The sequence below is a fragment of the Nuphar pumila genome, chromosome 8 (genome assembly GCF_984573655.1).
Source record: "Nuphar pumila chromosome 8, dmNupPumi1.hap1.1, whole genome shotgun sequence".
In the NCBI taxonomy this organism is placed as follows: Eukaryota; Viridiplantae; Streptophyta; class Magnoliopsida; order Nymphaeales; family Nymphaeaceae; genus Nuphar; species Nuphar pumila.
Genome location: NC_143256.1, coordinates 107,821,920 through 107,894,008, shown reverse-complemented (window position 1 = coordinate 107,894,008; position 72,089 = coordinate 107,821,920). Strand labels below are relative to the sequence as shown.

General features: G+C 38.1%; 1 protein-coding gene across 4 annotated transcripts; it reads right to left on the bottom strand.

Annotated features, from left to right (window-relative positions):
* Positions 1 to 28,927: 28,927 nt before the first annotated feature.
* Positions 28,928 to 60,371, bottom strand: PWP2 (periodic tryptophan protein 2). 4 transcript variants are annotated; one of them, XM_090016340.1, is made up of 8 exons: positions 58,958 to 60,371; positions 58,237 to 58,488; positions 58,041 to 58,133; positions 52,600 to 52,971; positions 38,101 to 38,445; positions 32,094 to 32,321; positions 30,786 to 30,958; positions 28,928 to 29,384 (listed from the first exon to the last, which is right to left on the bottom strand). In XM_090016340.1, exons 1-7 carry the CDS (start codon positions 60,224 to 60,226, stop codon positions 30,788 to 30,790), a joined length of 2,730 nt encoding a protein of 909 aa, XP_089872466.1. In that variant the 5' UTR covers positions 60,227 to 60,371; the 3' UTR covers positions 28,928 to 29,384; positions 30,786 to 30,787. The 4 variants fall into 4 exon arrangements, 3 of the variants coding, with proteins under 3 accessions (XP_089872466.1, XP_089872467.1, XP_089872468.1); XM_090016341.1 differs by having other exon boundaries at positions 30,781 to 30,958; positions 58,958 to 60,323; XM_090016342.1 differs by having other exon boundaries at positions 28,928 to 29,250; positions 58,958 to 60,323.
* Between the last annotated feature and the right edge of the window lie 11,718 nt (positions 60,372 to 72,089).

The window sequence follows — 72,089 nt, the reverse complement described above, 5'->3', positions numbered from 1 at the left end:
CATTTGTTGTCTATATTTTTTGTCCAAATTATTCTTAAAGGATTGTGGAAAGGATTTGATTGATGGGGGTTGGTGAATTGTGATCTATTAGAGGACAACCCCATCGACGTTATCCATGTCTCATTTGATTACATGGATGACATGGAGAAGGTGAAGGACTCAGTGTACATGGTCAATGGTATTGTCCTCTTATTCAGGGGCCAAGTGAAGAAATTTGTCTCTGCCCTTTCTCGTCCTATGTGGGTTTGAGTTAGTCTCAAGAGAAAATTTTAGATAGATAACATTTTTAAGCAACTTGGATGTGTCATTGTTAGGAAATACCTCTTTTTTTATGGCGACTGTATTTAAAAGAAGAATGGTGCTAGGGTATGTTTTAACCTTGAGCCCCCTCTCAGTTTCTCCCACTATGAATTGCAGGAGAGGTGTCAAAGTTTCATTAATATTCCACTGTGTGCAGAAGAGGGGAACTCAGCAGCCATTTCAGGAAGTCTCTTCAATGAAAATTGGCCTCCTTCGCTCCCCAACCACAATTCGGGAGGCATCAACGAGCCTAGCCAAAGGGTTCATGCGAGGAGGCGAATAAGGAGGATGAAGATGAGAAGGACGGAGGTAGTTGTATGGATGCAAATAAGTAGTCTGCATTGCCCCGCTTACTGTAACACTCCAATTTTTAAATCTTGAAAACCATGAAAAAAAATAGAAATGCCTTTAAATCTTTTTATAAAATTGCAATAAAAAAATCAATCGAGACTAAAACTTAGGCACGTTACTTCTCGTTTACAATCATATTCATACATGCATTTAATTTAAAAATCAAACACTTATAAATTGAATCAAATGTCCATACATGTCCAAATTAAATATAAATATCCATTAATAAATTAAATCAAATATTAGAGTCTTTGAGCTATTTAAAATGCTCTCAATCCAAAATGTCGAAGGTTTGAAAAAGGTATGGCTCGGTCCTCGTCGCAACCTCTCGCCATTGCACGTAAGCTCACTCACTCTTTGAAAAATATATATATTCCGTTGATGTAGCCTACATGTGGATCGAAGTTGCCATAGGCAAATCGATACTGCAAAAGGGGCATCAATGAGGTAGATATCAGGGAAACAAAATTCAAATTGGGAGGAGAAGAGGAGGAATCTTACCGGGTGGCTGGAGCTCTGGAGGAGGGAAGGCCTTCTTCTAGTTGCTATTATTGCAACGGTTGTATTCAATCGATCCAGGAGGGGAAGGACCAGAGGAGGCCAGAAGAGAAAGAGGAAGCCGAAAAAGGAATAGAAGAGGAGAAAAGAAATCAGGGGGATTTGAGATATCAAAAGAGAGAAAATGTCGCCTCCTCCTCTTGTTATCCCTTGGGGGTCCTTTTTAATGATCGGCCTCTCCCTGTGCGACCAAAGAGGGGTCTTTTTAAAGATTTGGGAGGATTCCCCTCAAAAAGATTGGAGCTTTTTGAGGCTCCGTAACTAGTTTTTGAAAACATTTGAAAATCCTAAAAACTAAAATTTGAAAATTTTGAAAACTCGCTCTTTTTAGAGGGTACGGCTCTTAGTTCTTTTTTTAAATTTTTGGTTCAGTTACCTAAAGTTTAGGTAAAATGAATGTTCTTTTCTTTTTAGGAAGGCTTGTCCATGGCTCCATCTAAGGCTGCTTTAAAAAAAATTTAAATAAAGAAAGTAAAATTATTAAAAATGGGAGGTTTTAAGGTGGTGCCAACTCAACCGGATTTAAAGGGAATTTTTGAAATAAAGTTTTATTTTGATTTTCTTTGCAAGGAGCTCTAGTGTGGCACCACCTATGTGGGCACACTGGTTATTTTGTAAAATAAATAAAACATGAAAATTAAGGAGAGGAATTTGTAAATTTGTGCCACCTCAGGGTGGACCCCGTGTGAAATCAAGATTAAAATAAGAGAAATAACTGGGAATTCGAGTGTGACGCCACCTCAGGGTGGGTCCCACGACATTTCTTTATTTGAAATAAGTGCAAAACCAAAATATAAATAAATAAAACTCTTTTTGGAAATTTTATAAGACTAGACTAATTTAGAAAATATAAAGCAAAATTTGGCTGAATTGCAAAAATTTAGAAGAAAGATGGCCCCTTAGGGCGAAACATTAAAACTGTAGAGATTTTGTAAAGAAATTCAAAAGTCTTTTTGCAAAAGTTGAAATAAAATCTCTAAATTAAAAGCTTTGTCCCCTTCTTTCCAACTGACGACATTTTAGAAATCAATATTAAAAACTATCCAGATTGTTTCCGTGAGAAACTTTTGTAATTCGGGGTCCTGGGGGTTAAAATGAGAGAAATTGACAATTTTAAAAACCCAGGGATTTGAAATCAATTTTGAAAGAGTTAAAATTCGAATCTGGATTATCAGTTTTAAAAATCAAGAGTTCTAGATCTCGAAATGATATGCTATGCTGTGAAGTGATATGAAATACTCATGTGATGATATGCAAAGACATGTCTTAGGCAATGCAATTCTAAACCAAGAATTGAAGAGTCTAGTCCCCTATCAAGAATAAGGCTTTGAATATTTGTAATTTGAAGATGTTTATTAGCCTAAATGGAGAAATTTTGAGAATTGAGAATGAATTTTGGACTTTCTGCAAGGTCCACTCTTAGGAAATGACTATTTTGCCCTTCAGTGATCTCGGAGAACCCGTTGTAATGATTGATGGAAGTGCCAGGGAGGTGAATGAAAATTTGGGGTGTTTACAGCGATGGGGGTTTCTTAACTACCGTCTCATTCTTCATGCTCTGGTCCATTAGACCCAGACGAGCATCTTGCCTATGAAGGCGCCTGAGACCTTTGTGGTGAATTATAAATCAGTATCATTGCACGATCGAGGCCTAATATGCCTCGTAGTACTCGTTGCACCATGCCAACTATATTAGCGCTGCAATAGTACCCAAAAACCAAATGTTTACCCAAACTCAGGAAACAGCAGCCTTTCGTGCAATGACGGTCTTGTCTCGAGTTAGGAAAACCAGTATCTTATTTCGTAACTCACTGCAGAGTTTGAACGTTGATACTTGCGCTCTTACGCAAGACTAAGCTCTGCTGTCGAACCCTACCAATCCACGGCAGGGTTGAGACTACGACAATAAAAAGAAGAGTGACATATATATGTATGAAATAGAAGAAGCAACAACAAATGAAATCAACAAGGACCAGGATCGTGAAACCATGTCCTGAAAGTAAAAGACAAGAAAGGAAAGTGCAAAAAGAAAAGCCTTGACACATATAGCGCGACGGCAACGAAAAGTAAAGTGCAGAAAGGGAACAGGACCAGGATCGCAAAACCGCGTCCTGGAAGTAAAAGACAATAAAGAAAGGTACACAAAAAGGAAAGCCTTGGCACATATAGAGCGACAACAACGATAAGTAAAGTGCATGAAAAGTAAAGTGCAGGAAAGGACGTACATATATATTATATGTAAATGTTTTAATTTATTAGTTAAGTCCTTTGTTTTTAGCAATTCATTGTTCCTATTCCTTTTTACGCAAACCCCTACCTAGAAGGGGTGCGAGGGCCTATACGCTTGCGAGCGTAAGTGATCATTGTCTCGAGCCGCATAGCACGAGAAGGCTCCGTGGTGCCACCTGCAAAGTCAAAAGAGTCAATACGCCATAATACCACGAGGAACAGGTCCGGTAAGACCTGCAGTGGTGTCGGGCTCCAAAAACTAGGGGAGGCAGGGAGCTCAACTCCCTGCACAAGAAGGACAGAGGCAGCAAGGCAAGGGAGAGAGCAGAGTCTCCCTGTCAAAACCACCTCAAAAGGAAACAGGGCAGGGGGCAGAACCCCCTCTTGACGGGAAGCAAAAAGGAGAGTAGGGGGAGCTTCGCCCCCTGCTGGAAAGCACAAGGCAGGGGGCAAAGCCCCCTGCCGAGGAGCACAGGAAGGCAGGGGCCTCGCCCCCTTGCCAGAAAATGCAAGGCAGGGGGGCGAAACCCCCTGCCGCAACACATAAGAAGGCAGGGGGCTTGCCCCCTGCCGGAAAGGCATAGGAAGGCAGGGACTCGCCCCCTGCCGAAAGCCACAAGGCAGGGGAGTGAAACCCCCTGCCAGAATACCCAAGAAGGCAGGGGGCTCGCCCCTTGCCAGAAAACACAAGAGGGCAGGGGGCTTGCCCCTTGCCGAAAAACACAAGGCAGGGGGGTGAAACCCCCTGCCAAAAACACAAGGCAAGGGGGGCGAAACCCTCTGCCGGAAAGTACAAGGCAGGGGGCTCGCCCCCCTGCCGAAAAGCACAAGGCAGAGAGGCAAAACCCCATGCCAAAAACACAAGGCAGGGGGCTCACCCCCTGCCGGAAAGCACAAGGCAAGGGGGGCAAAACCCCCTGTCAAAAGACACCAAAAGGAAGGGGGGGAAAACCCCCCTGCCGAAAGACACCAAAAGGTAGGGGGGTTCCCCCTTGCCAAAAATCGCAAGGCAAGGGGGGTGAAACCCCCCTGCCGGAAGCCACCAGCCCCTCCTGCTGAGGCCGCAGGCGGAGGGGTTCGCTCCCCCCTCTCATGCAGGAAACAGGAAGACGAGGGAGAGGGGGACTCACCTGGAGGTCGCCGACGGAGGCAGACAGTGTCGGACGAAGGTGGGTAGTGGGTGTCGGCGACGGCGGGTGGCAGCGACGACGAGAAGGAGGGGGAGACAGAGGAAGAGGAAAATCGGGGGAGCCGAGCGGAGGAAAAGGAGCGTCGGGAAGAGGAGAGGTGACGGGGAGGGGAAAACATTTGATGCTTTCCCCCCCTCCCACCTGCTTCATTTATAAGCAGAAAAAAGGGGGGAGCGGGCGCCGCTCAGTAGGCCCTTACGGCCTACTGACAGCCGTCCTCTTACGGGGCTCGGATCTGGGTCAGATTCGGATCTGACCCGGGTCCGAGATGATTAATTTTTTTTCTGTTTATTACATCCTAACCCCCTTAAACAAATTTTGTCCACAAAATTTTCATTAATATTATTTTTCAATATACAACTCTGGGTATTTTTCTCTAATATCCGCTTTAGGTTCCGAAGTACATTCATCGATTTCATGATGTTGTCATCGGATCTTTACAAAAGGTATTATCCTCGATCTCAACACCCGATCGCGACGGTCAATGATTTCTATCGGTCTTTCCTCGAAATTCATATCCTCATCAATCTGAATGTCATCAAACTTGATGATGTGGGAAGGATCGTGAACATACTTTCTTAACATAGATATATGGAAGACGTTATGAATCTTTGCATATTGGGTAGGCAACGCTACGCGATAAGCTGCTTCGTCGATGCAATCCAAAATCTCAAAGAGGCCAACGAACCGGGGACTTAGCTTCCCTTTCTTCCCAAAACAAAAAACCCCCTTGGTTGGAGAAACCTTGACGAACACCATGTCTCCTATTAGAAAAATGAGCTCTCGACGAAGATGATCGGCATAACTTTTTTGTCGGCTCTGAGTTGAACGGAGACAATCCTGGATCATTCCCACCTGTTCCGAATAATGCTGAATCACAAGAGGATCCTTCTGTCTTCTTTCTCCTACTTCATCCCAATATACGGGCAATCGGCACGGCCTTCCATATAAGGCTTCATAGGGAGCCATGCCGATACTAGCGTGGAAACTATTATTATACGCGAACTCCGCTAAACTGAGATGGGAATCCCATTCACCCTTCCACTCCAACATGCAGGCCCGCAACATAACCTTCAGGGTCTGAATAGTTCGCTCAGACTGACCATCAGTCTGAGGGTGGAAAGTTGAGCTAAAGCTCAACTTGGTGCCTAGAGCCTGCTAGAGCTGCCCCCAGCATCTGGACGTAAATCTTGGATAACAGTCAAAAACAATAGAAACTGAAACACCGTGGAGTCTTACAATCTCGCGGATATAAAGATCGGTCAGGCTGTCAAGAGACTGGCAAAGGCGGATAGGTAGGAAATGCGCTGATTTGGTGAGTCTATCGACAATCACCCAAATCGCATCGTGCTTGCATCGAGTCCTAGGAAGGCCAACTACAAAGTCCATGGTGATTCCCTCCCACTTCCATTCTGGGATATTCAAAGCTGCAACGCTCCTCTTGGTCGCTGATGCTCGATCTTTACCTACTGAAAGATGAGGCATCTAGAGATGAACTCGGCCACGTCCTTCTTCATGCCATTCCACCAAAAAATTCTCTGCAAGGCCTTCAGCATCTTTGTACTCCCCGGGTGGATGGTATATCTTGACTTGTGGGCTTCGGTTAAAATTTCACTTCTCAAGGTGGGGTCATTTGGGACCCAAAGGCGCTGCCCAAGTCAAACATTGTCTCCTTCCCCCATGCGGAAAGAAGAACCATCATACAAAGCCTATGATGTCAACTCTGTAAAGCGAGAATCGCCCTTTTGGCTGGCAACGATCCTGGGGAACAGGTCAGGTCGAATTACCAAATTCGGCAACCTCACCGGACCGAGTGCTACAGAAAACAAATTCCAGGATGCAAGGTCTTCGAGCAACTTCCAACCTGTTGATAACACAATGGCGAGAACCCCTGACGACTTGCGACTTGCGACTAAGGGCGTCAGCAACCATGTTTGCCTTGCCCGTGTGGTAAGAAAGGGAAAAATTATAGTCTTTCAAAAATTCAAGCCAGCGACGTTGTCGCATATTCAACTCTTTTTGGAAGAAGAGGTACCTAAGGCTCTTGTGGTCGGTAAACGCTTCGAACTGTTCTCCATATAGATAATGACGTCAAATCTTTAGAGCAAAAACGACGGTAGCTAATTCGAGATCATGTGTCGAGTAGTTCTTCTCGTGAAGCTTAAGCTGGCGAGAGGCATACGCGATTACCCTTCTATTCTGCATAAGAACGCCTCTCAGGCCCGATTCGCAAGCGTCGGTATAAATTACGAAGCCGCCCTTACTGAACGGCAATGCAAAAATAGGAGCAGTCGTAAGACGCTCCTTCAATAGCTGAAAACTAGCCTCACAACGATCATCCTATACGAATTTGGCTTCCTTTTTCAACAACTGAGTCATAGGCAAAGCGATTTTTTAAAAATCCTAGATAAAACGCCTATAATATCCTGTTAACCCAAGAAAACCTCGAATGTCCCGGACATTCCGCGGCTGCGGCCAGTCTAGCACAACTTCAACCTTTGAAGGGTCTACAGAAACACCTTTGCTAGAAATGATGTGGCCAAGAACATTACTTCCTCGAGCCAAAACTCGCACTTGAAAAACTTCGCAAATAGTTGCTCTTTCCTTAAGGTCTCTAAAATGATACGCAGGTGCCCACGATGTTGCTCCTGACTTTCTGAATAGACGTGAATATCATCAATGAACACTATCATAAAAATGTCCAAGAACGGTCTGAACACTCGATTCATATGGTCCATGAATGCAGCAGGAGCATTCGTAAGATCGAAGGGCATAACTGTAAACTCATAATACCCATACCGGGTACGAAAAGTTGTTTTGGAGATATCGATGTCTTTGATTCTTTGTTGGTGATACTCGTATCTCAAATCGATCTTGGAGAAGATCTTGGCCTTCTGCAACTAGTCAAAAAGGCCTTCAATACGAGGCAAAGGGTACTTATTTTTAATCGTCACCTGGTTGAGCATTCTATAATCTATGCACAACCTCAAGGTTTCATCCTTCTTCTTCATGAAAAGTACAGGAGCTCCCCAAGGTGATACGCTTGGATGAATGAATCCTTGATCTAAAAGCTCTTGTAACTACTTTTTTGAGTTCTTTGAGCTCGGCAGGTGCCATCCGATATGGGGCCTTAGATATGGCGGCAGCTCTAGGCAATAATTTGATGTCAAACTCCACCTCACGAGGCGGAGGAAGGTCAGGCAACTTCTGGGAAAAGATATCTGAAAACTCACTAACCACGTCTAGGGTATCAATAAGACCAGGTGTAGGGTCTGACTTAACGTCGCTGATGAGGAAAGTTGAACAGCCCTTGCGAATGAAGCTACGAGCCTTAAGGACTGAAATCATACGGCTTGCTCGCATGGGTCGAGGAATTCGAAATTCCACCTTCGAAGAATCTGGAGGAGAGAAGGTGATCTTGCCCTGGCGACAAACGATCTTGGCATGATGTTGGGACAACCAATCCATGCCCAAGATGAGGTCAAATTCTGACATATTCATCAAGATGGCGCACGCAGGCAAAAGACGATCTGATATCACCACATCGAGATCAGGAATAAACGTCGCACAACTAGCGTTCTCCCTCAACGGATTATATACTTCTAAGGTTGTATGCAAGCGCAGAACAGGCGATTGCAACTGAGCGGCAAATTTTGCTGAAATAAAGGTGTGTGTAGCACCACAATAAAAAAGAACGAAAGCAGTATGGCCGGCAACTAAGAGAGTACCTTGTACGAGTTCTCCCTTGGTCAACTGTTCGACGGTAGTGGCGTAGACTCGCCCTGGGTCTTTCTTCACTCCGTTACTCTGCGATTGTTGTTGCTGCTGGTACGTTAGTTGTGGTTGTTGTTGATGAGGAGGCTGAGGTACTATACCCGACTGCCTGAATTCATCGACCGCCTTTTTGTGACAATCACGAGCGTAGTGACCCATCTTACCACAATACAAACAACCCCCCGTGTCAAAGGAGCAAGGATGTCCAACATGAGATCCCTTGCACCTAGCGCATCCATTGCTTGTCGGTCGTCGAGGCGGTGGGTTGTTCTGCTGGCGTCGCCTCTTTGTAGGTGGTCCTTACTGCTTCCCTTCTTCGGGCTTAATGGGAAAAGGTGGTCGTCGCACCTCACCATGAGACTGTGCTTTCTTCTGGTCACCTCCAGATACAAGTGGCTTTTTAACCTGTGCCGCTTTAGAACGTTCCCAATCCTCGTTTAAGAGGGTCGCTGCTTCAACTGTTGCAGAGGTCACAGGCATGCTTGAAAGGACCCGGTACCTGAGTCCTTCTTTTAGGCCACGAACAAATTTGCCTGCTCACTCACGTTCACTATCAAAATGGGTAGGGCAGTATTGTTCCAATTGCTGAAACGCCCAACGATAAGCTGCCCTAACACAGCTCCAAGAATTCCACCTTTTTCTTTTCCCTTGCATGAGGAAAGTAATTTTCGTAAAACACATGCCTAAAAGCGTCCCATGGGATGACCTCTGCATCTCGGAAATGCCCTTTTCGAGTCGCGTCCCACCAAACTCTAGCATTGTCCTTCAATCGAAAGGACCCAAATAAAGTCTTCTTTTCATCAGAAACTGAAAGGACCAGAAACACTCTTTCGATTTCTTGGATCCACTGCTCTGCGGCATCGAGATCCACCTTGCTGGAGCAAATTGGAGGGTCTAACTTTAAGAATTTCTCGTAAGTGACCCCCAAATATGTAGGAACATGCTCTCTTTGTCTGGCGACTTGACTCCTGATCGCCTCGGCCAAAGTGCTGAGGGTATCAATCACGAATCCCCTTTGCTTAGACCATTCATCTGCGAAATCTTTGTTCAAACTTCTCCTCATCCTTGAAAATAGTACAACGAACTAAGTTAAGCTTACGACTAAAACAATAAGCAACATATTTAATTATATTTCATCTTCCCTTTTGCATAAAGTATCCAGAATATTCGGCAATGTCGATATAAAAACATCAAAATGAGAGTAGTCTAGTACAAAAAGTATATAGACCCAGACCAACTCTTAACATCCAAGACTCCCTTCAGGGGGCACCAGAGAACTGACAGAGATATTCCCTCTTATTCTCTGTGCGTTTAAATCTGCACTTGGGGGTAAATGGGAGATCATCGTCATCCTCCAAAGGATATTCCCCGTAAAGAGGAGTAGCAGGAGTGTATTCTAGAGAATATGACACATCCGAGTCTGAAACATAAATGGTCAGAGACTCGGGCACAACAATCGGCATTACGGAAGTTGGCGTATGAAGCTCTGGCGAAGCTGGGATCTTGCCTAACACTGCTGGCTCGACCCGAGGAGGTGGAGGAGGAGACGCCGCCCTGTTTGCTGGGGTGGAGAAGGCCACAGCGGCAGGGTCTAGAGGAAAGGGATCAACTGAACCCTGAGCGACTAAAGGCTCAATCTGACGAAGGCGCTGATCTGAGAAGTGCCCGAGCATGCCACAATGATCTCAGCTATACTCTGCCTCCCGAGAGTTAGGCTCCCCGGAATCCACCACAATAACCCGTTGATGAACCTGGACGAAAAAAGGCACCCGCCCGCCTAGCCGTAAAAAACCCTCGGCCCAAGTTGTCGCTAATGGAACCTGGAAGGCCAAAGGTAGCGGGGTGCACCACTCATCCGTGAAAATGGGCAACAGAGAGCGACAGGACCCAAACTCGGTCGTAAAATCCTCAGGTCGACCCTGACTCAAAGAGGGGCCACCCTCTGAAGAAATGCGAGTGTGCGTTGTATGCGAAGACCCACTAGGACTACTGGTAGGGTCACGGGATGCATCCATCTTACAGCTGGCACAAAGAAAATAAAAATTTACCCCAATTAGGCCAAAACTATAACAATAAGAAAAGGGGACAGCTACTCATAGTGCAACAGGATGCTCAGTAGTTGAGACCTTACTCTTCACAACCTCTTGCTCTGATACCAATTTTGTAACGCCCTGAAATTTCTTAACTTGTCAATTAAAGTTTTCTAAGAAAAATCCCTGAAAGTTTGAACTCTGTTGTTCTGAAAACCCTTCAAAAAGTATCTTTCTATTTTGAAAATCAAGTTTTGCAAATCTCAGGCACGTTAGCTCGACAATCTAAACATGACCACGGTGATAAATAGCAGACAACTGAAAAGAGTACTAAATTCTTAATAAAAAGTCATTGTACAAGGAAAATCAATAGGAGGCCCAGCCCTCAGATCAAAACAAAAACTCAAAACCCTGCAACGACACCCAGAAGTCTGGAAGGAAAAGTATAGCCTCGAGTCATGTTGCATGCACCGTTGACTGCCTGTCGTCGCTACTTATCACCTGCCCATAAAATGGGTCAGTTTCGCAAAAAACTAGTAGGAGTGCAAAGGGAACAAGAACAACTAGCAGGTAAAGCAGTTATGCATAACACAACAGCAACCATGAGAAAAGATATACTGCATAGGAAACTCACCAGTATGCTAGCACGTAATACCACAAGTCTAAAAAAACAACAACTGAAGGGTGAGCATGCTTAATTTAGTTATCACTTGTTAACCGGCCATGTGGGTACGTACATGGCACACGAGCCAAAACAGTCGAGACCAAATTTGAGGGTTTATTATGCCATGTATCTTAAGATACCTCGGTTGACTGACTGAATCCTATCCTAAGGGGACGACCGGTGGTCGAGAGAGCAAGCCCCCAAAGGCCCAGTTGGGACGCATCCAATTTCTGCAGAAGTGTTAGGCTATCTAGTGCAGCCACTTTCTCCTAACCTCCGATGACCTAGGATGCTGAGTCTTTTGCCCGTAAATAGCCATTAATGGCTTGTCTATCGAAGTTGGTACCCTTTGTCCTCTCTCTTGGCGAAGCTAAGTCGAATTGAGCGTGACGGGGGTTTCTTAACCGTTGTCTCATTCTTCATGCCTTGTTCCATTAGACCCAAACAAGCATCTTGCCTGTGAAGGCGCCTTAGACCTTTTTGGTGAATTATAAATCAGTATCATTGCACGATCGAGGCCTAATCTGCTTCGTAGTACTCATTGCACTGTGTCAACTATATTAGTGCTGCAATAGTACCCAAAAACCAAACGTTAGCCCAAACTCAAGAAACAACAGCCCTTCGTGCAACGAGGGTCTTATCTCGAGTTAGGAAAACTAATGTCTCATTTTGTAACTCATTGCAGAGTTCAAACATTGATACTTGCGCTCTTACGCAAGGCTAAGCTCTGTTGTCGAACCCTACCAATCCACGGCAAGGTTGAGACTACGACAATAAAAAGAAGAGTGACATATATATGTATGAAATAGCAGAAGCAACAACAAATGAAATCAACACGGTCCAGGATCGCGAAACTGCGTCCTAAAAGTAAAAGACAAGAAAGGAAAGTGCAAAAAAAAAAGCCTTGTCACATATAGCGTGACGGCAATGAAAAGTAAAGTGCAGAAAGGGAACGGGACCAGGATCGCGAAATCGCATCCTGAAACTAAAAGACAATAAAGAAAGGTACACAAAAAGAAAAGCATTGGCACATATAGCGTGACGGCAATGATAAGTAAAGTGCAAGAAAAGTAAAGTACAGGAAAAGTAAAGTACAGTAAAAGTAAAGTGCAGGAAAGGATGTACATATATACTATATATAAATGTTTTAATTTATTAGTTAAGTCCTTTGTTTTTAGCAAATCATTGTTCATGTTCCTTTTTACGCAAACCCCTACCTAGAAGGGGTGCGAGGGTCTATACATTTGCGAGCGTAAGTGATCACTGTCTCGAGTTGCGTAGCACAAGAAGGCTCTATGGTGCAACTTGCAAAGTCAAAAGGGTCAATACGCCATAATACCACGAGGAACGAGTACAGTGGTACCGAACCCCAAAAACTAGGGGAGGCAGGGAGCTCAGCTCCCTGTACAAGAAGGACAGAGACAGCAAGGCAAGGGAGGGAGCAGAGGCTCCCTGCCAAAACCACCTCAAAAGGAAACAGGGCAGAACCCCCTCCTGACGGGAAGCAAAAAGGAGAGCAGGGGAAGCTTCGCTGTAAGATCCATGATTTTAATTTTGATGTATATTGCATAATCATGATGAAATCGATGAATTTTTATGTTTTGGCAATTTTTGAAGATTTGCTTATTTTAAGAATCGGGTAAAATCACGTAATTTTACGTAAAAAGAGCGATTTCGGGAAATTTAGAACGAATCAACCTCCAAAACTTTTAGGGTAAGTTTGGAATAGGGTTGTGATGTTTCACCCCGAATTTGAGACCCGGACAACTAAAAAACCTTGTCAGTGCATGTGATTTACGAGTTTTGATTTAATATTAGACCCGAATTTTAGAACGCTTAATTCTAGCAAACGAAAGGTGATTTCATCAAGAGGCAACATCCATTTTATGTTAATTAAGGTTATAAAGAGAAAAAAATAATTTGTTGGAATTAAATTATTACTTTAATGCTTTAAATAAGCATTTCTTTATGATGTACATAATACGCAGTTTTGGATTTGGATTCGGAGCACCTAGTGGATCCAAAACCCATGGACGACCCCTATAGCGGACGTCCATGGACATGGTTGACTAGCTGGATGGAATTTTTGAAAATATCTTGCATGGATTTAAAAAGGAGGCCTTCATTGGCCATGCAAATTTTCTAAAAACCTCATGATGAAGCTTAGGCTCCATCATAAGGGTCGTCTATTCCAAAAGGGGGCTATGGGGCTGGCGCCCCAAGGCCAAATTGTAAGAGTTTTGAAAATTTTCAAACCCTCAAAACCGATAGGTGGAGTTGGGTGGCAGCCAAGGGCGCCCCCTTGTAATTTGTTGAAACTTTTAAGGCTTTTCAAAATGGCATTTTTTAAAATTCTACAAAACTTTTTAGAAAGCTTGACATGCATTGGTGGTTGGGAGGCGTGGAGCTCCCCAGCCTTCTATCTTGGTGGGATTAAATCCCAGTCATCCAACCTTTTTCAAACTTCTATAAAAACCTTAGAAAAAAATGGGCCCCTCTCTAGTGGGTGATTTTTCCTATCTTCTTCACTCTCTCTCTTCTCTCAAGCTCCCTCACTCCAGCCGTGGGTCTCTCTTGGGCGTGAATAGTTGCAGCACAATATCCCTCTATCATCTCCTTCTTCAAGCAACTAAGGTGAAGACTCACCTTCTTTGTTGATTCCGGAATTACATGAAGCCAATGGTGCTTTGCATCAATGCATGCAAGCCCAAATGGCGGATTAGCTAGAAAAAAATAGTTTTAAATATTGAATCTTCATAGTTTTTCATAAGTTTTTGTGCTGCACATTTTTGCAATGGATTTTCTTTCGATTCCTATATTGTTATCTTGGCTTGTGTTTCATTTTCTCCTATGAATGTTAGTTGCTCATTTTACCATGATAGTGTTGCCATGTTTATTCATTTTCTTTTTTTCTTGATTGATTTCATGGCATTCTCATCATAGGGGTGTGTTGGACCGAGTTGGGCTCGTCTAGCTTACACCCAATACGTTAGCCATTCTATTTCATTCATTGTGCTTTCTTTCTTATTGGGTTGTTGGCTCAACCCAGTCTCAGCACATTGGGACTGGTGTTGCAGCCTAGCTCTTGGGCGTGGGTCACAACGTGACCACTCCCCTTGGGATGTGTGAAGGCCTGGCCGCCGGTAGTGATGTGTGTTAACCTCTTGTATCTCTTTTTTTTTCAGTTTTTCCTTGTGACCAGGACTAGAGCAGGTTGGGTCGACTATAGGCGTGCCCAACACACCCTCTTAGCAGTTGTGAACCGAGCCCATGGGCTCTGGTTCATGCTGGCAAGGGTGGCTCGGTCTGGTCCAGTGGACCAGACCCCTTGTCCATTCACTGCGCTCCAAGAATGGAGTTGGGCGCTGTGCGGATGGCCCGTGCGCCCAGCAGCAGCAATTTAAAATATATATATTATACAGATAAAAACATATTTCTTTATTATATATATATATATGTATATTAATGCTACAAGTAGTGTTGTTGTCGGCGTGGGTTAGGGTACTGGTCTGAACCGGGGGTTCAAACCTGCCCTATAACCGGTTGACCTGGGTTAAGCGCAACCTAGCCCAACCCGTTTTCACTTGGCTGGAGCTGGGCGTGCACCACCTGGATGTTGTGCATCCTTAATACACCATGTTTTGCACTCAGCGGGTGCAGGTATGAACCGTGGTTCAGACCTGAACCCCTTAGGCAGCCCAGCTAGCACCTAGTCCTAGCCGTGGCTCCACTATGTTGGAGTCGGGTGCCGGCCATTGGTTGCTGGACACCAAGGCTTTTCTTTTCGGTTGAACTTCTTAGGGCTCAGGTCTGAACCGAAAGGTTCAGATCTTGGCATGTTCTAGCTGTTGTCTGGTCCTAGGGACCAAACCCCTTTTGACCTGTCGTTTGGCATCCCCTTGCCTTTAAACACCCGGTTCACCCTTGTTAGGGACTGGAACCAGCCCAACCAAACCCTCGAGATAGTCTGTCTGAACCATGTGTCGGACCAAATCCCACTAGTATGCGCGACAGTCTGGTCCGTGGGACCAGACCATCATTTTAATTAGAGCCTCTTGGCAGCAAGTGTTCGGATCTTCGTATTGGCACGCTTGCAGCCCCGTTATGCCATTATTGTGGTTGTTGACACTCTACCCCATCAAAAACCAGTCCGCACCTACTTAGAATCGAACCATAGTGGGTTCGGGTTAGCCTTTGACTTGCACCGCAGCCTTTCGTTAGTTGATTAAGGTTTTGGCATAAGTGTTCATGCCTCGGGTTCCAAAGAATTCGATATATATATATATATATATATATATATATATATATATATATGTGTGTGTGTGTGTGTGTGTGTGTGTGTGTGTGTGTGTGTGTGCATGTACTTTGGTGCAAATGCAAATGAATATATATGTACATGTACATATATATGTATGCATGTAAGGTCGTATCTTATTGAGTACAAATGAAATGTGAAACATGTGTGTAAATACATATACATATTGGTATAGCTAAGTACATACATACTTGTCAAAACACTTAAATGATTACTTCGATATGACCGAATGGACATGCGACACTCCGGTGTCCCGTCCTTGTGTTTTCCTTAGATGTTTCCACACTCTGAACTAGGTATGAGTTACATAATTTGGCCCTACGTTCGTTTTGGCAAACGGTTTGTTTAGGGTCCGCGGGCGCGGCACCCCGAACCATGGTAATGCTAATGTAATCCCCATTAGATGGGTTACTTCAGAATCACCTTCGACACATATGTGTGTCGTATTGAGTAAGGAAAACCCTTATGTTTTGGTTTACGTTCGGCAGACCAGAACGGTATGCTTTGGTCGTTATGGTAAGTTCACAAGCTTAGTGACTTCATTATTTAAAATTACAAGTGTTGTTTAAATACCTTTGTTTCGAGTCCGCAAGCGCAGCACCCATACCGTGGAAATAGCCAATGTTATGCTGATAAGATGGAATATCCTAGACTTGTTGTAAATACATAAGTGTGCTGAACCACGTGTAATGATCCTTTGGGTCGCAATTGCACCTACCCTGCAAGAGCGACGATCCACCTTGGGAAGACCAATGTTATTCCCATTAGACGGGATGTTGGTTAGGTTCAATTTCAAACCCTCGAGAAATGCAAATGTTATTCCCATAAGATGGGACTTTAGATAAATTCTATTTTAAACCTTTGAGAATGTGAATGAATGTAATACCACGTACATGAAACTGCCTATCTGCTTATATGCTTACTTGTCTTCCAGATGTAGAATTGTATAAATGCCTCTGATTATTTTATTGTGCAAATGATAGAAAGCTCATGTTACCTTTACACTTTGCACTTGGCACATCCTGACACTGTCATTGGGTAGTGCATACCCTGAGGAGGTACATCGCTTGAGGCATTGGTAAGCGCACCATATGCACTTACCTCAAGAAAAGAAAAGAATAGAAAGATCGAACACCATAGGGTATGAATAAACAAAATAACTTGTTGTGGGCTCAATTGGGGTCTTTGGGCGGTGGCCCTTGTGTTGTATGGACTCTTGTGTGATATACCCTAAATCAAAAATAAATAATATGGTGTTGTGACTGCTTTCACGAGTAGTGTGCTCCGTTGGCCGCATGAGGCTAAGCACGTGAATGGGCAGGCCAAGTCCTCGTTTTGCGTATCCTGCAGGGACCACGAGGCAAATTCCTTGTTGTGAGGTATGAATGAACATGAACCTAAGAAAGATAAACCTGCTTCACCCCATTCACAAAATGGTTCACCTTGGGAGAGGGTGGATGGTACAATCCTGAGTGACTTGTCGTTACTACGATACGTGTTTTGACAGGAGTTGTAGCGTCCTTTTGGCCTCCAGTCACTCATAGTCAGAGAGGTCGAGGTTGCCTTTCTAGGACTTCACTACTGCAGTAGTATGGATTGCAATCCTTGCCTATGCGAGTGTTTTCTCCTAGCCGTGTGCTGCTCGCATGAGGTTGACTCAGTCTGTAGCTTCCCTGGTTACCACGCTATAATTTAATAACAGACGTCGGGTGCATGTCTCACAGAATGCGAGGTTTCCTTCGCGTACCCGAAGGAGTAATCAGAAGAACTTAAGAACTAACCAAACAGCTGACTTACAGTAGATGTTACCTTGCTTGTGCTATAGACTTTACTTCACTTGTTACGTAGTTACTCTACTTGCTGTCAGCACTTGTTACTGTTTGAGTACTTGTTACAGTCACTACAGTGTTACTTTAGTTACTTGCTGCTCAGTACACTTTACAGTTCAGTTTACTGCTTTAGCTATTGTTTTCTGTTACTACAGCTTGTTGACTAGTACTTGTCACTTTGCACTTACCTGACACAAGCACTTACACTTGCCAGTTCTGTTACTGCTTTTCCTTACGATATATGTATATGTTGTGGTTGTTTCTTCACCACCTCGCAAGAGGACTGGCCCCGTTTTATGGGGATGTAGGTGACGAACATGTATAGTGCAGATGCGATGATACGCGGTGGAGGCTCGGAGGACCCACACTTGATTTGCAGTTCCTGTACCTGGTGGTTTTTGGGTTTTTGGGTGTTACTAGGATGTATTCCCTGTTTTGGACTTGCGTACTCTTATTTTTGTAAATATTTAAACGGTTGGCCTGTATGCCCTTTCCACACTGGTGGTGGTATTTAATTTTAGACTATTGTCTACTTTGGTTACATTGTTTTCACTTGTTGCACTCACCTGTGGTGGCCGCCCAGACTTGCGACTTTGTTGTTTTTCTCACACCTGTTTTCCGCTGGTTTTCTACTTAAACCTTTCAAAAAAATTGGCTAAAAAATTCAAGTTTTTCCAAGGCTGGGATTTGGGGCGCCACAGTGTTTGGTATCAGAGCAGAGTTTTAAGTGTGTGGTCAGAGCTTCATCGTGCATCATTCATCGCACTGTAAGTATAAATTAAGCTTCTTTACTTCTTTATTTTCAGCTTCTTAGATAGTTGTGCATTTGGTTTTGTGCATGTATTAGATGTCGACAAACCCGACCTATGGTAAGATTTTGGAGGCTCTCTAAAACCTGACTCGAGGCGAAGAAGCCTTGAGCGAAACTGTGCGACATTTGGCACATAATGTGCATATGTTGGCACCTCCATGTGCAAGGTGTTTGGAAGATCGCGTGGGACAGATCTGTCCCCGTGAGTTGGCTGAGTGCCCCTACTGCAGTCTTCGTGGGCATGTCGAAGAGGAATGCTAGACGAAGCAAAGGGATGAGCTCTGGAAGAGCAACGCGGAAGACATCAATGATGTATTTTCGATCACTGGACCATTGATCGTAGAGGTGGATAGCTAGGATGGAGAAAGGCGCGGAGCGATTGATTCTCCCCAATATTCTTCTGAGTCCTATCCATATGTGGTTTCTTCGGAGTACGTGTCGCCGATCCAGATGGAAGTTCAGGAGATCTCTGACACGCCACTGAGGAATGTTGTTTCTCCTCCACGTGTTAGGTTGAGGCGCTATGGTAGTCTGAAGGACTACAGGGACTTCTACACCAGCAAGTCATGAATTGTATTGTGATGTTTTAATGTTAGAAACACTGAGTCGGTGTTTCGCTCTTTGTTTTGTTTTGCTTGAGTTGTTCCCAGTGTTTGTTCAACCCTATCTTGACGAAGGATGTTTCTGTAATGTTTTCAGTTTCCTTATTAATAAAATAAAAAAATTTCCTATCTCTGTGTACTTGTCGGTTGCTTACGTTTAAATTTTTGCGTATTTAGATGGCGTGGCACACCAGGTGTGATGACCTTATGGAGACTTTGAACAACCTTACAGAGGTTGTAGGACGACAAGCGGAAACCATGAGGAACATGGGCGAGCATATCTAATAGGTCGCCCAGGGACAGGGAGTACATGCCCAGGTTCTGGTAGCAGCGGTACCATACAAATAGTTTATAAGTCGGAATCTGCCATCGTTTGACAGGAAAGCGTCGCCTGAAGCTGCTGAAGACTGGATCCGAGAAATAGAGCCTATATTCCAGGTTTTGCAAGTTGGAGATGATCGTAAGGTTGATTTTGGGACTTACCGTCTCAGAAAAGATGCAGAAAGGTGGTGGGCGACCACCTGGGAAATAAAATTTGACAATCAATCAGTGGATTGGGAGCAGTTCGTAGAAGCGTTCTATGCGGCTTGTTTTCCAGCTCACGAGAGGAGCCAGAAAATGCAGGAGTTTCTCGACCTCCAATAGGGTAGTTCTTCTTTCTTTGAATATGTCACACATTTTCGCAGCCTGGAGAGGTTTTGTCTGAACTTATATACGACAGAAAAGAAGCGAGCACTTAAGAAGGCAGGGGGATCGCCCCCTGCCGGGAAGGCATAGGAAGGCAGGGGTTCGCCCCCTGCCTGAAAACATAAGGCAGGGGGGGCTCGCCTCATGCCGGAAGACACAAGGCAGGGGGTTGAAACCCCCTGACAGAAAACCCAAGAAGGCAGGGGGCTCGCCCCCTGTCGAAAAACACAAGAGGGCAGGGGGCTTGCCCCCTGCTGGAAAACACAAAGCAGGGTGTTCGCCCTCTGTCGGAAAGCACAAGGCAGGGAGGCGAAACCCCCTGCCAAAAAACACAAGGCAGGGGGGTGAAACCCCCTGTCGGAAAGCACAAGGCAGGGGGTGAAACTCTATGCCAAAAACACAAGGAAGGGGGGCTCGCCCTCCTGTCTGAAAGCACAAGGCAGGGGGGATCGCCCCCTGCCAGAAATCGCAAGGCAGAGGGGGCGAAACCCCCTTGTCGGAAGACACCAAAAGGCAGAGGGCTTGCCCCTTGTTGAAAATCGCAAGGCAGGGGGGCGAAACCCCTCTGTCAGAAGCCACCACCCCCCTCCTGCCGAGGCCGCAGGCGGAGGGGTTCGCTCCCCCCTCTCATGCGGGAAACAGGAAGACGAGGGAGAGGGGGACTCACCTAGAGGTTGTCGGCAAAAGCAGACGGTGCCGGATGGAGGTGGGTAGCGGGTGTCGGCGACGATGGGTGGCAACGACGGCGAGGAGGGGGAGACAGAGGAAGAGGGAAATCGGGGGAGCCGAGAGGGGGAAAAGGAGCATCGGAGAGAGGAGAGGCGACAAGGAGGGGAAAGCATTTGATGCTTTCCACCCCCCCCCCCCCCCGCCTGCTTCATTTATAAGCAGAAAAAAGGGGGGAGCGGCGCTGCTCGGTAGGCCCTTACGGCCTACCGATAACCGTCTTCTTACGGGGCACGGATCCGGATCTGACCCGAGTCCGGGATGATTGATTTTTTTCTGGTTATTACAACATTATTGGTTGTTTTCAATAACATTTGATACAAGTGTTAAAAATTACTAAACCTCGATGCATTGACAGGCATCCAGTGACATAATCATGTTATGCATACAACATCCTCCAGAGTCAGGGTGAGCTCAAATCTAAGGAATTGGAAGGTGTTGGTGGTTAGATTCCAAAGATGTATAATGGCATATACAAGAGGATAGGTGATCCTCCACAGCTTAACTTTTAAAATTTGTTTGAAATGCATGGCATTTAATCGAATCTTTTGATTCTTAGTTAGATTTTGGTATCAATCATGGACACCATTCCACTAGAACTGATGCATCATTATTTTGGGTTCCTCTTCACATACATGCTTCCTTAAACTAGAGGGCTTATTTTTCATTCTAACATTCTATGCACTTGTGTACATTGAAGTTTCCTCTTATTGTGCAAAGGTACCGACCAATGTTTTCTCAAACTTAGGGGCACTACAGACTTTTCTATTAACCACAATTGTGTCTTCATCAGGAGTCTCATCATACACTTGTTCTTGTTCGGCTACTTCCCTCCTCTCATGTGGCCATTTCACATTCCCCAATAGCTTAGAAGCACATTGATCTTAGAACTCTTGGCATTTGTTTATAGTAGTTACATTTTTTGTGCAGTAGATTAGACACCCATGTTTGTGGTCACTGATCATGCATAATTTCTGTATTTTAGATACATATTTTTATGCATGATCAGTCAAAAAAATTAATTAAGAACCCATTCTTGTCAACATTTTTCGAAAAACTATATTAAAATTAAAAATAAAGAAAATGTCAATTTCAACCTTCCCTACTTGTTTTAATTAGTTTATGAGTCTTTGATTCATATTTTAATTAGTTTAGGATTGAGTATTTCTGAAAATTAGTTTTTAGCAAGGTAGTTTTTAAAATTTTTGAAAATTAAATAGGAGTTTTTAGAAATTTTTGTTTTAACCTAATTTTTTTATAGTATAAATAGTCTTTTTCAAGACAGAGGGAGTGTCCTCCCTTGGAAAAAACACATGCTCCTTTCTCTCCCTCTCCACTTCGTTCTTCCCTCTTGAATTTTGTTTGATCATCAGTTCTCCCTCACTTCTTCTCTTCTTCAACCTTGATTTTGTCGTTCTTCTGATCTATGTTATCGCTGGTGCTTTTTGCCTCATCGTTGGAGTACACGTTCAACCACAAGAGCAACCGATTCTTTTTCTCAACCCCTCCATCAAAAGCGAATCATGAGGTATGTTTCTTCTTCCTCATCTAATTGATTAGTTTAGATTCATGGCATCCATCATAGTTTATTTGAGCAGCATTATTTCATATAGAATAACCTTATTTTAATATTTTCATTTTCTGCATAGTAAGTTCGATTATGTGCATCATAAATAGTTTTGTGTGGTTGGTTTTCGGTTAATATTCATTGTTTTTTAGAAAATGCAGCATAATGTGTTATCTTTGGCATCCAAACGAGCCTGCGTGATTAGCAATCGTGATGCAGGTTTGTTTGGATCTGTGTGCATCAATAAAACGCAAGTTGATCACTTCAATGTTTTCATTGTTTATCCGAGCAGCTCAGTGTCGATCTACAGACCTATGTGTGATTGGATATGATTAAAATACATTAATCCGACAGATTTGCGTGTTTCAGCCTGGAGTTCTTGATCGACCTAACTTGGGTCTTAGCACGTGGTCGTTCTTTCTTTTTGTCGTGGAACCATGAATAGCATGAACTAGACATTACGGTATGCATCTTTGTGAAATACACAAGTGGGTGCAAGCTGCAGTGTACCGTGCATCATAAAAGTTTTCAACATATTTTTTTTATAGCGTGCACATACACACCAATATCATATCGATGTGAGCTATCATTGTTGGCGTGAAGCTGAGCATACGTGAAACACGCAGTGTCTGTCATGCATTTTATCAGACACACTGTTAATCACGCACTCCAGCGTGATTAACATTGGTCGTTCATGGCCTTTCATCATTATATGAATTGCAGTGTTAATTAGTTAACATGCTTTAAATTTTTTGTGTTATTTAGATTAGGACGTTTGATTCAATCTTTTTGTTTAACTAGTTTGCCTTAGACTTTGATGTTAGGCTTAGTTAGTGTATAGTTTATTTTATGATAGATTTTGTTTTATTTATTACTTTGTTACGGTGACAATTCAACATTAGTCTATTAGCATTATTGAATTAGTTTAGAGTTTAATACTAAATTAGATGTTTTTTATTTATTTATTTATCTAACAATTTTCTTTATTACTAGTTGATTTTAGAGTTAATGTGTTCTTGAATCGCGACTAGTAGTTTGTTATAAGTTTGTTAGAATAGTTAGTTTGATTCTTGTTTTTTTTATATGACTAACCTTCGTTTTAGAAATAGTGTATTTGTTTGTTTTGTTTTGTTTTTTTTGTGCTTTGTAGGGAAGCGTTTGCAGGTGAAAAAGGCCCATCGAGCCCTTCAAAAAGAGCCCTCAGAAATGCAAAGCAATGAATGTAAGACACTTAAATATCAAATACCAATAGCTCTTGGACTCAGCTAAAGCAGTGCATATCAAGGGACTAGACCACATGCAACAGAAGGCTCTTTGTTTATTTTTTTTCTTTTCTTTTAATTTTAGGGCCATTTACTTTTAAGTAGGTTTGTAATAAGGCCTATTTATTATTTTTTTGAATCCTCTGCTTTTAATTAGTTAATTATTTTTATTTTAAGACAATAAAGACTGCATTTCTGTAGAATACAAAGTTGTTCATTCTGTTCCCTGAGTTCAACTCATATCTCATCCTAGTGTGAGCCGGTTTTTATAATTTAATGCACAGTTTACACGAGCGATTTTATTAAAAAATATCTTTTAAAAATACTTTATCAAAAAGTTGCACCACTCATGGCATAGCCGGCCTTTCAATGCACTCAGTCAATTTTATATAAACATGAGCATACGATGGTTCATCCAATCATTTTAGCAATTTTTGCCAAAATATGAGGCACAACCTCCAAATGAAAAATGTATTTGCAGTGTTCATTCATTTGAGTGTTCACTCATAAAAAACATTAAATGTGAAAATAACAAAATAACTGCAAAATAATAACCTAGCTTCCATGTGCACTAGATAGAACAACCGGGGTTTTTGTTGAACTCTTCTTTTCGACGGACATCTAAGCATTTTCCTCATGATTTTTTAACTAACTAAGGTTAGGGCACCTGGGTGGAAGGGTGTCATTAAGGAAGAAGCAACATGAGAAAGAATTATTAGCATTCTAATTAAACAAAATTTGTTTAAAAAAATATGTAGACAATGTGCTTATCGGCCAAAAAACTTGTCCATGATGTGTCGCTAGAGTGTTGAAAGAGGAATGAATGTCATGCAGGAACATTGGTGGCCCCGCTGAGAAATGATAGGGATTAAGAAAATCAACATTGATAATCGGATTGGGGATTGGTACTACAAACCCACCATGCTGCAAAACCCTAAACAATTGTGAAAGTTTGAATGGAAAATGTCTTTGTCTAAGAGTTAGTGTATATAATGTCACGTCTGAGATTAATAGATGAGCATATTCTCAGTTATGCATTTAATAGTTGTTGAGTTTCTAAGAACGAGTGAATGAATTCATAATGATGTAATGATTACAGATCTCCTCAAGTGTGTTGTAACAAGCTATGAATCTCTCAAGAGAGATGCGCACTAAAGATACGCTGACCACCAAACATTTGTTGGTAATCCTCATAAAAGTGTGGATCCACTTTGGGTAGGAGATTCGCATTATCTTGTTGTGAATGTCACAAGTCTGTGCAAAACACCTGTGAATGGTAAAATGGTTCAATAAAAGTTGAAAATCAAAGTTGAAAATCGATGTTTTTTGATAGGCGAAGAATTTTAGCGAATTAGTAGGTATTTGAGTGAACGCACCAAATTTCGTGGATAGCACGATCATTTTCTGAACGACTTAGGTAGCATGGTTCACATATTTGAGAGACAAGATTTGACATGTAGACCCAGATCAAACCCCCAATGAATTTCAAACACTGAATTTTGATCTTTGAGAAACTGATAGACCGTATTCATTTTTTAAGCTAACATCAGGTACAGTTTTTTTTTTTTTTTTGAAAAAAATCACCACTCACCAAGGTCATTGGTGTAAAAACACCCAACTTGCCTTGGGCTGGCATCAAGTGAACTTCCAAATCACTTTGGCAAGGTGATTTGCCATCCATTATGGTGATCAATGCTTACCATTATGGCTGCCAATGTTGTCGTCATCATTAACTTTTTGGTGGGCTCACACAACTTATACAAGGATTGTGGGATTGGAGCAATGGATGGTAAGTATGTCATTTACAGAACATCTGATCTGGCTTGCCCACCAGAAAGTACACCCAGCTTCAGGGGAAGGGTGTGCACATAGGTATTGAACTCAAGATGTTCCTTCAACTTAGTGAAGGCATTTGAACAACCCCTTAGTGTTGGTCTCAAAGGACATAGCGAACTTTGGTCGATAGCGCTGGTCGGCTCGAGCACGTACTGACCAGACCCACTGAAGCTCATTTGACCTATAAGATCGTGGACCTTGGTGGAAACAGGCTTGCCATGTTTGGGTGAACCCAAATAGGCCAACGAAAGGCCAAATCTAAACTCACTATGTACATTGTCATAAGATCAAAAGGAGAAGGTCGTACTCGTCAACTTAATATATAGCACACGAGGCCAGCTGGAAACCCTGATGGACACTCTTGTCATTCTTACGAGAGATAGGGATAAATTCGCCAATATCTGCCCCTTGCCACCTCCGACAGCGTCCACGTGGCCAGGCGACGTGCGCTGAGACAAGCAAATCCAACGGAGGCGTCCTCCTAGATTGTGCAAATATCTTGCTGACCACTATTTTGTCGACACGTGTCCGGAAGAATCTCCGCCTTCAATGGCTTTTTAAGCGAAGATCCGTTGTGACATCATGGTGACGTCTTGACACAACACGTATGATTTTGACACGTAGAGCTGTTTGGGGGATCAAAATCGGCCGTGTCTGGTCGAGGCTTGATGGTGACGTGTGAGCGAGCGTCTTTTTTTTTTTTCTTTTGCTTCTGGCTGTTCCAGTCAACCTGGCCAGGTTTAATCCGTTTTGACTGGCATGAGGCAGAGCGTGAGTCCTTGGCAAAGAGCATTCTTCCACCCTGGTGGTAGGCCTGGTCAGGAAGTGAGAACAAGCTTGTCGAGCTCAATCTTAGCATGTTTTTGCACGATACAAACTCGAACTTGAGCCCGGCTTTGTCAAACTGAGCCTGAGCCAAGACTGAGATTGCTCATTGGAAAAAAATGTGTATTTTTTAAGAGAGAAAAGGGGAATAATTATGCTCACAAAAAATTTTTAGATAATTTTTTCTTCAAATAAATTATAATAACAAAGAAATGAACTTCTTGTTCATGAGTACAGGGTGTGTGTGTGTGTAAGGGTGGGGCAACCCGCCCATCATGAGCTGGGTTTGGGCCATAATTTTAGGCTCGGGCCCGTAAGGTACTGGTCCAAAAGTCAGCCTGTTATAAAAGTGGGCCGAGCCTAGCCCAACCTGTGGGCTACCGGGCCGGCCCGATGGGCCTGTGTTATTTATTAAATTTTTTATAAATTAACTATTATATTTAATTCATTTTTTGTTAATTTTAAGAATGGGCAACCATTACTAGTTATTAATTTTATGTTTTTTCATTTAATTGATTTTTTTTATATTCTACGAATTATTGTATTAATTTTATAAAAAAAAAAACTTACAAATGGGTTTAGACCGGGGCGGGTTGGGCCAGACCTGACCCGCTTCACATTGGCCAGTTGGGCTAATGGGCCCAACCATGGGCCTCTCTTCAAACCTGAGCCTGTTAAGAGCCGGGCCAAAACCCGGCCCGGGCCAGCCCGATGCCCACCTCTATGGGTGTGGGGTGGGCGGAGGAGGGGGTGCGCTTATTTTTGGTACCATATTATCTAGTAGGCCCATTGATTTACAATATTGCATTGGATGTTTTGAGAATTTAGTGCTATAAATGCAATATTCGTAACGTTCTCTGGTGGAGAACAATATAAAATTAAGAGATTTTTATCCATGTTTTAAAGAACTCTAAAATTAATGGGTCAGAATGCACCAAAACCTATAACAAAAATTAATTTTTACGTGAAAAATGTTAGATTCAAAGCATGCCAGCTTTGCTCAGCTGGTTTACCAGCCCTACATTCAAACACTAAACTGTAGTCAATTTATTAACAAGAAGAATGCTATAACAGATCTTTATCCACCTTGAAAAAGACCAACATGCAATTCAGTTCTCTCTCTCTCTCTCTCTCTCTCTCTCTCTCTCTCTCTCTCTCTCTCTCTCTCTCTCTCTCTCTCGTTTGGTGGGAAGGTGCATGAGGAAGAAGGTAAGGTTAAGATAGGTAACAACATTAACCGTGTTTGGATGCATGAACTCTATGATACGAACAGTAAATATGATAAAGACATCACCTGTAAAATAGACACAAGCTACCAACCTGTTAGGTGGTAAGTGGATGTCTCTAATTGAAAGGCATTTTCAAAAAAAGAAAAGTCATGCATCCTATATGATGTTGATCATTAGGAATGTGACAAGAAGAGATAGTGCATTGCCCGGATGCATGGTGATGGTCCAAATCTAGGACAATAACTTGGGGATAGGTTCCTTAATAAGTTTCTTATCAGATGATTATGAATAGTATCAATAGAAAATTAACGAATGCTATTCAAGTACGTAACCATTTCCCGTAAGAACTAGAAGTGAAATGGCAAAAATGAGGAATAATTACTAAAAAAAAACTGAACAAAGAGATGAAGATTATGAGCAAAAATGATAAAAGGAAGAAAGATTATGAGCAAAAAAGATAAAAGGAAGGCATTCTGAACAAATAGATAAAGGAAGAAAGATTGTGATCACACCAATTTTTAGCTTTAGCTTGGCATTAAAAGAGAAATGGAGCTCATGAAGAAGGTCCATCTAAACAAGAATATGATGTGTCTAAAAGAGAATATACTGTAAACCAGGTCCACAAATTCACTTAGAGATTGAGCCTGCCTCAATTTCACCACTAGAGGGTGTGTGTTGCACGGTAATCCGTAGACTTGTTGGGGGAGGTTTTCCACACGAAAAAAATCACCTGTTTCTTGTATTGCATGGTGGGTCCCATAGAAACATGGCTGTTTCTGCAGAAAGAGCCCCCTTTCGGAACGATTTAAACACCGATTTAGACTTAACATTACATAATTGTTGAATGGGTGGTGCATTCATTTTCCTTCCTGGGCCAGTGGATTTTGACATGAAGGGCCCCAACAATGGTGAATGCATATGAGAATCTTCTGGACCAACCCACCAATGTGGGCGTGTTGCATAAAATGTTTTTCAAACTTGGCATGGTAATAATAACGGCCACTGTTTGGATAAAAAAATGTGCTATCAACATCATCCATGGGCATCCTGCATCCACCACCAAACTCCTACGGAGGTATGGGCAACACAAGGCCTACTGGTAGATGGGCCCGCACCATGCATGTATGACAAGGCATGATGGCATTGGTGTAGCCCCCTAAGTCATCATGGTATACCATTGTAGTAAATAGGCAAGCAATGAATTCATTGGGTATGTAGTACGTGCTATTTAACACCATGCTGGCCCAGCCTCAAATTATTGATGATGGCGTAAAATCTGGCAAAATGATAATCATAGAAGGGAAGGAAAAAAGGAAGCAAAAAATGACAAAAGGCATAGATAAAGTGTTGCCTCAGCAAAGCAGAAGGTTCGTAGAAAACACCTTGCCGAATAAACAATGGGGAAAGTGAAATGCAACCAAAAGGCCATGTGAAAATAGTTTAATGCTGTTGCTGTTACATTATTAGGTTGGGGAGAGGATGCAAAGTCAAAACTAAATCTTTTTTTTTTGTGGTCATAGGCAAGCCAATTCCTAGGGGCCGTAACTACCACAGTAGGCCAGTGGTCATTAAATGTGGTCCACTACAGCACGTGCACGTGCATGCACGCATACACCCCACTACAGCACGTGCATGCACATGCGCACGTGCACACAACACACAAACACACTCTGGAGAAGGATGTATCTCTGCTAGAACGCAGTGCTTCACCATGTGTGTGTGTGTGTGTGCGCGTGTGTGTGTGTGTGTGTGAGAGAGAGAGAGAGAGATCTAAATTGTGGCTCAAGAACTACACATGAAGCAAGCAAACGGGCATAGAATTAGGATTTGTATGATGTCCCCCAGTTACCTACTTACCATGACGCTCACCTTATGTGGCTCATAACATAGATTGTGCGTATAAAAGCACGAATAAAGCAAGCTAAGGCTACGCATCCCCATGCAGGAATCAAGTTTGTAAATAGATATAGAAGTTGGAGAGAAAGAAGGATGCAGCACAACTGATCAAACCTAATGTGTTTCACCATAATTTTAAAAGTTTAAAACTCTGGTGTTCTCAAAGCTCCCAACGTATGTCAAAAGGCTCCTTGAATAGTTCTTTTCAAAATTGACTTGGTGGTCTACTCAATATCCAGAGGATTATATCATGTGCAGAGCAATCGAATCAATAATATGATACTTCAGAGTATTGAAATAGTAGTAATACAATAGGACAAGTCACTATTCTCATTCACTACAAAAATCCACCCAGACCATTAATTTACTATCCCACTTGCCTTGGGTTCATTGATGCCCAAAACTGATTCCTGGCATGTAGGCACAGGACCATCCTATCAGCATGACCCTTCACTGTAGTCAAGCTCCCAAAATAATGAAAAATCAATTAGCATGTGATGGATGAAGATATTTATCGGATGCTCTCGAGTCTCCTGTGGATATATAGAAAGAAGGTCGCTCCTTCCACGCTGCACCAATGCATTAAATAAAGACTTAGCAAAGTCGGCAAAATGTAAGAAGGCTGCATTTAGCTTGCTTCCTCTGCATTTTGGACCTTTCCCCCACTAATATAGCATCATTGGCTTTCCATATAGCCAACTGCCTGCAGAATAAACCCAATATACAGTTATTCATCTGTTTCCTGGATTCATTAGCAAATGCTACTTGTGGTTCCCTTGCTTCATGCAACTAATGAATCCATAAGAGCTACTAAGGTAGGTTTTGAAAGGATTATTCATTGGATATGGATGTTTTAAACATTAACATATTCGTTTGACATATGGAATGTCAGTGTATCACTTGAAAGTCATAGATCACACTTGTATCATAATAAAAAAATTTCCCATGCTTTATAGATAGAACTTTCATTATGTTGCCTACAAGAACAATTTAGAAAGTTCTACGTCTGTCACACTGACTCTTTTAACAGGGCACCGCACCCGCACCCAGGCGGGTGCGACACTTGGACACAACTTCCTTTGTGTTAGGTGAAGCAACCACACTGAGGTCCATTTCTATCCAAAAGTAGATTCAATTAACCCTAATCAAGTCCATTTTTATCTATATATATATATATATATATACATAAATGCACACAAATACACAGTGTTAACTTAAAACTGTTAATATATATATACACACTCCCGCACCCAAGTTTTTTTAAAGTGCCGCATCCGCATCCGCACCTATGTGACATAGCTCTATGTGTATGCAAGTGCACGCCCACACAAACATGCACAAAGCACTAGGGTTACATATCTCTTTATGCACTAGACATGACATTTTTCCTAATTGTTGTCTGGGTAAAAGAAAGTTTTTCAACTACACACCTTTTAAGATAAAAGATACTAAAAAAATTCAACCATAACCAACAAATACAAAGTTAATATGTCCAAATAAATTAATAAATTAAAAATCCAACTAAGCCAAGAGAAACATGAAGGGATGTGCATGAAGGCATGACAGTCTTGTCAGCCCATCAGAGTCTCGCATGCCTAAACAATGGACAAGCCCTCCAGCACAAGGGAGCTAACTGCACTGATGTCTCCCAAGATCGCCCATTCAAGCACTCTGATCCAGCAGGGACATTTTTCATGGGATTCTCAGCAAAATAGAAATCTCTAAGCATCCCAAGCATCTAGTTGCAATAATGTGAGATTATTGCACCTACATCAACTGTAGGAATCATAGTGTCACAGCATAAGATTTGAAAGATTATACACACAAAAATAAGAATTTTTAAATGAATATTATTAAAAAATGAACATTCAATTATTTTAGAGTTGTATTGTCATCTTTATGTGTTGTCCCCATTAACATAGTTTTGGCTTTATGAGTTTTATTTCACCACTTCAACATACAACTAAAACTTGAACGATGCTTATTTTTATAGATAGGGATATGATATAGTTTTCAGAAGGTCAGAAACAATTGCAAGAGAAAATACAAAATTCATAAAATATAAATAACAGTGCTATTTTCATATATAGAGTTCTAACCTTACCGTCACTTGACAGATCCAGTTGAGCATAAGTATTGAAGCAAATACTCATTGGAGGAGCATGTATCAGCAAGATCTTGGTGCAGTCTAGTGACCGCCTTTTGCAAGGATCTTAAAGTTGGGAGAAGGCCCCTAGAATTTTGTTGAATAGAGTTACCATGGGCTTTACAAAGCTCCTGCATCAATCAAAACATCACACAGCAATAAAAATGAGCTATATTCCATGTGCTAGAATCACATTTTTAACACAGAGATACAACAGACACTCATTCTTTGTAGAGCTTTTTGCATATAGCTTGATGGAGCTTACATTAGAAAGGTCAAATTAAATCTTCAAACAAAAAAATGCCATGAACTTGGACAATTTTCTGTAATTTTACAAAGTCGTTTTTATTGTCTAACTCATGAAAGTCGGTAGGTGCACTCACATTGTTTTCCAAACAAAACTCTTTGAATGAAACACCACTAAAGTAATGATTTTATGACCTGTCAAGATGCAAAATATTCTATCCCTTAGCCTATGTGTGTATGCATTTGCCTGCATACCCGTAGCTTCTTGTAGATGTTAACCAGTTGTAATAGACTTTTTGCCCCCAAAAATTCTTAAAAAAAACATATGTTCCCAGTACTTGGGAGTGTGTGTGTGTGTGTGTGTGTGTATATACATATCGAGAGAGAGAGACACACAGAGCAAGGATTATCCTGCCACCATTTCATTTGGTCACTTGTGAGACCCTTCAAAGATCATAGTTGTAGATTTTTTTTATTGATCTGATCTATGTCATATAGAAACTTTACTTAGCATGTATACCACATGTTGACATGGCACGCCATTCGACACACACTAGGACACTTCATGGACACAGTCAAACCAGTGTCGGACACAATCAACATTGTTTCAATAGTTCCATAATGTGTGTGTGTCAGAAAGAGAGTTAGCATACTATCTAGTCAAAAATCAGAGGTATAAAATTTATCTACTCAATCTAACCCCATATATGTGTTTATTATGGTTTGCTCATTAAGAAAGATGCTTTTCAAATTGTTTAGATATAACACCAAAGCCATCGATATTTAAGTACTTAAAAAGTCCTGTTTTACACATCATAATCACTAACTCAAAACATGTCTTTTACCAAATAAACTGTGAAGATCATACATACAGGGCCCAATCCATGAGATATCAAATGGATCATGAGTAGCTTCACAAGAATTACTAAATAGAACACATCTGGTAGATAGAAGATTATATATTCAAATAGACAGAAAAGGAAATGCAGAAAAGAGAAAGGTAGTTACCAACAAACTAACCTGGCACCACCTAAGGAGGAACTCTAGATGAGCTGAGGTTTCCAAAAGCTCAGCAATAGCCTCCATTAACCTCTGCATATACTTAAAAGGGACAGATGCAGCAACTGCAGAGACATCCAATGGGCCCACAGAAAGAATGCATTTCTTGATAAGACTGTCTTCGTTCAGTCTTAGGCTGATCACCAATGCCCTTAAATTCTGGTTTGTTTTGAGGGCCTCCTCGACTGCCTGTTGAGAACATCAAAACAAATAAAATATTATCACAGATTTTAATGCGAAAAAAATATTTTACTTTTAGAACTTTCATAGAGCTAAAAACAACAGTAGACAACAATGCGTCTTTCAAGAACCTCCAATATCAATTTATGTTCCATGGCAGGTAGAATAGATTTGAATATGCAGCATAATAAGTCTACAGATGGATTTGGTGGAGCAATACTATTTTAACCAACAGGTCTCAGGTCAAGCACCAATTTTGGGTGACCCCTAGCTTGGTTATCATAAAACAAAAGAAAAGATATGCAGATGCCCTGACATCCTGTAGGAAAGCTCAACTTCTACGAGGAGTGTGGAAAAAAAATATTCCAGAAAGTGATTTTATCTGCTGCTTTCCATTTCAAGGTGCTATTTTTCAATTTATAATGTGTAACGACCCCAACTGACCCTCTTAAAATAGTAAAATTTTCTTTTTTTAACAATTATGACCCACGGATCCGGGGTCTCGCAGATTTAATATACCAAACCACAAACCAATATGAGCATTAAATCAAAGGAAGAATAAATCAAACTTTATTAATTAATGAAAATGTCAAATAGTCTAAGACACAAAAAATCGTCTATCTCAATATGAGCCACCCTCTCAGAAACCAGAAAATAGTCACACAGCTCGTAGTCTCCAGCTAGCTAGTCAGGACATCACCGCGCATTCGTGTCTTTAAAACAGTTTTAAGAAAATAGGTAAGAACCAAGGTCTCCTCTACAAATCAAAACAGTAAAGAAATAGCATAACAAATTCATGCATAAATTTCATGGGAATATCACAAAGAGTTAACTTACTACAATCAACTTACCATTTAAGCATTTAACCAAATATCATGCAGTAACAAGTATCATGCAAAACAAAATAAGCATAAATGCATGAACTAATGCTGAACAGTAAAATATTCATGATCAAATGCACAAAAAATAAATAACTTATTAAGTTATTTATCAGAATTGCTTTTGCATGCATGTCTCTATTAAATGCATACAAGTTTAATTTTTAATTTTCTTTAAACCGGTGGAAACTCAAAACGAGCACAAATTTTCGAAATACAAGTTAGGTTCTCAGTTGTAGCTTAGCACACAATTTTTATTTTATTATTGGGTTCTACACTTGTTCATCGATCGATATCAGGAATCAACACCATCCATCGGAATATTAAAAATCAACATCTAATGCTAGGACATTAGAGAAATCAACGTTTACTGACGCCAATTTCTTGATATACCAATAACTACAGCTGAGTCAACAACAACACCCCTAGGCAAAGTGGTTGAGTTCCCCTAAAACTGTAGCTGGGAGGTGAACCACCATATTGGGTTCATGGTCACAATCGCACATGAGTTTTACTATCCTCACGGTCTCCCAAGACCGCCATCCAAGATTCTCACACTATGGAAGGGACAATAAGCAAGAAATTAATTACAATATTTAGTCTCTTTTACCTTTTAAATAATTTTAAGTTCTTTATATAAAAATCGTTTTGTAAATCAACATGCAAAATCAATTTCGGGCCCTAGCCCACTCAATTTAAAAGTGCAATTAATTTTGAAAAACCAATAAATTTTCAAAAATAAATTTTGCAATGCATAAATAAAATCTACAACAATTTGAGCAACACATCTCCCGGCATACACGGCCCGCAGTGGTTCACATCTGACCACCAACACATCTCAAAAGTGATTTATGTATCTTGGAAAATTTCAGTGAACATGCAACACAGTCGTTTTCAAACAAGTTCACAATGTCCATTAAAACACACAAAATGAATACACTTGAATCCAACGCATACGCATGTGAATAGATGCTTGCAGAACACATTATTATGATCAATTTCATGAATAAACAACCAAACATGCATATGATCACAGTTATACCAACATCAAATAAATTTCAGATTCATGCGTATGATATGCAAAATTACAAGTTGATCAATCCAAAATTAGGTTTATGGATCATCTCAAAAAGAATATATATATATCAACCTTAAGCATATACATAACCCATTTAATGTATTCAAACAACTATGCAGAAAATTTCTATTGAGCCAACAACTGGAGTTGATCCATGTCCATGATCAATTTCATGTACAGGGGTCGACCAATGATTAAAAATAAATATTTTCAGCATGCTTGCCGATCCGACCACAAGAAAATATGTGTATAGCATGTACAACATGCTGGCTGCACATCAGATGAAGCTGAAACATATAATTATTTACAAATGCATGAACATGTATTTCGACTAACATAAAATGAAATAATACATTCAAATGCATGAGGAAATTACTGGGCAAATCTGAATCACCATAAAACATGTATTCAAATACTTATACCTGCAGCCAAACAGATCTGAATCAAAAAGGTACGAGCAAGAATTTCGACAGGTCTGACCCAGATCAGAGTAAATGTAAACTCGACGGATCTGTCCAAATCTGTCGACACGTGCACTCGGCAAATTTGTCAACATGTGCACTCGGCAGATCTGTCCAAATCTGTCAACATGTGAAAATCGACACATCTGTCCGAATCCACATGTAAACACACCACATCTAAACCAAATTTGTCTTTATGAGAAAATCGGCAGATCTGAACCAGATCTGTCTATATGTGAAAATAGGCAGATCTGTCCAGATCTGCATGTGTAAACACAACAGATTTGAACCAGATTTGTCTATATGAAGATCCGAACGCAATATGCATGAGCAAAACAAATCTAATCCATACAATATTTTCAGATACATGCTAAAAAGAAAATTCATCACACATGGACTGTACGCACATATTCAGCAGTAAAAATCAAGAAGGTCGATAGGACTATATATATATATATATATATATATATATATATATATATATATATATATTCAGCAGATATGGCCATTAAAAAGAAAATTGACAACATGTATATTCTGATATATGAGTATCAAGCTCGTCAAATCCAAAACTTTATGCATGCCTTTAGATGCAAATCTAATAAAATCAACACACCAAAATACATGTGCCTCCTTGCATGACCAGAAATCTGAACATGTACATATTCACAAAGATATTCAATGGCATGAACAATAAAAAAAAATTACTAAATCTGATTTTATGCATCCACATGTATTTTATTTGCTATGCATATGCAATAAAACAGAAAATTGACATGCATATTCTTAGATGTAAATTCATCAAATCTGATTAGCATATGCACGTTCAAATGCATATTTTCAAATTTTAAACGCATAATGGAAATCGTCCTTCATAAAAGAATAAATCTGCACATATATATATAGGGCACCGCACCCGCACCCAGGCAGGTGCGACACTTGGACACAACTTCCTTTATGTTAGGTGAAGTCAATCACACTGGGGTCCATTTCTATCCAAAAGTATATTCAATAAACACTAATAAAGTTCATTTTTATCTAATATTATATATATAAATACATAAATGCACACAAATACACAGTGTTAACTTAAAACTGTTAAAAAATTTATATATATATATATATACTCCTCGCACCCCCACACCCAAGTTTTTTTAAAGTGCCGCATCACTGCATCTGCACCCGTACCCGCACCTATGTGACATAGTCAATATGAAAGTTTGAATGAAAATGTATCAAATGATATGCATGTGTATACTCGTCAGGAGGAAGGTAATCACCCATGTGCCCTTAACAAGTTCTCCTGAAACATACCCTTAGAAAAATCCCAACTTAAGAGATCAAATTGAATCTCTCGTGCTCTAAGTAGATTTATATCATATGACTCATTTTCTCCAAACTTTAGAGCATGTTTAATAACCCTTCACTCTTATTATGAATCATTTCATTATAATGATGACAAACAATAGCTTCATTGAAATGAAGAAATGGAAATAGAACTTAATGCTCTTAAAAAATTCAACACATGGGAAATATTTGATCCTCCTTTAGGCAAGAAACCTATAGAATGTAAATGGGTGTTTAAAGTCAAAACCAAAACCCTGAATCAGGCTTCACAACTCATCACTTGTCCCCTAATGGGCACAACTTTGACCGAGTCTTATATATATATATAGCTGAGTCCCCGTGTCCAAAATTTTTGAAATTGCGCCACACCCGTATCGCACCCACACCCGCACCCATGTGACATATATATATATATATAGAGAGAGAGAGAGAGAGAGAAATACATATATGTACTTACAATGTATATATATTTTTAACACAACCTGCATTCACGCTTACTACTTATCTTTTCCCGCCCAACAGTTGATGCATAAAATAATATAGGTAATACATGAGACTTGTGTCAGCACCCCCTCAATGTGAAGTCACCCTAATATCACATAAAACACCAATACTTATCTCTTCTTTTACCCATAGTCACTTTAAAACATAACCCAACTAACCCCTATTTGCATTTGTCATATTAGTGATTTCTTTGTCAAACTGACCATCTCATAACATAAGAATGCCCCGCTTTGACATTTAGCACATTGTCAGTTATTGATATTTCTAAAATGTCATGAGGAACAAAGAAAAGCAAAACATTTTGGTGAAAGTTCCACTTGATTCACCGCTCTCATATGAGTAGTCCAACAATTCGCTCTAAGTTATAGGGCAAGATCATATGAATAAGGCTGCATGGTTTCCTCTTCTCGGCATTACATTCTCTTGGCTTCCGCATGGTACACCTGAAGGATAAGATGGTTTTCATAAGAAAACATAATAAGTTATAAATATGCAAGCCCCTGTGAAAGACTCTATGTTCATCTGTGCAATAATATGCTTTTGTTGCATTCAAAGGAAACTTTTGCTTACATGCTTGTCAGAATCACTTTCTCAAGCTTTTAAAGAAATGATTCACAAGAGAACCATTTTTTGATGTGACTGAAAACATGAGAAAATGATTATCATAAAGTTGTATGAGAGAATGCTTCCTCTTAGAAAATGATTCCCCAATTCCATAAGAAAAGGAGCCACAGTGTTGAGAAAGTTTGTCTCGTGAATTGCACTTTCAAAGTGCATCATGTGCCCCAAGTCAGGAAAATGTTTTTTGTCTTCCAAAGTGGGGTGTCAACCATTGAAACGATTGCACTGTTAAGTTCATCATCTAAACTCATACATTGAGTCCATTGAGAGAATAAAAGCTTAAGCGGAATTTAGAATAGAAAATTGAAATTAAGAGCAATGTTACTTTCTAATCAGCTTACTGTGAAATGTCAAATACACCATCTGTTTTCTTAAGGCAAAAGCAACTGCTATTCTAAGTAAGAAGAAAGATTCCAATCTAAGTATACATTTTATCTCAGCTAGCAGATAATCACATTGGCCAAAAAGCCAAAATAGTTAAAGCAAGTAGAACACTGAATAAACATAAAGAGGCATCAAATAATGGGGAAAAAAATTGCCCGTTCTTGAAGGTTCTGATGCTAAAAAAGTAAAGGCAAATAAAATGGATTACAATATTAAGAAAATGAAATAACAAAGCAATATCAACATGCTAGAACAGAAATTAATATGCAAAGAAATTAAAAGTTCATCGCCAAAAATTTATGGGCTCACTCTGCACCAAAGTTATGCAAATGTGGAAATCGCATCAAGTCTATGCCACATGGATATCCCAATTTACTGCCATACTGTGTCCCTTTGTATATAGCATCCAGACATCACAGTGGCCAGGAAACAACAAAAATAACAGGAAAGCTGAAACACATCATTTTCATCGCAGATGTGGAGATTATGTCTGTAAACAGTAAGAAAAAAAGTACCATTGGTGTGACATCAACGTCAAGATCAGTTGGATCAAACACAAAGGTTTCATCAATAGAGTACATCAAAACACCCTCAGTTGTTGCTGCTGCCCATGACCTTCCAGTTGGAGCAATTCTCAAGCATTTTGTTCTGATAACAGGGCGACCACGGTTAGGCAGAGACCCAGGTAAACCATAACCCAACTTCCCCCGTGTTTGCTGATCAACACCTTCTTCAATATCACTGTCCTCATCATCAATTAGATCAAGTGGTCCCGCATCTGTCATCTTCTTTGAGTTCAAAAAATCCAGAACCCCATCCAAAGAAAGATTATGTGTGGTCTGAAATCTACGCAACAATACCTGTTGTAATCAAGGATATAACAATACAATATACTTTCATTAGCAAGGGAACAGATCAGAAAAGACCATACTCCTTCAGGGACATTAGCTAAAAATAAAAATAAAAGGGGCATGAAGTAGAATAATTTATGTACAAACTAGCAATAAATTGAGAGCCAAATTAATGAAAAAAAATCAGAAATGTCAACAATAACAGATGCACATTAAAACTTAAAACTTTGAAGGTGTATATGCATGAATGTGTGGGTGTAACAGAGGACACGAAGTTACTAAGATCTTCTTGGATACAATGTCTAGTTCCAGGAAAAAGAAAAGAGAAGAGAGTTTTCACACATACATAGACACAGTAGCCGCAGAAATACCATGTGATACAAAAGCATAATGGGCATTTTGAAGCACCCATGTTGTTATTCATATTATTGGTTATACAATTGTTCTCTTCCAAAAAATTGTTCTGAAATATCCACAACTACATTCCATCTAAATGCCCAACTGCTCATTGTAAACATCCCAAATTTTCCAGGTCCATTTCGGACAACCCCCCCCCCCCCCCCCACAGATGACGACCCCCTATAGTACAGTGTAGGAGTCTAACCCGTAGGTTCATTCTAGTTTAGAGGTCATTTTACCCCTAGGTCACCCTAAACCCTTGTCAGATAGACTCAGCCAAGCTCATATTAAGTTCAGACGAGTTAGAATGTCAGTCATTTCTAGTTCACCTGAGCTCACTATGAGTGAACTATATTCATTTCAGCTAAATTTGGTTCATTTCATGTAAAATGAGCTCAATTCTAGCTCGAATTTCATCCAATTGTCTCTGAGTCTGTCAATCCCAGTCGATTATGCTCCCATGTATTTAACTTGAGCTCATCAGGAGATCAAGTGATCCAGTTTTAGTTCAAACATGTTTTCCACATTCTTGGAGTCCATTTTAGCTCATTTCAGCTAAAATTGAGCTAATCCCAGACAGCCTAGCTAGGATTTACCCCGGAATTTAGTTCACCTCAATACAATTGACCTTTATTTTTGCTCAAACCCAGTATATTCTCGTCACTCATTCCACTTCACAGTGAATTCTCACCATTTCTCTAAGACGTGTGTCATTTCTTCATCACCTGGTCTAGGGAGCTACTAGTTGAGTCAGTATCTTTTTAGTTCATCTGAGTTTAGAAACTCTAAAACCCAGTCCAATCGAGTTCAATCAAGTTTAACCAGTTCAGTCCAGTGTCACTCTGCACCCTGCAGGGCAAAAAACAACATTCCTCGATCATTTTTATTCAGAACATTAATTATGTTGATTTCCAAGCTGGGACAATTCCCAAGTTTGACTCTGATCAATTCATTTACCTGATGTATTATCTATATACGAGATCCAATTTCAATTCAGATATTGGATCCAATACTGGATCTAACATCCATTCTTTATTCCGAACTCAGATCTTTTATTAAACTCATTCTATTATCCGGAGTGCAATCTGCTTTCTAAACCTTGATTATCTCATCAGATATTCAGGGTCCAATCACTAGCCATTCTGGATCCATTCTTCAATGTTAATATCCAGGATTCATTTCCATCACATTATCCTGATCCGGATTCAATTTTCAATTCTATCTTTGATCCAAGATCCAGCTTATTCTTTTTATCATCCGAGATCCATTCTGTGAAAACCCCAAATTTTTCAAAAATTACCAAAAAATCTCTTTTTGCCCCTAACCCCCATTTTCTGAATAATTGAGTCAATTTTGACCAAAAATCCAGTTATTTCTCGGATTCACTAGAATCATAATCCATTTTTCATATCTGACCCAATTTTGGATTCGAATCCGATATCAAAATCCAATTCTGAGCCCTGTTATCCAATTTTGAAATCAAGTTTATAAAAATACCAAAAATATTTTTGAATGGCTCCGACAGTCCATCTGATATCCATTTGGATCCACTGCTCTGTATTCCTCGATTCGAGATCCAAAACTCGAATATTTTCTCAAAAGCTCCAGATCCAGACTCATTTTCTGAAGAAATTCTCGAAGATTAACCCTGAATTTTCAGAAAACCCCTCTTTTGTAAATTTTTTCAAATTTTACAAAATTAGTTTAAAATCCCTTATTTTTCCCATATTTTTAGAGTTTTTATTTCAAAAACACAAAAAATATATATAAAATACAAAGAAAAGAACAAAAAAATAGAAAAAGAAAAAGAAAATTTGAAAAAAAATAGCTTTAAACCCCCTTTCTTGAAAAGAACTTGTAAAGGAGCCCCCTTTTGAAAATTTCCAAAACATAGGGAGCCACCTTTTTGAAAATGCTCAAGAAAAGGACCTCCTTTGAAACTTCCCCAACGGTCTCTCATTATAAAAGAGACCGCAGGGGAGTCTCGAAGGATCATCCATCTCCTACCCCTCCATGTGCTCCCTTCTCCTTCCAGATCGCTTCTTCACCTCACCATATTCTTCTTCTTTGTTCCTTCTCTTTGATAGAATTGTGCAGTAAAGGGGTTCCAGGGTAGAACGAAGGGAAAGCTCCTTCTCTCGCTTCAGTCTTGCAAAACCACTGTAAGTACCCATCTCTATCCCTTCCCCTTTCTCTGTTTTCCTTCCCTTATACTCTCACGCTATTCCCTCTTTTCTGATTTTCTGATTTTCTCTTTATTTTCTGATTTTCCCTGTATAATGGGACTCACGTGTGATGTTGATCTGCATATGGCAATATCAGCTCACACAGAGCAATATCAACGGAATGATCATTCCAACAATTCTCTTGTGTTTACTGAATTTCTCTGGTTTTTCGATTGAATATTTGTTCATACTTGATTTTCCTGTTTTATTCTCATTATCCGTTTACATATGATTCCCAATTCTCGTTTTCTTTCCTTTTCTTTTCTTTTTTTTCTTTGATTTTCGGTTTGCATTCTCCTTCTGGTTTTTGAGTTTTATTTTGATTCATTTTTCTTATTTCAATTACAATGTCACAGTCTATGTCACACGGACTCGGCTCCAAGGTCGACGCACCCGCGTCGACACGGGTGCGGCTCGGACTCGGTCAACCCAACCCTGGGTGCGGTCAACCCCCCCCCCCTGCTGTAAGGAAAAAACCCTGAATCAGGCTTCACAACTCATCACCTGTCCCCTAATGGGCACAACTTTGACCAAGTCTTATATATATATATATATATATATATATATATATATATATATATATATAGCCGAGTCCCCGTGTCCAAAAGTTTTGAAATTACGCCGCACCCGTACCCATGTGACATAGGTCACAGTTGATTCTCAATTCCATTCTGCTAATCTGTTTATATTTTGACATTTTTATTTTCTTTATCTGCATTTTACATTACAGCATGCCTTCATCGATTCAGCATATTGCCTTATTTTTACTTATTTTTCTGCAATTTGTTTCTTTCTTTTCCTGTAAGTTCATTTGATACAGCCTACCATCTGTTGTATTTTGTTGTTGGCATTTGGATGAGGCACGCCTAGGCATTGAATACCCATCTACCGATGAATCATATGATGCATAGCGGTGATCCATGGAGTTCATTAGATCTCTCCTTTTAGTTTTCTGTGAATATTTTCTTACAGCATTGTTCTGCTTCAATTTTATTCTTCGTTTCCTCTTTCTTTTTAATGCATCCATGATGGGATCGACCTGCATATAGCAGGATCGATCCACTTGTTGCTACAGCAATGGAATAATCACATTCCAACATCTTTTGTATTTATTTTTGAATTTGAACATTGATTCGTTCGATATCCCTCCTATATTTGTATCATATTTCTTTTCTTATTTTAATTTTGATTTCCACATTTGCATCGGATTATTTTGTTTGCATTCCATCTTCAGCTTTGTTAATATTTGACTACATTTTGCTCACTTTGTTCAATATATTTAAATTGTGTTTTTACTCCTTGGCACTTGATTGATTCACAGCGTCCAGTTTCTTCCAAAAAAATTTTTTTACTGTCTTCATTTGATCGAGATTTCCTTGTCCCTTCATTTGTTCATTTGCATTATGTCAACAGTATTGATCATTGGAGCATCATCCATTCGTTTGCAACAGCATAACCCATTGATTTTGCATATGTGTTGAACAGCCCAGATGCGCATATATCCCTACTTTCCATCTTTATCTCATTCCTCTTTGCATATCAATGTTAGATTTAGCTGCTATCAGGTTCATTAGAGCATTTCGCATGCATATCAATTCACATCGTCTTGATCCTCATCAGCATCCAATTTCATCTGGTGCCGATATACAGAACAGCAAACTCAACATCCTGCAATTCCATTAGGTTCGATCCGTAAAGGAGTTGAGTGTCGGCCTCCTGCAGAGTTTCATACCGATGGCAATACACTTTGTCATGTTGAATTAAAATGGGACTCACATCGAGTCTTGCTTCTGAGTGTTACGCCCTGATGTGGTTCTTAGCAAAGTTTTGAATACTCATACTATTACAACATTGTGTGAACAGTTTATCATTTTTCATCATAGAATTGTCATGCATCTAGTTTGTTTTAAGAATCTCGACTCAAGCATCCTGTTGGCTTTCGGTTTGGGTTTGTGTGATTTCCTCCCCTGATCTTATAAAACCTTATGCATTATTTGGGAATTCCGCCAAGGGGCAGGTTGAGAACTCGGGGATATAAAATGCTACTTTGTTGGTAGAACCACAATTGGTGTTCAAGGGTTATGAGTTTCCAGTGGGTTCTTGCACTATTCTGGATGTGCTCATCATTGTAGAAAAGGTGGAACTAGCAGGTTGTTTATGCAACTACAGAAAGGTTTAATACTAGATTTTCCTTATGCTAATTGTGCATACACCTACAGCCCTTTAGTCCTTTTGCAGGTAACATCTTGGGGAAAACAGGCCTCTAATCTGATCACAGCGATACGAAAGCCAAGCATTTCGTTTCCTTTATCTTGAGCCAAGGTATCAACAGCTATAATTCCTGACACAGATCCTAAATATTGATCCATCCGTTACCGAGAATGATTGGTCAAATGCTCATTCTGTCAACAAGTGTGTTATATGATCACTTTCTAAGGAAAATTCCAATGAGAAAATTTGTGTTTACAATGCAGATCATATATGCAGTCTCCATACTATCCGATTTTTTTATTTTTTTTTAGCAAAGCAACTTGACCTTTTGATTGGGAATTTTCAATGCTCAGTATGTCTCATGCTTTGCTGCGTTAGCTGAGGCAGTTGCCTAGCTTAGGATCTTGTCATTCTTTGTTCTTAAATTATGGTAGAATATATTTTATTTTTGAGCTGTGAGATATTAAAGGGTTGGAGGATGTCCAGATGAATTGGTAACTGGAACTATTAATACAGTCAAAGTATTTCTGCTGCCATTCAGGGGCAGAACAGTAAAGTGTTGATCATTCAGCTTCCCTGCTGATTGTTCTGCATATGTCCACCTTCCCTTGCTGTTGTAAGATCATGTAGTCTAGAAATGATTATTCCATTTGCATCTGATAAAAGAAAAAATAGGGATTTAATTTAAAGATTCTCACCATGACTTGCAGTCATTGAATGATGTGTTTGGTTCCCACAAAGAAAGTAATGCATACGAAAAATTCTTAGGCTTAGATGAATTGGATGGATTTTAGCATCAGCAACATGCTTCGTCAACACAGAATATTCACGGTAGTACCCACTGTGCTACCCATCCAGCAAGTCAAACACCTGAACTTCACAGAATTTCTGTTGGTGGCCACAGTGTTGTTAGATCAAGCACCATCAACAGTCCTTTGACCACTCACCTGTACACACTGCTGGCACTTCCTACACTTGTATAGCCATTGGTACACTGCACTCCCCACACATCTACAGCACATCTCAGCCCAATGTTTCACTGTCTCATGTCTAGGCATGTGTCACAACACCACATCCCCTTTTTATACCATCATGTAGCCTCAGCATATCCACTATCACTCACTTCACTCACAATACCTGTTGTCACACACCAATATATAACCTCCACCAGCTATAACACCTTGAATCCTTCCCTCCTAAAACCCAACTTCACTTCTTGCTGTAAATCATCCCACCTTATCTGCCACCTCCATTACACTTCTCCATTTTAATTCATGTCATCACAGCACCTATACACGTTCAGCATTCACTCACCATCTTCATCCTACCTGCTAGTCATCTTCCTTCACAGTACAGCATTGCTATATAACTCCACCATTTCCCAGCACCACACCAACACCACTTTGCTGTAATTCACTTTGCCTTGCCACAGCCATATTATCAACCTCCATCTCATTCCCAGCTGCAACATTCCAACACATCCTCACAGTAACTCACTTACGGCACCTCTTCACAGCACATACCATCTACCTCTTTACTGCATCTTCATATGAACACTAAGTTTCGGTTTCCATGTGCATTTAAGTAAGTATATTCTCAGGTGTATCTAGGTAAGTGCAACCTCATTTCCATTTAGATAAGATACATCTCCATTTAGATAAAGTTATAAACACATTCATATATGCATTTTCCATTTAGTATGAGCATGATATTTAGACTTTACTTAATATTTTCCTCATTGTCCATATTTTGCAATCTTGTTTTGTGTTAACTCTGGTTTTTTCAGGAAATATGTAGGAAGTGTTGGTTTCCTTCCTAAATTAGGATTTTATCATTTCAGATTTTAATTCAAAGGCTGTAATAACTAGATATTAATGACAATCTTTACTTTCTAGCTTAGAATAGAATGTATGAGCATGTATTTTTTAGAATTACCTATTTCATATTATTTTACTTTTTATTTCAAAAATTCACAAATGGTGAAACACGAATGGCACGTGCACAATTCTAATAAAAGGTAATTAATCCTAAGTAAATGAATTGCATTTATGGTCACAATCAAAATGTGAACAATACTTAGGATTTTTATCTTTTATGGAATAACATTTGGTCTACACTTGGGTCTCTTTCAAAAATCATCATGTTTTCTAAATTTTTCTTCCTTTATCATAGTTTAACTTGTAAATTAACTTAAGATATATATTCATAGCCATAGTCAGGATCTATTGAAGGTTAATTTCATTTCAAATCCTATAAAAACACCAAAATGTATTTCATTCTTTATCTGAATTTAAATACAGATTATTTTCTAATACATCTGTGACCATAGTCATGAATGTATTATAACTTTAATCTTATTTCAATTCACCTAAAGAATGAAATATGCTTTTCAAATTTCAATTTTCAAAATTCTTTCAAAGCATTCATCTTTTAAGATATAATTGCATTCTTTTTCATATTATTTCAAATCATCCAAGTGATTTTGAGGTAAATTTTTCAAAATCTTTCTCATTTCTCAAATCAATCTTTAATTCTTATTTATAAATCCAAATTCACCTTGTTATTCTCAATTCTATCTTATTTCATAATTCAAACTTCAAAATCCCAAAATCGAAGTTCAATTCAACTTTGAAATTTCAAGTTCATCTCTAAATTCAAAATTCAACTTCCAAATCAGATCATATTTCAGAGTTCAATTCAACTTTGAAATTCCAAAATCAATTCAATGTTCCAAATCCAATTTCAAAGTTCAATTCAACTTTGGGATTCCAAGATTCATCTCCTGATTTCAAAATTCAAAGTTTTAAAAACAAAGTTTTATTCTCCATTCCCCATTTTCAAATTCCATCTGGATTTCTCAAATCCAATTTCATTTTCGAATTCCATCTGGATTTCTCAAATCCAATCTTCAAGTTCCATCTGGATTTTCTCAAATCCAATTCCATTTTCAAATCCCATCTTAAAATTCCAAAAAAGATTCTAAAAACTCTGAATTTCAATTCTATTTCCAAAGTCCATTTTTCAGATATTTTAATTCCTTCTTTGAAATTCGAATTCAATTTCGGATTTTAGACTCAATCTCAAATTCAAGACCCATTCACAATTCCAAATCCTATTTCCAAGTACAGAATTCAATTCCATTTCTACATCCCATCTTGATTTTCAAATCCAAATCAATTTCTCATCTCTAGATCAGAATTCAATTTCGAAATCAATTCAAAGTTTCAAATTGAATTTCCAATTCAAAATCCAAAGTCTGAGTTCAAATATCAGAATTCAAAGATCTAATATCTACTTCAAAATCAAAAATTGATTTTTGAGATCCAGAATCAGATTTCATTCAGACTCCAAGTCATGAAATTTCAAAATCAATATTTTCTCCCAAATTTATCAGACTCTAAACCCAGTCTTTCTCCTTTAAATTCAAATCCTAATCTGTTTTTCCAATCTTTGATTATTTCAAGGCTTAGAACTTCAAAGTCTCTTCTATTTTCAAGTCTTAAGCTTAGATTCAAAGCTTAAACTCTTCCAAATCAATTTTTCAACTTTGTAAAACCTATTTCTTCAAAGTATTTTAAACCCATTTCAAAATCACTTGGAAAATCCCAAAATTTCTGAATTATTCTTCTCAAAAGCATATATCTTTGCATTTGCATTACACAAGCATGATTCTTTGTGTATTTTAGACTTAGAATAATTTCTTAGACAATATTTAGGCAAAACAAAAAGCATAAGTTCGATCCTTGGTTCAATTACCCCTGGTAAAAGCGTCAGGAATGGTTGAACCTCGTATCGACGAGCCAATCCCGTCTCTCCATTTTTCCCGCAAATTTTAAAAAAATGGAGGCGAGTAATTTCAAAATATTTTCAAAATAATGGTCAAGTGAGACCTTGCAAAAGAGTTCCTCTCTTCTCTCTTCTCTCTTCTCTCTTCTCTCTTCTCTCTTCTCTCTTCTCTCTTCTTTCTTGCTTTTATCCCCCTCAAAAAGGGAAAAGAGGCAGAAAGGAAAGAGAAGGAAGAGAAAAAGAAAAAGAGAAAAAATTTTGCAATGATCACACATTCTAAATGTTTTTATCTTTGATCCAGGATTCTTTCGTCATCTTCAAACATGGACCAAGCTCATGGTTCGAGATCCAGATCCATTTATTACTTTAAAACTTTGGATCCAGATCTGAATTCAAACTTTCTTCTGATTTCAAACTTGGGTTCAAAACTGATCTTTTAAAATCTAAAACTCAGTGCTTTACATTTGATGTTTTGAAATGCTTTTCAAAAATACATCTTTTCCAATGTGTCAGATCTGGATCCGAATCAAATTTCTTATTTGGATTTTATCAAACTTGAATTTCAAAATGGATCTGAGATCCAATTCACCTCAGACGGGACTCACATAGGTAGTGTCACTTCTTTATTTTTTTCTTCATTTGATTATTTCAAAAAGAACAAAAATTAGTTAATTTAGGACTTTGTATTGACTTCTTATCCTTTATTTTTGTTTTTAACTTTTATTTTTTATTTTCATCTTGTTTTTAAAACCAAATGTGGGACCCACCTAGGTGGCGCCACATTTGGAGGAGTTCAAATTCATTTAGGTTTCATTAGAGTTTAATTAAATGGAAATTAGACAAAGTCAACAAATTTCAATAAGGACTCTCCAAGAGAGGGGGTCGACCCCCCCTCTCCCTTATCTTCTTTAATTAAGAAGAGTACCAACTAAATTGGGACTCTTCACCCTAAGTCCAAAAAAATCTCTATAAATAGAAGCCTTAGGGGGGGTCAACCCCCACATGCTCTCTTCCTCCTCTCTTGGGCAGCTCCAACCTCTCCTCCAGCCTTCTTCCTTCAAAGCCCCCAAGGTATAGTTTCTTCCCCTTTCTTTGTTTATTTTAATTATTTTTTATTTTTTTTATTGCTTTCCTCCATTGTTGCCCCTCCTTTTTCTTCTTTTCTCCATTTTTTACATCAAGATTTCATATGGCAGCATCAAGAACACCATCAGAGGTGTTCAAGCTACTCTTTTTATGATTTTCTCCCATGAATATAGATCTCGATTGTTGTATTTTATTACAGCCATAAGAAAGAATAAGATCCAATCTCTCATAGATCGAATCTTTCTTTCAAATGGCTATACCAAAAATCTAGTCTATGTTTCAGTGATTTATTTTATTTTTTATGCATTGTTTATGTGATTTCTCATCATTTGCACGTTCATGCATGAATTAAAATGCTTTATATCATATGTTTAGGGTTATGTCACACGGACTCGGCTCCAAGGTCGACGCACCCGCGTCGACACGGTCAACCTGACCCTGGGTGTGGTCAATGCACCCAAGGTCATTTTGGTCTATTTTTTTGGATTTTTTTTAAATCTGGGCTATAGAATTTAAAAAAAAATCTTGGGGGGGGGGGGGGGCTTTCCCTCTATACCCCCCCCCCTAAACCACCGGCCCGCTGACCGCGCAGCGGGACCCACACCGGGGACCCCCCGCCCTCCTGTAAGGAAAAAAAACCCTGAATCAGGCTTCACAACTCATCACATGTCCCCTAATGGGCACAACTTTGATTGAGTCTTTATATATATATATATAGCAGAGTCCCCGTGTCCAAAAATTTTGAAATTGCGCCGCACCCTTGTCGCACCCGCACCCATGTGACATAGGTTTAGAGTTTATGCATGCATAAATTAGATTAAATCATGATTAGGGTTTTATTTATAAGATATTCAATTTTGGACGTCTGTTAACAATATTATTTTGCATATTAATATTCTTTATTTTGAGCTAAAATTTTTATATGATATTCATGCACATGTTAGCATGCTTCTGTCCAAATTTCAGATTTTTCCAAGGTCATTTGATATATTTTCAAAAATCAAGAACCGGAACCTGTTTTCAGGACCGTCAAAACGTCGTGTAGAATCAGGAGTAACTTGCCAGAGTCATATCTCCCTAACTGGAGATCGTATTTCAGATCCGTAAAAAGTGACGTCCTCGTCTGTGTGTCTAGTTTCCTGTGTGATTTTTAGGATTTTTGACGATCGTTTACTATTTTTCTTTCACCCGAAATCAAAACCTCCTTTTCTTGAGCCATAAAGCGTTGCTCAGACCCTGGGTCATCTTTTCGAAGTGATATCTCCATAACCGGAGATCATCTCTCTGATCCATAAAAAGTGGCATCCTCGTCTGCATGTCTAGTTTCTCCTGTGTGATTTTGATAATTTTTTATGATTGTTTGCTATTTTTTTAACACAAAATCAGAACTTGCTTTTCTTGAACTGTTAGGCGTTGGTCAGAATTAAGTGCATCTTGTCGGAATAATATCTACCTAACCGGAGATTATTTTTTTGATCCGTAAAAATGGTTGTTTTCATTATTATGTCTAGTTTATCCCTTATGATTTTTTATCGTTGTTTGATATCTTATTCTGATCTGACACCGTGACAGGTACAAGATGGCATGTTATTCAGCCTGTTTTTCATCTTTTTATTTAATATTTGTTTCATGCATATTCCTAAAATTTATTTTTCGATTGTACATTGTTTTTAGGGTTGTTAGTAGTGTCTATGTCAAGTTTCGTGATTTTTGAAGGTCATTTGATATTATATCTTATTGTTTTACAAAAACCGGTTCCCACAGGAACCCTGTTTTGCAGAAATATGGGCAAAAATCGATCATTTTCTATTATTTCATCTTTTTCATGAAAAGTTTTATATTTTTAAATTTTGATTTTCTTAATCATGTCATGGTGCTCTTCACCCGATTTGACATCGTTTTGAGTTCGTTTGATCCTCGGATTCAACGTATTTCAAAATTGTTTTGTGAAAAACCCTGATTTTAGCATTATTTTGCAATAAATTTCAATTTTGAGGGGTATTTTAATCATTTTGCCCTCAATTCCGAATTTTTAATTTTATAATCAGTTTAATTTCACATTTTATTAGATCATGCATCGTCCTTTATTTTATTTAATTTAATTTATTTTATGAATGCATGGGAAACGACTTATTACGGACGAATATCCCTCAATTTCTAGATATTGTTGGATAAATCCAGAAAAGCCTATATTTTTCTACTAACTTGTTTGTTGATTTTGCATGAAAGTTCAAGAAGCTATTTTCTTTATTTTTCTTTTCTTTCTTTATTTTATTATTCAATTATTCAATGTAAATTATAATCAAATATCAAAAATAGTGAAAATTTTCTTTTCTACGTAGATTAGGATTGCATTTGCATATAATTTATTTTCAAATATTAACTGCTATGGTTTGACATTTATATGCATATTTCAAATCCTACAATGGTCAACACGAATGGCATGTGCACCTTCTTCTAAGAAGTTAATAAACATAGTGGAGTTCGTATTTATGGCCATAGTCAGAATACGAATGAAATTCAGATTTATTATCTTCTTTCAAGTTACAAACAACTTACCCTCGTAATCCCATCTTAAAAAATCATTGCATATTTTCAATACTTTTATTTCAAAAACCCTCATTTTAGGATTTAATGGGATATATTCAAAACATTTTCGTGGCCATAGTCAGAGATATGTAGCGAATTTATTTCGTTCAAATTCTATAAGACACAAAAACCTCTTTTATACAAAATAAATTTCTGAAACAAATGGGGATTTCTCAATGATTTTTCTCAAATCTTTTTCCAAAAAGAGTTTTGATAAAATAGCATTCATGCACCATTTAGAATAAGGTTGCATCATTTAGACTAAGGCCACACGCCTAGTCCTTCTTCAGAAAAATCGATTTTCACAAAACATATCATTTTCAAAAGTATTTTTCAACAATTCAAAGCATGCATCATGTTTTCAATCAATATTTTCCAAAAATCATAACACATGTATGATTCTTCGTGCATTCTAGGACTTAGAATAACTTTTATGACAGTTAAGCAAGTAAGGCACAGTATTCGATACTTTGTTCGATTACCCCTGGTTATGGCGCCAGGAACGGTTGAACCTCGTACTGATAGGCGATTCTCATTCTCTCTTAATTTTTTCATATTTTCAAAACGAATATGATTTTTTCTTAAATCTTTTCAAAAGGTCAGTTTGAAAGCAAAAGTAAAATTTTGCATGATAACACTCATGCAACACGATGGGATCGAGGTTATCTACTTCACGCCTGCAGCTTTTCAATGCACAGGTTATACTCCATAAAATGAGAAGCATGATGCAATCCTTTAATGGATTGCCAAAATACTTCATTTTTTTGTGTCACCGTAAAATCATACTCCAACTAAGCATGTGCCCTATTCAATTCACCAACAACAAGACACCTTCACTAGAGCCACTAATCTGACAAGGGTCACACATCCATGGATGTGTCCGATTCCTTGGCTTCATATACACAATATGCATAGTTTTTTCTTTGAGAAAATAGAGGAAATGAATTGAAGCTTCACCTTAATGCTCAGATGGTGAAGGAACGCTGGTTGGAGATGGGTTCTTGATTGCACAAGGGCTCCACGAAAATGGTGGAGGTGACACCCCACACGGCTAGGGGAATGAGAGATGAGAATGAGATGAGAGAGAGAGAGAGATGGGAGAGCTCCAAACTCGCTAACTCTAGAAAAAAATGCTCTCTTTCTTCCTAAATGTTTTTATATGCTAAAGCTAAAGCACCAATGGCTAGGATTAAAAGTGGGGGAGATGAGTGGCTGGGGTCAAACACGCCCAACTCTACCAAAACCGCCCAACTCTACCCTTCTAAAAAAAAGGGGGTTTACAAAGGTGTCATGGGGCGGTATGGCTCTTCCTTGGAAAGAGCCACAAGGATTTCATAAATCCCATGGGGCGCAACCCCATGCTGATTGCTTGGAGGGGCGCCCCACCTTCATGATGGTGCTCCTGACTGAAAACCAGAGTCAAATCGTACCAATATATGTCACCATAATATAAGCAAGTAGTTTCTCAAGAAAATAATAGGAGGATGGTACAGAGATGCTTAGCCATCGTCAATGGAAAGGGAAAGAGGTAACTATCTAAATTCTTGGCTGTTGGACAAAACCACCCATCAAATGTCGTCTATGTGATGGGACCTTCAACATCTAATTCTGAAGATCCATTGGTGAAATAAGAAAAGGGGAAAAAATAACTAATAGAAAATGCCAGAAGTTAACAAATAAGAAGTCATTTTCCCATAATTCATTTTTCAACTTACTGCAATATTTAGGAGTGCCTCTCATTTCTGACATTATATTTATATATATATATATATAACCTAAAACATGATAAAGAAAAATCTCATTTTGTTACAACAAAAAGGTAATGAACGTTTTGGGACCTCAAATTACAAAGTTCAGGATAACTAACCTGATCCACAACATCATACATGCAAATGTACTTGCTATTTCCACCAGCTAGGATGTAACTTCCATCAGCAGAGTAGCACAAGCTTGTAAAGTATTTTCCTGAACTTGATGTATTTGCTGTCCTTCGATCAGTCATGAGACGTCCACCAGCAATATCCCTACGACCCTCAATTGTGCATGTTAACTGACAATCAATAGGATCCCATAAGTATATTTGACCATCCAAAGTGCTTGATGCTAGCTGCTTCCCATCAGGCCGATAAACAACTGTAAGAACATCATGTGTGTGCACAAAGGTCTCAACAGAACCTTTTCCTTCAAACACATCCCATAATCTGACAGTCTTGTCCCAAGAAGATGAAGCTAAAATTGCCTATAAACCAAAAAGAAACATATGATCATGCTTTTCTAGGAACCACACTTAAGACTTTAATACCTTAAAGATGCATCAACTAATTGCAACTTTCCCAGCATACCAAGAGAATAAGACATGACAGCAAGGATGGCAAAATTTATTGCCATGAAATGTGCTCTACAGAAAATATCATGTTCAGTGTTGTTCTATGACAACCAAAGCGCAATCAAAATTTCTCTCAATCCAATTAAGCACGAAAGAACAAAGCATATTGAAATAGATCAGCATTTTATCATGAACAAAATAGAGAATGGTGAAATTGAAACTAGATTCATTAGAACAGAAGAGCAAGTGGTCAACTTATTTATAAAGGGGTTGAGCAAACATCGTTTTTGGTTCCTAAAAGACAAGTTGTCCATGGTCTTGACCACGAATAACTTGAGGGAGGCTATTGGGACATGATATATCTTGGAATCAGATCTGGATCCATATCAGAGATCCAGATCCATTATAAAAAAACGTTATGATCATTGTATTTTATCTGTCCATTTTACCCCATTATATGTCATATTGTATATTAGAGATTGGGGGCAATATTGTACATTCATATTGCAATCAGTTACAGATCTTAATGATAAAAGATAGAAACCCCAAGCGTCCCTGCTATTAACGTTTTTGGGTATTCTGCGGCAGCCTCTCCTCTCTCTGTCATTCTTTTCCTCTTGTATTCTCGGTGGATGATCTCTGACTTACACTTACAAGGTTCAAAAAATCAATGGCTCAAAATCATCGTAAATTTTTTAGGCACCAAATATCTTTTTTCATTAAAAAAACATGATCGGAGTGTCGATTTCTAGTAAATCGATCGTGTCAAACACATCTATGTGGTTGGAATTGCAAAAAAAGCACCATGAGACCTGAAAACCCCATTTAGCATGTTTCATAGTTTCACCTAGCATATTTCATTTAGCATGTCTTTGTCGCTATATATATATATATATATATATATATATATATATATATATATATATATAAAACATGTTATATGGGGTTTTCAAGTTTTTTTGTTTTATTTTTAAATTTTGCTTGTACAGATATAACATATGTGCTCGATTTATAAGGATCAGCTCTTGGAGCATTCGATTGCGATTTGTGTTGTTAAAAGTGTGCCTCAAGGCGCAAAAAATCATGCATCGCCCTAAGGCGAGACCCTTTGTACCTTGGGGGGCATGGATATGTTGTAACAACCCTGAGGCGCACGTCTCATACATTATGAGGTGTATGCCTCAAGGCGAGGTGTGCCTCAACATGAGGCGTGTCTCGCCTGACTCAAGTCAAATGGGGGTCAAAGCCCCCATTTGACCTAAATTTTGGGAGCGAGAGGCGAAAGACCCCATTAGGTCTCTCGACTGTCACTCCCCCTCTCTCGACGCTCTCCCTCTCTTTGCATCTCACCTCCTCTCTCGACTCTCTCCCTCTCTCTATATCTCGCCTCTCCGTCTCTCTGCATCTCACCTCCTCTAGCCTCTCCCTCTCTCTTTGCATCTCCCTTCCCTCTCTCTTGCCTCTCCCTTTCTCTCTCTACATCTCGCCTCTCCCTCTCTCTCATCTTGCCTCCCTCTCTCTATATATATATCTCGACTCTCACTCTCTGCATCTCGTTGTCTCTCTCGCTCTCCCTCTCATCGCTCGTTGTCCCTCACTCTGCTGAAAGGAAGAAGAATAAGGCCTCCCTCTCTCTTGCCTCTTCCTCTCTCTTGCCACTCACTCTCCCTCTTTTTGCATCTCGCCTCCCTCTCTCTCACCTCTCACTCTCCCTCTTTGCATCTCGCCACTCACTCACTCTCCCTGAATCTTGCATCTCTTTACATCGCACTATCTCTCCCTCTTGCCATCACTCTAGGTCAAGTGCAGGTCAAACCCGACCCCTTGACAGCCGTAATCAACTGCCTACAATGTACAAAAATTTCAACCCTCACAAAATCCGATCCGAGAGTCGTTTCTTACTATTCTAGGGTGTTCCTTACGCATGAGGGTACCAGATACTTTTCCTATATATATATATATATATATATATATATATATATATATATATATATATATATATATATATATATATATATATATGTGTGTGTGTGTGTGTGTGTGTGTGTGTGTGTGTGTGTGTGTGTGTCATAGTCATCTATATCGTTCAGGGTAATTGCTCAGCAAGGGTTTTTCTCGAAGTTATTTTCAAAAGCTGAAAAATCTCAGGAAAATCTCGAAAGCTTACAAAATTTTAAAAAAAATGAATATATTATTCTTTTTACAAAAAATATAAGGAAACAAGTTTTTAAACAAAAGAAACAAAAAATGGTAAAAATTGAACTAAAAATATTATAAAAATAGGTTTTTTTTAGAATTTGCAAAAATATGGTGATAATACCACGATGTTTTCGTTTTAGCTATATTTTGAAAATAACATGAGATTTTCCCAATATTATCAGCTATATTAAAATATTGTTATTTTTCACGATATTTTCAAAATATCGCTGATATTGGTGACAATGGTATATATAGAAAACATGCTAAATGGGTTTTTGGGGTCTTTCAGTGTGTTTGTTTTTTGCAATTCCGATCGAATAGTTGTGTTCGATGTGGTTTATTTACCAGGAATTGACAACCAAATCATGTTTTTTGATGAAAAAAAAGATATTTGAAGCCTCAAAACTTCACAAAGATTTTGTGCTATCAATTTTTTAAACCTTACAAGAACCTACCCATGTGTTGGAATCAATGTTGTGAAAAGCGTTGAGGCTTAGCGTAGCGCTCCACCAAAAACTGAGGTGTAAGCCTCAATTTTTTTAAAAAAAACTTTAAAAAATCCTTTAAAATATCTAAAAATATAAATAAATAAATAAAATGCTTTATTGATGAAACAACAACCAATAAGAAATAGAAAATCTCAAATAAATACCGAAAAATATGAGATTAACATATAAAAGTAACATTAATGCAAGAACTTGATCTATGTAAGTATCTAAAAAAAAATCTGATCATTCAATAAAAAATTAACATTCAAATTTCTTAACATCATGTTATCATCAGAAAATGCATATTAGCATTAACAACCAAATGTTAAGTATTTGTCCAAAACTCTCCAAAATGAGTGTTACAACATGCACAAGTGTAAATGAAGGACCCAAAAAATATATAAATGCTAATAGTCCTATGATATGAATTAGGGCCGAGGCTCTTCTTGTGACTTGATGCTTTATAGTTTATATAATCTAATGAATTTAGATTCATACTCAATAAAAATCAACATATATTACACAGACAAGTGATCATATTGCATCTGTATAACAGGCTGAACTTGAAAAGACCATAGTTGGCAAACTCGTGACTTAGAGTCGGATTGCCCAACCCTTGACTCATGAGTCAGCGGGTCGACTCGGTAACTCGGATGAGTTAGGACTGCATTTTCTAGTGTTAGGATATGAAAAAAAAATCAAATATAATCACTACATTTAGCACATGACATCAATGACTAAGCTATATAAGTATTCAACTATACATGATTGTTAATATTTATGATTTAAAAACATATAATTCTTTATAGCAAGTATTCTTTTTATGAGAATTATGCATTAAAATCACAAAATGCATGAAAAAAACACAAAAGAGGCATGTGGATCGACAATCTTGAATAAGTGACCCATTTGGGGTCTGATCCGGGTCGACTCGGGCGATTCTCGAGTCGACTCGCCGGGTTTGCCAAGTATGGAAAAGACCATAAGCATGTATCATGGTATTGCAATTAAAATTTTAGCTGATAAAAAAGAAACATGATAAAATTCCCGGTCCGAGTACTAAACAAAGCCCACAACCTAAACCATGCCAGAGAGAGCTTGAAGAGAATATACCACCACTATTTTTTTATTTTCAAAGGCAATATAAAGTATAAATCATAGTTGGTCACTAATATTACAAAATAAAACTGATAACAAGGAATTCAAATGCCCAATATTTCATAGGCCTGTAGAATCTAGGAATTTAGATATGACACTTGTGGACAACACTCAAAACACAACAAAAATTGTTGAACATCAAAGAGTTATGGCTGAACTACTGTTGATTTTTCAATTCCGGCAAAATCTTTCATACATGTAGGAATAACACAATCCAAGCACTGATTTCTACTAACCCAAACATGCAGAACACATCTGGAGGGTCAGATGTGCAAGAAAAATTCAAATATTGAAAATATACAGTTTTTTTCTAGGTGGTTCCTTACCCATGAGGGTGGCAAACATTAACCCATATATGTTCATTTTCTTACATGTGTCCAGCATCCCATACCCATGTCCGATATCAACACCTGTATTCATTTCTAAGTAACATTGCTTTCAAAAAACTACTTTGATATAGATCAGTTTGGGGACATGAACATATTAAATGAGAAGGTCATTTTTTAGTGGTTTTTAAATTGACATCATTAAACCATAGAACGGGTAGCAATCAAGATAGAGGGAGAACTACGTTTTTTGTAGATTATGGTTTGTCTGATTTTTTTTCTTTTGGCTATAGCAGATACAACAATGGTCAGATATGAATTTAAATAGTTTCTAAACTTCATAAATGAAATCCGGCACTGAACAAAATACATATTATGCCATAAGTTTTCAATATTGACCAGTAAACATCTTACAATATCATGTTTCAAACAACTATGCTAACAGAGTAAAATGCATCTTGTTTAGCAACTAAATCAACACTACCACATGACTTACAAAATAATACTCATCAACATTGGGAAAATCAAAATATAACACCATAAGTAATTAGGAAAACATACAGAACTATTCCATAAAGTGCCTCAAAAAAATACAATAATATAACTCGTGATATTCTCCCATTTGATCAAATCAAATCATAAATTCACTAAACGAATGGCAATGAAACAGCAGTATCTCATTTGTGTATCGATCATCAGCATCTGAGGCTTAATAACATAACTATCAACATCAACTAAAACAATTAAGGAAAATACTGCCATATTAAGAAAGGATCTGTGCAATTGTAAATCTGAAGGTAAGACAGCTTACATTTATTGGTGAAAACATCAATCCATGAACTGGTCCTTCATGACCACTAAGAACATCCAGTAAGCGGCCAGTCTTCATCGACCACACAAAAATCTATAGAAATTTTGAAGAATTAAAAAATCCTAAAAAAAAGATACTTCATGAAAAATCACAACCAACTTGTCATGGCCTCAAAATGTGTATGGGAAAGGCCTACCTCGAATGAATCTAATGTTCCAGCACAAATTACTTCACCACTTTGATCTGATGCTAAGGAAACAAATTGCCTGGAAGAAGGGCTGGTAAATGTCCGAAAGTTCCGATAGCGAAACAAGTCCCATGCACGAACGGTTCCATCAAGAGATGCACTTAGGAGGCAATTGTTATTGGCCGTGAAATGTAGAGCAGTCACTGCATTTGTGTGCTCAGTAAATGTCACGAAGCAAAACCCAGAAGCAGCAGTCCACACCTATTACAACCCAGAAAAGGAAACGCACATTTGCCTATAAATACCTGGACCATTATAAATTCTCACAACACCATTACTCCAACAGTGATTTTTACAGTAATGCCAAACATAAAATTGGAGACACTTAACAATTAACAAGTGATGCCATGCTAGAATTGCAATCAACTCAAGCAAAGCGATATCCAAGTCAATAACTAAACAAAACCAAAATGCCAATTGCATCAAACAGGCACCAAATTCTAGTCGAACAAAATTTCTCACAAAGAAAAGAAATGGCTCAGAAAAAAAAAAGATGAAAATATGAGTAGTTCCAACTGAGACAATTAAAAACTCATTATACAGTTCATGGTGGTATGAGCTTGTAAGAATCCTGACAGGAATAATTTGTTTCATCAAGAAATTTTCAAATCAAACTGCTCTAATGGACAACAGAAAAAAAATCTAGGACCGAAAGTATTGAAATTTCCACCTTGATTTTGTTATCATCTGCTCCGGTGGCCAGTAGCTGTGAATCAGGCGAATAAGCTAAACTGTTAACATCAAAGTAATGACCTTGCTGCTTCAATATATACGTCTCTGACCGCCATTCCCAAACAAGAAGCTGCCCCAGCTTTGCGCAACCGAATACCAACCAATTACCCAGGTCGTTAAATGCTGCAGTTGTTATCTTCTGCCTGGAGATCGAAAGAAAATGAATACACACGAAATCTGGCATCTGGTACAGCCCAAAAACCCCCGAAGAGAACCCGATGACCACCATATCAAGACCCCGGTGATAATCACAAGCAGATACCTTCGCAGGTGCCTGCATACAGTAATCCTTCTTCTCCAGTTTCCACTGTCCTTTATGAAACGGGAATGATTCTTCCCTTCGTTCATGGCCATCAAATTCTTCTCCAGAATCCTTCTTCTCTTCCATTTCACCATCCATAGGTGAATAAGAAGGTTCCGTTGACTCTCCCACACCCTTTGGAGACTCATCCTCTGCCAAAATCTTGACTCCTTCGTCCGAACCATCGAAGTCCCGAACCTTCCTCTTCCGATCGAAATCACCGCCGTTTTCGCCCAAATTACCATTCATTTCCTCCAAAATTTCAAATTTCCAAGTGAAAACGGCACCATCCTTCGAAATCGTGTAAGCCCTAGAACCCGAACCTGCGAAGAAAACTCCAACCACCACGTCCCTATGCCCTAGGAACAGAAACGGCCTCCGAACCAAACCCTTCCGAAAGCAACAGAGTCGCGCCGTCAGATCCTTGGACCCAGCAATGATCCACCGCGAGTCAGGGCTCCAATCAATCGCCACAACATCTCCATCAAAAGCCGAGATCGTCCTGATCAATTGGAACGGGAAGATCTCCCTCCGGAACCCAGGGCATTTCCAGACCTGTATCAATTTCCCGACTGCCACTGCTATCGCATCCCCATTCGGACTGAATTTGAGGGCGGTGACGGGATGCTTGAACGTGATTCGGTGGAGGACGACGCGGCGACGTAGGTTGATGAAAAGGCACCGGGAATTCTCGTCAATAGTGAGCAGGAAGTTGCCGTCGGGCGAGACGGCGATCCGCGAGACGTTCTTCGAGCTCTCGCAGGGGAGAGTCCAACTCTGCGACTTCGCGAGGTCGGTAACGGAGACCCTGTTGCCGATGGGGGACAGGAGGGTGGTGTTCTCTGAAATAACAGCGTTTCCCCCTCGGTAGGGAGCTCCGAGGAGATTCTGGAACCTGTAATTCATGGAACCCAAACGGGATCTCCCGTTTTCTGGTTGGGAGTTGCAGAGAGAGGTTGGCGGTTTGGAAAATGGCTTAAAACCCTAAACCCTAATTTTATTGTCCCCTTTTGTTTTGTTTGGGAGGGAAATTCTTTCTCACTTGGGGTGAACATGAACGAGTGCTTATCAGGTCAGAGGCATCATATTAAAAAAAAATGAGTGCAGCTGACTTACTTATGCTTAGATGGACAAAAACACTAAAAAATATATTAGTTAAAAGAGATTGGGGGTAAGCCTAAGATGACTTGGATGAAAATGATAGAAAAGGATATAAATGCTTTGAACCTCACCCGAGGACATGACATTGGATAGAAATGATTGGAGGAAAAGGATTCATATGAAAGACCCAAAATGATTTTTTTTTTTGGTTCATATCGCCAACCCCAATTATTTTAGGATGAAGGCGTAATTGTTGTTGTTGTATCATGTCAGAGGCAGCTCTGCCGATAATCCCGTCGCTGCTACCTCTTGCACTGTTCATCCTATCCTCTCAAACACATGGTTTTGGGATTCATTTTAGCCGTCCATTTTGTTTATGATATAGATCTCATCAACTTGTAGGACACATCTAAGATCAAAATAATACATCATGTTGTTTTGGAGACCGTTCATCCTATCAGAGGCTGCGTTGTCTTATTTCTGCAAGAGTTGCCTCTCTCAATATTAATTCTGTGACCCCGAGAGTCAAGCTACGTGTGTAGTTACTGTCATGTGTACACCATCAAAATTTATAGTAGATCATGCTTTCAGGTGCTCAGCAAGAGTTGGGTGGCCCTTTCAGCATGCCCTGGTTTGTGTCATGATTATTAGTTTCGGCACCGAATTGGGTCTACTCGGACTGATGTATACTCCTAGGGATTCATTCTAGTAGATGCTCTATGGTTGAATGATTGTTTTCGTATGATGGCTTCTTTCTTATCTTCCATGAAAATTATGAAAAAGTCAGCCCATACAAAAACAAAATATAAAAATAATATTATTGTTTAAAATATATAATTATTGTTTAAGGGTTAAAGTTCGCTACAATAGTTTGTATGGGAAAACAATTTAGCAAACTTCATTTTTTTTTAAATGAACCCATGGATGTGTATATGCTAGTTTTAGTGGGAACCAACTTTTGCATCACCTAAATCTGATAAGTGTAGTGGTTTTTTTGATGATGCAAAAAAAAAAAAATTGTAAATGCACCCATTTTTTAAAATAAAAAAACATGATCCAAGGATTGTTTCCTACTAAATGGAGCATGTTGAAAACATCTGCAAGGTTAGATTGAGTTAAAACAACTTGTATCATGATAATTCAGCTAGATTGTAGATTGTACCTATAATCAACTATAATAACTATAAACTAATTTTTAAATATATTAAAGAGTGTTTACCTTATTAGTATTGTAATGAAGATGTGATCATTTAAAAAGTATACTGTATTTTGAAAGTATACTTTATAAACAGTATATTAGGTTTTAAAAATATGAAAAATAATTGTACTATCCTTATAAAATGGTGTGATTTTGAAAATGCCGCGTAATTTACCGAAATTTTTCCCATGTCCAAAATGTCTTATTCTCAACTTTTTAGGATATTTTTACCTTTCATACAAGCAAACTTGTTGATGTTTGTGCGATAAATACACACATCGCTTGAAGGTTGCAACATTTCAATAAAAAAGAGATTTGCATGATTTCGCGAACCTGATGAAATTTGCATAAATGATTTGCAAACATGGTTAACTTGTGTCCCAAGAGAGGAGGTTAGCATATGAAATAAGCAGATCTTCAGAGATTCACAAACTCTCTGTGATCCTTTTTGAATTTAAAAGTTTCAGCTTGGCAGGTTCGCTCAATACATTTAAGGTAGTCATGACATTCGCGTTGACATTATGCGAACTTCCTTTAACTAAAAACTTGCATAAAGTTGGGACATATGTCTATAAAGGTATGTCCCACATTTGCAAATGTGGGTTATGAATGTCCTAACTTCACATGTCTTCTCATTCGAGATCAGCAAGTTTTTGTCACACATTTGTGGGCATCACAAGCTTCGCGTAGATACCAAGCTAACCACTTTTAACTAAAAACTCGCATAAAGTCTAAATGTATTTTATAAATTTGTGTGTGACATTTGCAAATATGTGTTGTGAATGTCCTTATCTGTACATGTTTTTTATTCAAGCTGAGCAGAATTGCGTCACACATTTGCGAATGTCACGATATTTACGGTCGACTTCATGATGTTTACACAGATGACTCGTGAACCTCCTTCGTGTTTGATCAACTTTCAACCTCAGTTGCGGACCTACTAAACATTCGCATATTCATCATATGAAGTTGTCAGGTTCGCAAATATTATCATGACTTTGTGTGAATCTTCGTATCCTCATGAGTAACATTTATGAACCTCTATATGTATATTAAATGTGACCCTTTGTGCTCTGTTTTGAACTTGAAGTCCAAGGTTTCTTAGTGAAGGTTTTGTGGTCTCCAACATGTTTATCATGACGAGGTGCCATTGTTCTTGCTTGATCTTCATTGCGTGAAAGCACATCATCAGTGAGTTTTTAGCTTTTGTCACATAATTAGCAGTGAGATTTTTTGGTAAGCACAAGTTTTGATCTTTGTAACAGTTGAATTAGTTATGTTGGCTTGAATCAATTATTTTGTGAAATAATGACATCATTCTCAAGTTATTTTTGCATATTTAATAGCCTATTTTTTGTTTATTTAATTCAATTTCATGTGAGTCTTCTTTGCCAACACTTTTTCTTAATTTTATATACCTCTATCATCGAATTTTGTTGTATATCTTGTATTATAAAGATGCTGAGAAAACAATGGCATGATTCTCAAGTAACTTTTGCATTTTTAATAATTTATTTTATTTTATTTTCAATTTCATGCGAGACTTTTTTGCTCGCTTATAAGAAATTGTTTATCTTGCCAAACAATACCAAACAGTTGAAGCGTGACCCAAATCTAAGGATGAATATGAAAAATTTATTAACGAATATGTGGCCACGATCTTGTGTCCCATCCCAAAAGCACCTTAGGAGGGGAAAGAGAGGAGGACTCAATGCTAAAAAAGTTTCATACATTGACTGACTATGAGGTTGTTGCTAACCTCAAACTTTGGATAGATGAAACTGGAGACGCAGCCACCTGCAATGGTTGTGGAGAGAGAAAGACAATACCTCAATATGGGGAGGATGTGAACCCTAAGGTTGAAGTTAATGTAGATAGTCCTCAAAAAATAGAGATGAGTGAGAGTCGTCAGGAAGTGGGGGTGGGTGGATCGGATGCTTAACCAAAGGTTGAGGTTGCGGTAGAGAGTGCACAGGATGGGATGTAGTAGAAAATAAGTTTTGGTGCTCGTGGATATGTACTTTGTTTATTTGTTATTTTATATATATATATATATATATATATATATATATATATATATATATATGTTTGTAAGATGTTTGCAATCATTGCAATTTTGCTTTCAATCAATGATAAAATTGTCATATATATTACACTTCAATCTTTAAAATGTTTTATTTTGTGTGTAACTAAATGATTAATTTAACTAATTTTATTAAAATTAATTGTGATTGTAGGATCCACATTGTCAACATTTAGAAGATCCAACAAACTATATGCACTGATTTTACTAGTTTCAAACACATGAGTGGTTCATTACACTAATGAATGATGCGAAAGACTAGTTGGATTGAATGCATTTTTGGAAATTCATGGAGGTCATACCACATAACATCAGTCACAATCTCTTAGAGGTCATTGTGCAGTTTTGATATCCAGCAACCAACACATTACAGTTCAGATATATTGGGATGACCATCATGTTGGAGGACGTGGCACAAATCACCATATTTAAATGTTATGGGGAGTTAGTGAGTGAACATCGATAAGAATATTTCAAGCTCATTTGTGGTGTTTATCCATAAATGTATAAAAATAAATTTGAAGGTTAAAGGCTAAAGTTATCATGATTAAGGAACTACTATAACTCCAAAAAGGCAAGGAAAATGAAGTGAAAACTATCATGTGTTGGAGAGAAGGGCAGTGCTAGGTTAGACACGGAGCTGAGAGCATTCTTGCTCTACTTCTTTGGCGCATGTGTATTCATTAACACTGGTGCAAAGTCGAACTATAATTCATACATTCAACTGTTGCAAGACTTGCATCATGTCGATGAATATGCAAGTAGAAATACCTCACTTGCATATCTATATGAAAGTTTGAGTAGCACGAAGAATGAAAAAAAAAACATGTTCAGCATGCTAATTTTGTTGGAGATATTTATTATTTATTGTACTCAAATATTATTTAACATTGTTGATGTACTATATTGTGTATTAATTCATATTAATTTTTATATTAATCTTTATAGGTTTGGATATGAGATCACATATCCACTAGAGACGTGACCGTCTTCCTGAATTTTTACATGTTGCAATATAGAGTCGGCCACACAATGAACAAAAGGGTTATGGATGAAGAGCATTGGGTCTTCCCGTGAGAAGGAACAATTGCACTGCATATATATACATGCTGACTAGGGTTTATATAAGTATTCTTAAAACAAAAACATGTGTCCTTTATAAATAATATTTATAAAAATAATCAAGAATGAAACTTCGGTTTGTAGGTAACATAATGCCCTTACGAAGATACGAAGGAGGAGGACCACTCATATGTGGTTGTGCAAGCGAAGGACATCGTGAAGAGGGACATTTGGTTGCATAACATGAATAAAGTTATGTGATAAATGACCAACTGATTGGTCTGAAGTTTGGTTTTGTTCAACAACCACTTAGTCACCCTTGTGCAGTTAACATAACAGTCTTTTGCATAATAAATGACCAGACAAAGGATTACCCCATGATCTTCCTCTCCAAACTTGAAGACTGGTGCGAAGGTGGCCAAGGTATCGGCTTGTTATCCCTGGTATGTTCCTATGATGACAAGGATGTAGCTAGTACCAACCTTCAGTTTACAAGTAGTCCCTCCGCAAAGAGGCCCATTAAGGAGGAGAAACTTGGGGCGAGGAGTTTGATGCACATAAGGGCTGCAAGTGGAGTAAATGACGTATTGGCTCTTGCATTGGCAAAAATCTGCATGCTAAAGAAGTTGCTTCAAGCAAATGAGTCCATTATACATACTCAAATTGACCTTATCGCTAACAAGGATTGGGTCATAAAGGACCTACGAGCATGCCTTATGCATCCACAACAGTGACTTTTGGTTAAGATTGTGTATAGATGTATATAACAGTGATTCATTGTAAATTTGATTACTATTATAAAATATTTAATATAATTTAGAAAGATTATTGAATATAAAATTGATAAATTTTTGATGTACTAGATGTTATGTACATTATGTTTTGTAAGTTCTAGATATTTTGTTTAATATGTTTTGTAAGTTCTAGATGTTTTTTAAACATGTTTGCATGTTCAACTTCATTTTAGGTTTAATTTCTATAACAAGGACATATACAAAATGTATTAGTCATTGAATTGTGTATCTATTGTAAATTAAATTTAAATTGGGCATATGAACTCGAATATAATTAGTGAATTGTGTAATGCAATAAATTTTGAATTGAGTAGGTGAATTTGAATGTAACTGGTGAATTGTGTATCTATTCAAATTAAATTTGAATTGAGTAGGTGAACTTAAATATAACAGGTGAAAAATGTAAATGATGTAAATTTGAATTGAGCAGGTGAGTTTGAATGTAACATATGAATTATGTAATTGTTGTAAATTTGAATAAAGCATGTAAAAATGTCAATTTGTGAGGATGAGAAAGTTCGTAAAAAATATTTGTTAAAATGATCAAGATTTCCAAGGATAAGAAAGTCCATAAAAAGATTTGCAAAACATGATCAATATTTGTGAGTATGTGGAAGTCCACAAATAACGAACGTGCAAACCTAACACTTCAATCCACAAAAACAATTATGTGTATAATGACTAATATTTGCAAGGATTAAAAAGTATGCAAAAAAAAACTAAAAATTACAAAAAAATTACCAAGATTTGCGAGGATGAGGAAGTATGCAAAGAAAATTTATGAAAAAATAACCAATATTTGCAAGGATGAGGAAGTACACAAATAATGAACGGGCAAACCTAACACTTAAGTCCAAAAAAACAATTATGCGTATAATTACCAATATTTGTGGCAATAAGAAAAACCAAGCTTTGCGAGGATGAAGTAGTCCAAAAAAACAATTTGTGAACATTGACCTAGATTTGCGGGTATGAGGAAGTTCATAAAAAAGATTTATGAACAATCTTTTTTCTAGACTTCCTCATCTACACAAATATTGGGTATTTATCCTAAATCTTTTTTGGCGGACTTTCTCATCCTTGCAAATCTTGGCCCTACTATTCACAAATTATTTTTTGCAAACTTCATTATCATCACAAATATTGGTCATTGTGCACATAATTGTTGTTGCAGACTTAAGTGTTAATGTGATGTCCCAAAATTTTAGAACCATTTTTTTTTTTAATATTGACAGCAAAAAACGATTTTATGTTGTGTCTAGGTTTTGACAATTTTGGGTGAGCCACAGGAGTGAAACAACGCTAAGCATTTATCAGAGTAAAAACCAAAATATTATTTACATCATCTTTCACAAAAGTGTGAAGGATATTCAAAACATAAAACTTGGAAAATGAGATGTTATAAACAAAATCCCAAGTTGGACCTTGGATCCTCCGGAGAGTGCTAGTCCTTGATGCCACTACTGCCTCATAGCATTTACTGTCTTATACCTGGATAAAACCTTATTAAAGGATCAAACTTCTGACAGTCTAGTAAGTCTATATTAATTCTGGTAATTTAGAATATTAAAACATATTCAGACAACTAAGATGTTATAGTTCATAGAGAATTTCTACATAAAAGTATGACAAAATACAATACAAAACTATTTACATTATTAGGCATAATTTCATTTCAATCAGTAATTCAAAAGGTCATTGTTTCAATAGTTAACCATGCACCCTGGTATGTGGGGGGAGACAATCACAAACAATCGAAGCAATCTTGGGGTATATTATTCTCAGATATTTTAAATATGAGTGCTTGACTATAGCGGACTCAATGAGAGCAGTCAATGACCGAGAGAAATCACTGCTAAGGAAGAACTAGAAAAACAAGTTGCATCCTGGGCTAATTGTAGTAGTTGAAGATCTATAATATAAGACACGTGGATAGCCTTGACCACCAAAAATTATGAGTGAGTGGAGACCAATGAGACACCTCATTCCATAGTCTTATGTACCTGACTCAATCAGTAATTGCTTTGTATACATGGGCACTTTGCTAATGAGACATCAAAATCTTAGGTTTATATGTGTAGGCATGTTTTATTCATCAGATAGTGCTTTGTTTCACACTTTGAGAGTTTAAGTTATTTCGAGCTCGCACACGAGCCAATCCCAGAACAGAAGTATGTCGTATACCAATGTGTGCTTGTGACACTAGAAAAGTATCTTAGAACCTTTGCCTCTTTCGGGCTGCAACCATTTTTCTTTTTATTCGATGCAGACTATTTTATTGTTTGTAGGGTTCTGTGAACCGAGAGTTCTATTTTGAGCTAAGCAAATTTTCACAATGTTCTATGTATACTTCAAGTATTTTTATCTTCAAAAGGTGAGTATGCAGAATGCAAGCAAAAATTATTATTTTATTTTAGAGTATGATGCCTGCATAAATATTATTTTATTTGAAACATAATGCATGCGATAATTTTATTTTATTTAAAGTACAATGCATGCATAAATATATATTATTTTATTTAGAGTATGATGTATGCAAAAAACTATTATTTTATTTGAAGTTTAATGCATATATATTATTTTATTCAAAAAATGATGCATGCAAAACTGCTATTTTATTTAAAGTATAATGCATATGAATTATTTTATTCAAAGTACGATGCATGAAAAACTATTATTTTATTAAAAGTTTAATGCATATATATTATTTTACTCAGAAAGGATGTAAGCAAAACTAGTATTTTATTTGAGTACCATGTACATATATTTTATTTAGAGTACGATGCATGCAAAACTACTATTTTATTATATTTTATTAAAAAAAATGTATGCAAAACTATTATTGTATTTGAGTACCATATATATTATTTTATTCAGAGTGCGATGCATGCATATATATATATTATTGTATTTATGAGATGAGACAATTATCATTTCATCCATTATGACTCAAACATAGATGAACATGTGATTCTAAAAATATATATATAAATATTCAAAATTTACGCGCATTTGGCAATAAAATCCTACCTTAGTGATCATGCCGAAAAGAAATGAAAATTTCTCAAACAATATCTTGAGAGAATTTTTCTCAAAATGTGAATCTCCTAAGATGTAAATGGGACCGAACCGTGATGTGAATGGAGTCGAACCAGATTGGGACAATGTCGAATCATGCAAACTGGATACAAGGTTGAACTGAGTCTCAGGTAGAGGGAACTGGGTCAAGGGGGAATGAATTGGGCTTGGGGGTCTGGATTGAACTAGGTGGGTTTGGGTTTCGTTGGGCTAAGAGGGCTAGGCTAGTTGCATGGTTAGATGGCTGCGTGTAGGCTGGTTTGGGCTCAAATGGGTGCATACAGGTTTGTGCAAGTGGTGTTGCACCCACCACTTGGGAAGAAAAAGAAAAATGTGAAGAAGTGGAGAGATGGAGTGAACAAAAGAGAAGTGAGGCTTTCGAGTGAAGAGGAAAGGGAGGGGAGCTCCCTTAAAATAGGTAAGGTAGCCCAATACGTGGTTCCCCTACCACTTGCAAGTATTGAACTCAAATCAACACTTGCAAAATCCTTCAAAACCATGGGGGAGGAAGTGTTGGGAGAATAGATCTGGTATAGATCCAAATTCAATCCCCCATACCCAAATAGTTAGGTTAACAATTAGGTTAGTTAGTTTGTATTACTTACTTTAACTATTAGTTAAAAACTTAGAAAAGCAACCTTTAATAAAACATTTTGTTTTATTGAATTAATATATATATATATATATATATATATATATATATAATACCCCTGTTTAAATTATTGTTTTTAGAAATATAACTCAAATATTTCACCATTTTTTGTTTTGCCTTTATTTGAGTAAAAAATTACCAATATGCCCCTAAACTTATAAAAACTTGTTTTTTTTTTACAAACTCAGATTTTGGCGAAATCATCCAACACCTCATTGTTTGATGTTTTATCCTCTCCCTTTTCTTTGCCTTCTAGACGTTTTTTGTTCTGCTGCGGTCCTTTGGATTTTTTCCTCATCTTCAACCTTCTTTTTGGCATCCTCCAAAATTGTCTTCTCCCTCATGAATTTATAGAATTGAATCATATTATTCCAGTACACTATCACATCATTCTAAAAAAAAGTTATTAGCAAACAACTAACTATAAATTATATAAAAAAACTTAACAAAATAGCACATAAATGTGTACTTGTGTGAAGTTCAATTCCTTGTTTCTGCCAACAATTTAACCTCCCAATTCACATAAAAGAGTGTGCAAACATTAGGAATTCATGTAGTAACTTCTCAATTCAATGATGTTCGCATATCAGAGTGTACAAACATAAGGGCATTTGTGTAATAACTTAACCACCAAATTTGATAATGTTCATATATCAGAGTTTGTGAACATTAGGAATTCACGTAGTAACTTAACCCCCAATTCGATGATTTTTGCATATTAGAGTGCACGAGTGTAGATTATAAAAGGTATTACTTCAAACCTTGCAAATACATTTATAAAAATCCTATTATTTACATAACATCTCATGTTTTTATAAAAGTTACAAATAATTATAGTATTATAGAACATATGTTATAAGTAATTGCCAATACATTTGTACATATCAATCACAGTATAAAAGGCATGTTATTTACGAAACATTTCATGTTTTTTTATAAATTAAAATACACAATAATTCATTTCAAATCTTTCGATATTTCTTTAAGAACAATTTTTTCATTGTACACACCTGGCTCTACCTCACTAGTTGTCTCTGTCACTGTCATGGTTGCCTTCATATTTTTTTTGGTCTCTTCTTGCTTCACCTTTTTCCCCTCAAATTCTCGTAGTATTTGACCATCAATATCCTTTTGTATTTTACATCCTCCTAAAAAGGTTATTAGCAAATAACTAATTAGCTTACATTCTAAACACTCAACAAAACTATATATGATAGTGTACCTACGTGAAACGGAGTTGCATCTCCTTACCCAAGTACTTTATGTATATTAGCACAAATATACTAAATCATACACATAACAATTATATTGTCAAAAACATATACATGTACATATTGAGTTAACAATCATATATGAAAGTAATTACTCGTTATCTTGTTGAGGAATCCCTTGCATGAAACAAATTTGTCATTTAGTATAAATATCATAGCCAAACAGTTCTGCGAAATAATGTACTTGAAAATCAATATTAATCATACGTAATATGAGAGAAAACTAAAGACATTATTGAATAAGTTAACAGTTTGCACTAGATATGTAATATCCTTATCTATATTCACTGTAGTCCGAGTGAAATCGAAGGGAAAAAAAAGAAAAGAAAGAAGAGAGAGAAGATAAATAAATAAATAAATAAATAAATAAATAAATAAAAACTCTTTTGTAAGGTCTCACTTGACCTTTATTTGAAAAAGAATGTTTGAAAATTAACTCTCCTCCGTTTTTGAAAATTTACGGGAAAAAGATGGAGAGATGGGATTCGCTCATTGGTACGAGGTTCAACCGCTCTGGGCGCCTTTACCAGAGGTAATTGCACCAAGGATCGAATCAATGCCTTTTGCTTTGCCTAAATTTGTCTAAGTGATTATTCTAAAAATCCTAAAATGCACATTGAATCATGCTTGTGCAATGAAAATGCAAAGGTGTATGCTTTTGAGAAGATGCTTCAAAAGTTTTAGACTTTTCCAAGTGATTTTGAAATAAGTTTGACAATATCCTTGAAGAAGAGGTTCAGAAATTGAACTTGGTTTGGAAAAATTGAAATTTGAATCTAAACTTGAAATTTGAAATGAATTTGAAATTTTGGGATTGATTTTGAAATCAGAATTTGAATTTGGAAATGGAATTGGAAATTAGAATTTGAAATCAGAATGGAATTTTAAAGTTGAATTGAACTTTGAAATTGAAATATCAAATTGATTTTGGAATTCGACTTGGTATATGAAATCAGAATTGAATTTGAAGATTGATTTAGAGATTCAAAGTGAATCTCAAAGTTTGATTTGGAATCTCAAAATGAATTTCAAAACTTTAATTTAGAGTTGAATTAAAACTCAGGTTTTGAAATGGAATTCAAAAATTTGAAATAGAAATAAAGAATTTGAATGAAATTTGGAATTAAAATATGAAATTGAGAGATGAAAATTGAAAATTGAAAATTGAAAATTGGAAATTTAAAACTGAATGGATTTGAGAAAAAAAAATAAGTCTGAATTTATAAATGGAAGTTCAAAATGATTTTGAATTTAGAAAATAAAAACTGAGTTTTTAAAAGATTTCAAAAATAACTTGGAATTTGAAAAATGACATGAAAATAATTTGAAAAAAGAATGCAATTTTATCCTAAATGATGAATGCTTGAAATTTATTTGAAGATTAGAGTTTAAAAGCATATTTTATTCTTTAATAGAATTAAAATAAGATTAAATCATAATACATTCATGACTATGGTCATAAACATATTATAATCTAATCTATATTTAAATTCTAATAAAGAATAATTTTTTTTTTTGACTTTATAGGAT

Bases quoted from the DNA above. Each gene is read 5' to 3' on its own strand.
- PWP2 (XM_090016340.1), bottom strand. From the start codon at position 60,226: ATGAATTACAGGTTCCAGAATCTCCTCGGAGCTCCCTACCGAGGGGGA. The intron at 58,489-58,957 runs GTGGAAATTTCA...GGGTTGTAATAG, and splicing joins CAGATGATAACAAAATCAAG to GTGTGGACTGCTGCTTCTGG. The intron at 52,972-58,040 runs GTAAGCTGTCTT...TTTGGTTTATAG, and splicing joins TGATGTTTTCACCAATAAAT to GCAATTTTAGCTTCATCTTC.